Here is a 72,089-nt window from a genome sequence, read left to right as displayed (position 1 = left end):
ATACCGATTACTCATTATTTGTCGTTTCGGGTAATCAACTTCTTACTTCAATTATTACACTTGTCTCGTGCTCCTAGCATGCACACAATGTTTACCTATGGTTCTTACTTTTGTAAACTAGACAAATTGAACACATTTCCAATCATTCTCAATTTACAACTCCAAATCCTTTTTCATAAGTGTAAGAATATCAAATTCTTGCTACTTATAGAATATGCTAGATTCTAACATTCTATGCAACGATCCTTTCGTAATGTCACTGCACCAAAGTCACAAAGACTATTGCCAATGATATTACAAAGTCCTCTAACGGAGATTGTTACAAGACAATTCCTTAGATACGATTTCTCTAACTCAAAGTACATTCCTTTGAACATCCTTTTGCATAAAAGTTTCTAATCTAGTCATATGTTTTCAATATTCAATTCCCAATATGGACACGCTTCCATATGTTCCATATGACAACTTATTCTTAATAGAATCTTTTCTATTCATAATAATGTCGATATGGTCCATTCAATACCATGCTTCCAACTACTCACAAGCAACCAATACTCGTCGAACTTTGGATTGTCCTTTGATAGTTGTTTAATTATTTCAGTCAAAACCAATTCTAGTCCCTTTTCCCTCTAAATGCGCTAGACATTTGGAAAATTTTAGAATGGTCAAACATTAAATCATTTGCAATCGATCCTATACCCGAAGCGTATGGGATACGACACACAATGTTTTATTTGCTATGTTCTCAAAATTCAAATTGTGAAGAGGAATGTTGTAATCATAATCGAAATTTTAAGAACACACTATGTACCCTTGACTAAATCTATTAACATTTCTCAACCTAAGCCTTTAGATTTGAAATGAAGCATAATATTCTCTCCCTTAATTATAGCAAAACAACTTTACAACCCTTACGACTTTGCAAGGTATAACTCTTGTTTTCTATAATTAATATTGCCAACTTGCAATACTTTCCATAATAATCATACAATCATAACTTTTATGCTCCCACTATCATGATGATTACTATAAAACATAACACTTATGCTCCCACTAGCTTCGACATGTATTCAAAACCATCTTAACTTCCAGAAAAGCAATACTTATTGAATTTCTTAAGTTCATGTTTCTAATACAGAGTGCTTTGATAATCTTTTATCAATGCTTTTTGAACTTATACACCTTTGCCTTAGATAGTTCATATGTGTGTTTAAACGATTAAGACTAATTGCCAAACCTCACAATTCGAATCATGGAAAGGGATACCGTAACCGTAATCAAATTCGAGAATGCAATTTTATAATCACTATCTTCTTAAAATCTTTCTTAGTGAAAGCATTTCCTCACAATCATTTTCATGAAGGAGGAAATCTTATGACACTTAGATTTAAAGCCGTGTATTTGTTCCTATCCATGTGAATTTGTTAAAACCAAAGTTTACGACAAATTCAAACTCATATGGATCGAATTTTCTTATTCTTGATTTCTTGCCTTATGGTAGCACAGCTGCCCACCACGTCTTCCAAGTAGTTAAGCAGCTCACCTTTTCCTATCAATGTACCTTTCATTGATTAAGGCGCTTTGCCTTTTATGCATTCAAATGAGAACTCATAGGACTCACATGCATAATTAACTCAACTGGAATAGCACATAAACAAAATAATGTCAACACGATAGGTTGCAAACCTCAACTCGTGTGCTAGTGATGATCAATAAGGTTTATTTGATTTGTTCTTGAAACCTTTCAAGACCATTAAGAATCCCACTAACTTCTTGATATATAAGATTCTTTTGTCAATAACCATTTATTGACAAACAAATATTCAAGAGTTAGTGTAGCTTTTATCAAAACATTTCATAAATTGGTCCTAGTTGGTCTTTGTCTTATCCAAGACATCACAACTTTCCACATTTGATGAATGTTATAAACCTTTAATACTTTTCACTCATTGTCACAATCTTAACGAAGTATGATAGACTTCTTAATTTAACCATTTCTTCAATCCTTGATTCCTCTTCTTAAACATACAATTGTACTAAGACTCACTTAGAGGATCAATTGAGATATGGTTCTTAATCATTAAGACCTATCATAAAGCATAAAAGCTACTCTCCCTTCTTCTTAGAATGGAGAAACTTTTATCTTTTTGCCTACTTGATTCTTCTTATTCGTTCTACTATTGATCTAAACCCTTTAATCAATTTAGAATTACACTTAATCTTGTAAGTATAATCATATTTACTAAACCTTTAGTAAATCAAGACGAATATCTTTGTTACTCTTAAGGTGAACTTGATCAACACTCAACTTTGTGTACTCGATCTCCTAGTCCTTCACTTGACACTTTGTCAACGAATTAGTCTAATTTCCAAATATGAAATTTCTCATTCATCATGCAACCAAGTTGCGTGATTCCAAATTTCTGTCCAATTGAAACTTTGGGCGATGAGAAACTCTCCCTATTCGGTAAATTCTTGACATTTCCATAAATAACATAACTAAGAATCATATCCATTCGTTGTAGAAATATGCTAACATCAATTTTCATAACGATTTCATTGCAAGGAAGTAAACAAATAAATAAATAAGTCAAACAAAAATTTATTTTATTTATAAAAGCAGCGGAAAACATTTGTCCTTACAATGCAAAATCCATTGAAAACTATGTATTTTAAAAAGAAAATTTCTAACAACTCTATCATAACTATCTAAGCTCAAAATCCAATCTTCAAGTCCATGAGATCGAGATCCATCTCTTGTGATTAGATTCATCCTGCTTTCTTATGAAGCTTCCTTTCCTTTCACCGATCCTGCAAAAAACACTCAAATGCAATCTTATCACGTCATGTATTAAGAATCAATGAATAGGAACTTAATGGAGTTAGATAGTGGATTCTTACCTAAAGTAGAGCCATACGTTCTGACTCTCCCATCTCTTAGATCTCTTAGGTAATTAGGGAAACTTCGTCTCCAATGCCCCTTCTCTTGGCAATAAAAGCAAATTGACTCTTTTGGAACAACACATGGAACTACTTCAGACATCGCCTTTCTCTTATGATCAACCTTTTCAATCATTGCATGTCTTTCATTGCCATTGTCTATATCCATAGAGGCAGATTCACCAATCAACTTTGCTTTTCTATTGCGCCAAACCATTGCTGATTCAGCAGCAATAAGCATGTAGGTGAGATCTATAAGGGTCTTGTCGTGGTTCATCATATAGTACTCTCTTACGAACTCACTATATGAGTTGGGAAGTGACTGAAGAACCCAATCAACAACCATTTCCTCACCGACAACGGATCCCATCATTCTTGACTAATCAATGTGTAACTTCATCCCTAGGACGTGTGCACACACCGACTTTCCTTCTTTATGTTTACTTGCCAAAAGGGCTTGAGTGATATTGAACCTTTCCATTTTACAATCTTGTGGGTTAGGGAGAATAATTGGAGGAGGAGGAGGAAGTGAAGTATGATTTCTTGTTCCTCGATCAAATCGTGGAATAACATCTTCATGTGGAATGCTTGTTCCACGGGATTCGGGAAGACCATAGTTGTCGAACTTTGACATCTACAAAACGGGAGAAAACGAATTCAAGTTAGTTGATTGATTGAGTCCTTGGTAAATCACCCAAATGAAATTCCAAGGCTAGGACCCAACACAATATGCTACAACTTAGAAAAGGGATGCCGTAATCTAGTTGCAGAATATTTGAAGGTAAGTGAATGACAATTCACTAATTTCCACCATGAAAAACGAAAAATAAATTTAAGTTTTAAATCTATGAAAACTCTTAGATGCTTTGAGATTCATTTGAACATTTCAATGGCATGTTTAAATCTTGATATGCCCCTCTTGTTTGTGACTGGGATGCCGAGGATCACAAAGCAGATGTGAATAACCATGCAAACTACATGGTGCCGTCACATGTTACAGTCACCTATTCGATGTGCCGGTAAACCACACACGCTCCACCGAACTATGACAAACATTGAGTCACCATTTGCTACCTTCGCTTAGAACCATTTAGTGTGCCTGCAAACCACACATGCTCCACTAACGTCTTCGCAAGGGCACAAAGTGTAATTTCATGGAATTGCATCAATTCACTTTTGCCTAAGTAACTAAGATTGGGAATTTTGAAAAACATTTAGTTACTTTTTTATTTCATTATACTTATAATGGAAGGTTTCGTCCTATCCTACCCGTTCGGCTAACGACCCTCCACTAGTCAAGAGTGCGGTGGGTAAGAGTGGATACCCATTCAATCGCCATTTTATAGGCAATTTCCTTAAACACCCCTTATAGACCAGCTTCGTGAATGAGGCCTACTAACGGTAAGACTGACTTTTAGTTATACATATATATAATGTTATACTTTTAATGTTATATATAGTATAGGGTGTATTTTATAACCTTTAAAATACTATGTGGTTAACTTTAACAATTACACTTTTAATTCATTTAATTGGTTAACCTAAACTTTTATGGATTTATTACTCTTTTAATTATACTCCTTAATTAATTAATAAAACCATAAGGGAGTGAATTGAACTTTTCAAAACATTACTAGGGTTTTAGAATTTAACATTTCTAATTAACTTTTAATCAACTTTTAAATTCCAAAACTTGAGGGCAAGTTTTGAAACCTTTTTCAAAACATTAGGGTTTCAACTATTTAAATTTCAAAACTACAAAACTATTGGGTTCAAATTTAAACTATAAAACCTAAAGGGCAAAATATGAAACTTTTCATAACAACAAGGATCAAATAAAAAATAATCTAAACTAACATTTAATTACATAATTATCCATATTTGATTTGTTTAATGATTTCTTGCAAAACAATTTATCAATTTACTCAAAATAATTAATCAATTATCTTATAAGGAAACAATTATCTTATTAATTGATAAATATCTTCAATTAGATCAAAAATATAGTCAAATATATCATATAATCGGATTAATATTGATCTAACATGATAAGGTAACTATCCCAATGCAAAAACAGCAAGAAATCCCAAGATAAGCTCTATCTGACGAGTTGACTCGTCGACTCAAGCCTGGACTCGTCGAGTCACCTTGGACTCGGCGATTTCAGCTATGGACTCGGCGAGTCCAGCCTCCAGAAACCCAAAAAACGAATTTTTCAGATATGCAATGCATCAATACAATTTAAACCAAACCAGGCTCTGATACCACTGATGGGTTTTGGTCATAAGACATCCTATGTGCTCATACAAACCCTAATGCGTGGATCTAGGTTTCTCTATTGTATATGCTTTGAATCCAAGACTATAAACCCTAATACTAACATATGGAAATCGATATTAACATATAATTAATTTTAAGATGTTACCTTGATTGTTATGTAGCAATAACAATCCCAATTCCACCTTGAATTGACTTTGGTATGCTTAGAGTCACAAGTGTCACTCCTCTAATGGCTTACAAACACCAAGAGCAAATGGAGAAGATATAAAGAGAGAGGAGAGGTATAAGAATTCGTCTCTAGGACCTCTTGGGAAGGCTTAGACGAATTCATGAGCCTTGGGGTCTTTATATAGGTGTAGAGATAAGGTTTCAGTCATTATCCTTATCTAGTTGCTTATCCACCAAGCAACCCATAAGATAATCCTTGAATCCTTATCATAGTCGAATTCTAAGGCCTTATCACCTTAAATTCATCCAACCTATTAATAAGATAATCCTTACCTTATTTTGTAACTATCACATAATTACAATTCAGTCCCTCTAGTTTAATTAATTACATTTGATCACAAAATTAATTCTTAACTAATTATTGACCAATATTCAATAAACAAATATGATTTCTCCTTTAATATATTATTCTTATAACATATTAATAAATCATATTATCCTCTCTGTCTATATATTTCTCCAATCAAGTTGCTTTGGTGAAGGCAACCCAAAAGGACCATGCACCATTGGGTCAAGTATATACCAAAATAGTTATGGACATAGACACTAATCCAACATTTGCATGATAATAACTTCATAAGATAGTTAAAACAACAGTATGAAAAGTATAGCAAAAGATCGATGTTTCACACGATTTTAGTCGTGTGTTTACTTGTATTCCCCCCCCCCCTTAAAAGTGTTTAAAAAGCATTTACAAAGCATTTAAAGTGTCGTTGTATGGGTATGAACTCACTTGATAGATTGAAGAAAGGGAGACGAAAACCGAGCAGAACTTCTACTTGAGAAAGCGGATTTTCTCGGGATTCTCGGGAATCTCAGGAGTGTGAAACTTCCTTCGGAGCTTGAGTATGGGAACCTGGGCTTCGGGATGGTTCTGAGGGTTGAAACGCAGAGCTTCGGCGCGAGAAAGGAAGGAACTTAGCAAAAATGGCTGGCACCCTCGCATCCCTTTTATAGGGGTTGAAAGCCTCGCGTATGCGGGGCGTATTAGCGAGGGTACGCTGGGCGTACGCAACGTCATGGCTTACCGCATCCTCGGACGAAGCATCGAAGCGACGTGGACAATCCGGAGCCTAGCATCCAAGTACGCTGGGCGTACGAGGGTACGTTGGGCGTAACCCGGATTGGTCCGATGACTCCTCCTTCGGATAATACCGGATTTTTAATTTAATTTATATTTTTATTATTTAGCAAACTTCGAAAATTCATATCTTCGTCATACGAACTCCGTTTTCGACGTTCTTTATATCCACGCGAAGGTGATACTACGATCTACAACTTTCGTTTAGACTCCGTCGGCAAATTTTGAATTTATTTTTAATATTATATTTTTAATACGTCGGGACAGGAAAAGTCCGTTAAAGTTCCATAACTCCTTCATCCGACATTCGTTTCAGTCAGACTTTTTACCGTTGCGCTTCTATTGTTGAGACCTTCGATTCTCATTTATTTTGCGTTGGCTAAAAGTCTCTCGATTTCTATTTCGAGTTTTTAGCCGTCTACTGTTATATTCGTAACTTAGAAAAATCATAACTTCCTCATACGAAGTCAGGTTTGGACGTTCTTTTTATGTATGTTCACGATTTAATGATATCTACGACTTTCATTTAGATACTTAAGGCTAAAAAGTATTGTATTGGAACTTCGCATTTTTCGTTTAGTCGGTGTTGTCAGTTTTGTCGAAAATTTTAGAATGGTCATAACTTCTTCGTTATAACTCGGATTTTTGTGTTCTTTATATGTATGAAAACCTTGTTACGATATCTACCACTTAGTATACTTAATTACGGTTTTATAAAAGTTTAAATTTTGACCTAAATTTTGCTATTGTTACATTATCCCCCAGTTAGAGAGAATTTCGTCCCGAAATTCGCATTTTGACTGGGACTCCAATTCTTGCGGGCAGGCGTCAGTGCTTCTGGTCCATTTGTTCCTCTTGTTCCTTTATGAATCTAGATCCTAATGTGCGTGTTTCAGCGGACCTTCATTACTCCGCCTATCACTTAGACCGATCGGGATCGTGTGGTTTTGGGTTTATTTACTTATGTTCTTCTAAGTGTTAGCATATTCACTCGATGCATTAGGGCAGCTACGTTTTCAAGTTCATGGTTGAATTCACTCCTAGTTTCTGAGCTTGGATTTGACTTGTTGTATGCGTGGTATTTCTAAATGATCTGTTGGGGGATACTACGGGAAGGTTGTAAAGATTCCTCACATGAGTACTTCGGGGTTTTGAAACTAGAAACCAATTGGGGTTTGTGTCGGGTTTGTCGTTATAAATTGATCGAGTTTCGTTAGTCGATGGTTAAAGTGAAAGGGTCTTTTATAACACATGGAACTGGTATGGGTAGGGCCACACCAATCCACGTCGAATGCCGATGTCGGTACTTCTCATTGTAAGAAGTTTATTAGTGGGATAGTGCATTCTACGTATGTGTTTTCGGTGCTTTTTAGTCTATCTCTATTATTACTACTATGAAAGTTTTGTTTAATGATTGGGGTGTTTGTTCGACTAGATTTTTAAACTTGTGACTCACGGAACTCCTCTGCGTCCCTACTATCAAACGGAATGGATGTAAATAAGTTATCAAGGAGAAATGTACCCAAAATAACCATGGGGTCTGCAATAGCCTCCTGTTGGACCATTGCGAATACTCGGCCTCCTCCACCAGCATTCATGATGTTTGACTCCAGGCAGTCCCTTCGGAAGTGTCCCGTTACTCCGCATTCATAACAAGCACAGTCTACTCCTACATTTGTGGCTGGAGCTGTGGGTTGGGCTAGTTCTCTGCAGTAGCGGACGGTGTGTCCCTTTCTATTGCACCTAACGCAATGCATTTCACGGCAGGGTCCGTGATGATGAAAGTTGCATCGGTTGCACTTAGGCTGGTTGTCGTTGTACGACCTTTTGGGTGTAGGGGTATGGTTTGTTGATTGCTTTTTGGCGTTTCTTTGAGTTGATTTGCCTCCCCTCTCGCTCCAGGGTTTTCGTTTCATGTTCTTGTGTTCGCACCTTGCGGTATTCTTATAGGTAGCTACAGGTAGGTGGCTTCGGTTGTTTCTTTGATTAGGATTTTTAATATCGTTTCCTTCCCTGCTTGAGTTGACAGAGTTATTGTATGCTATAATGGCTGCCACTGTGGCTATAACTGTAGCTTGCAAAGTGGCGGTGTCCAATCGTAGGAATGGGGTTGCGTTGGTAAGTTGATTATTTCCGGCCCTTGCTGCGCCGCTAAAGTTTGCTTGAGACAGTGCAGCTGTTACTGCCGCAGTGATAGCAGATTGCACTATGTTGGGGTCATATTGGGGAGGTGGTGGTGGGGTTGCGTTTCTACGTGCTGATCTACGAGGAGGCATTGTTCTGGTAACGAAATAACAAGAAAAACTATAAGTTTTAATGATTCGAAAGTCGCGCATTAGTGATTTGTTATATCAGAAGTTTGGTTTACCCTTGAATAGGGTTTTGAGTTCGACTCATAAGGAGAGTAGATAAACTCATGAATTGGAGGGGTATGCAAAGGGTTTTATAAAGGAAATACATCATATATATTATAAAACATGGTGCGTTACATTTTGTAGTTAGGAAATTTTGACCTATCTAAAGGTCTCCGATTACAAGGTTAAGAAAAGTAAGGACTTTATCCGAGGTCTTATGCTATGACAAAATTTTGGAAGTCAGACAGGTATTATTTGTTATGCGAGCTGGCTACATGGGCCTTAGATTCTACCAACTGACGCTCCATCTCGAGCATACGTAGTTCATGTCTTGCCTGGCGTGCCCGAAGTTCTATCACTTCGGTTTGAGTTGTCGTTAGCTCTCTCTGCAATGCTTCATTTCGATTTACGATTCTCCCGTGAGCTAATCCTAACTGTCGGATGCGAACTGTGTTGACTCCAGTGTTCGCATCATTCACCTCAGTTCGATGGATGGTCGTCCGTCCTTTTTCACCATTGCGAGAAATCCGACGAACCAATATAGGAAGGGCTCAGTCTGCTGAGCCTCCATCGCTTAGATTGTAGAAGCTTCGGTCTCCGTTGAATGGAAGGGGTTGATCCTGTTCGCGGCTCCACCTAATCAGGTTAGTTGCCCAAAGGGGCGTCGAGCCATGAAATTCCGGTCGAGGATTAGGATTTTGAATTGGAGCCGTTAAGGGTAGGTTATTGTCCTCGGGATCTGAGTCTGATTCTTCTTGCATTCCTTCTTCAGGATCATTCTCTATCCTTTCTCCATTACCTTGGTTGGGGTAGTAGGGGTCACCGGGGTGATGGAATCCAGCCATTGAGTCTACACGAGAATAGGGTTAAGAATTGACTATAAGCTAAAGCACATGGAATTTACCCTTAAGTTTAATGGCTGTAGGTACTCGAATACTCCCTTAGTATTCTTTAACGATATGCTTTTGGTAAGTTTTAAATTTGTTGTCCATTGCAGACACTCCTTGGCATACGTTAGTCGGCTCTCAGACAAATATAGTTGATCAGGCTATATTCTTCCCAGTTCCGATTACATGTCCCAAGGCATACCTGCACTGCAAAACTTATTTATAATACTTCTATATTGTTTTAATTATGATACTGACCCTGTTATTAATATGAAATGCATGCATGCCTACTTTACAAAAACTAAATAAATTTAATTTTAACAGTATGACTCTTACTCAGAGTGTTTTTGCCCAGTTGTGTTTATAGTTGTATACCAAAAATGGTTTTTATATACTTAATTCACTATAAACAATGTTCTGATACCAATCTGTCACACCCCCAAACCAGAACGGCGGAAACGTTCGGGGGCGGAGGACGTCATACTCAGTATCATAACAGTTCATAGAAAGGAAAGTACACACCACCATATATATTAAGGTTTCCAAAATGTTTACATAATTGTATTCGTTACATGTTCAAAAGATAAATACATAAACATCTTTCAAAAGAAGTAATTAACGTCAGCACGTTAATCCTCAAAAGTTGATTTCCAAACCTGCTTAGCGGTTCCCTGAGAATACAAGTTATTTCAAAGAAAAAGGGTCAACAATTAAGTTGGTGAGTTCATAAGTAGTGTTTTGAGAAAATGTACGCCATTCGAAAGTTCGTGTATGTTTTCCAGAAAACGCGGTATTTTCAAATGAAAAGAGTTATGATTCGTTGTGTTGAAAATGAATCTATTAGATCCAGAAAATCCCATATTTTCCCTAATAGTTGAGATATGATTTGTTGTGTTATCCAAGAAAAACCCTTATTTTCTTATAAAAGTATGAAATGCATATGAATGTTCGTGTTATAAGTTGTAAATAATTGCACCAGGAAAATCCCTTATTTTCCTATTAGTTGTTTGTTTTAGATGCAGGAAAAACCCTTATTTTCCTAACATAACTGGCAGTCTCTAAGACCGAAAATCGCAAGCAACCGACGTGCTTAAAAGGTGTGGCATAGTTTTATATAATAAAGCTATACGATGATCGCACTTGTTAGATGAAGAATAGTTTTAATAGCTACTCGTTCATAAAATCATAATACCATAATAATTGTATATCCGGTGAGTTTTATAACCATACTAAACATAATATGCCTGTAGCGACGTTCTTCAAGCGTCGTAGCGTTATGAAAAACTGTCACCCCAAAGGACGGACTGTAGCTAACAGTCAGGGCGCGGGATCATGACTTCCCGTATAGATCTATACACATTTGACACGTTCTCCGAACAGGAGACTCTGGTTATAGACAGGACTTGTAGCGATACCTTTTAGCAAAAGGTAGTATTTGAAGATGTACACGTCTCACGGATTCTCAACTAAGTCTGTATTAAAGTAATAGTTTTGTATGCTAAATTTATCCTTTTTCACAATGTTTGACAAAGCATAAATCATAAGTTCTTTGAATGTATAAAACGGTTTAACAACGATGGTTACCCTTTATATGATGTATTTGTATGTAAGCGTATAAATATAACATATTTCTATTTATAAAACATATTGTACCCCAAGAGGGTAAAGTTGTTTTGTGAGGTGTTTTGCATGATAATAACTTCATAAGATAGTTAAAACAACAGTATGAAAAGTATAGCAAAAGATCGATGTTTCACACGATTTTAGTCGTGTGTTTACTTGTATTCCCCCCCCCCCCTTAAAAGTGTTTAAAAAGCATTTACAAAGCATTTAAAGTGTCGTTGTAGGGGTATGAACTCACTTGATACATTGAAGAAAGCGAGACGAAAACCGAGCAGAACTTCTACTCGAGAAAGCCGATTTTCTCGGGATTCTCGGGAATCTCGGGAGTGTGAAACTTCCTTCGGGGCTTGAGTATGGGAACCGGGGCTTCAGGATGGTTTCGAGGGTTGAAATGCAGAGCTTCGGCGCAAGAAAGGAAGGAAATTAGCAAAAATGGCTGGCACCCTCGCATCCCTTTTATAGGGGTTGAAAGCCTCACGTACGCGGGGCGTACTAGCGAGGGTACGCTGGGCGTACGCAACGTCATGGCTTACTGCATCCTCGAACGAAGAATCGAAGCGACGTGGACAATACGGAGCCTAGCATCCGAGTACGCTGGGCGTAACCCGGATTGGTCCGATGACTCCTCCTTCGGATAATACCGGATTTTTAATTTAATTTATATTTTTATTATTTAGCAAACTTCGAAAATTCATATCTTCATCATATGAACTCTGTTTTCGACGTTCTTTATATCCACGCGAAGGTGAGACTACGATCTACAACTTTCGTTTAGACTCCGTCGGCAAATTTTGACTTTATTTTTAATATTATATTTTTAATAATTCGGGACAGGAAAAGTCCGTTTAAGTTCCATAACTCCTTCATCCAATGTCCGTTTCAGTCAGACTTTTTACCATTGCGCTTCTATTGTTGAGACCTTCGATTCTCATTTATTTTGCGTCGGCTAAAAGTCTCTCGATCTCTATTTCGAGTTTTTAGCCATCTACTGTTATATTCGTAACTTAGAAAAATCATAACTTCCTCATACGAAGTCAGATTTGGACGTTCTTTTTATGTATGTTCACGGTTTAATGATATCTAAGACTTTCATTTAGATACTTAAGGCTAAAAAGTATTGTATTGGAACTTCGCGTTTTTCGTTTAATCGGTGTTGCCGGTTTTGTCGGAAATTTTAGAATGGTCATAACTTCTTCGTTATAACTCGGATTTTTGTGTTCTTTATATGTATGAAAACCTTGTTACGATATCTACCACTTAGTATATTTAATTACGGTTTTATAAAAGTTTAAATTTTGACCTGAATTTTGCTATTGTTACAGATGTAAACGTAAAGAAGGATCAGTTATTCGACTATCTTTTCAATCTTAATTATATACGACTCGTATACACGAGATTATGATCATTGAACCATGTATGAATTCTAATATGAACTTCAGGACGGAGACTGCCCAAGACTACGAGTGATCGCATCGTTATGCGGACAAACTTAGAACCTAGTAAGACTCTTGTAAACAGATCTCCCTAAAGTCTAAACACCTACTGAAATACAAGAACAGTCCGGACAATTTAGCGAGCTGCACAGAAATAGAATTGGAAGACTTGGCTTCTCACCCTGGAGAGCTCCGGTCTTATTCTTCCAGAGTTCGACGGATTGCATCGTATGTACCTTAGATATCGAGGACTCCGTCAAGATTTTCCATTCGAAATCGTTGTCTCTGCCTCGCATAGATGAATTGGTTGAACAAACGCAAGGAAAGAATTACTTTCAGAAATGGACCTGAGATCCGAATATCACCAGTTTGAGTGTTAGGGAAGGATGTCCGGAAGACTACCTTCCGAACTCGATGTGGGCACTTCAAGTCTGAAGCGATACCCCTCAGATAGGACCAATACGCATGTAGCATTCATGAGTTTAATGAATAGGGTCCATCTTTCTTACTTGGATCAGTTTGTCATTCTCGATGTAACGACTTACCTATCTACCTTCGTAGCAAGAAGGAACCCGCGGAAACATTACCCTCGTAGAAACTTTTTGCAATGTTCTCTGAACGTGAGTTTTGGATTTGAAGAGTCAAATTCCGAAGGCACACTATTAATGATGTGGAAATCCTTGAGTACCCTTTCAATTTGTCAAAACCGTTGAGAATTTGTTGACCCCTGAGACGCCGACAGAAATTCGCCAAATTCTAGGTCTTGCAGACCTACCATCGTAGCCCATTCAGAACTCCTTGCGAATTACAGAAACCCTTACGACTTTGACCCATCAGAGGGTGGCCTTTGACTTAGAAGTTAAGCAAAAAAAAAGAAACCTTAGAAATTCCAAGTGAGAGACCAAATTCTTTAGGGAAACTCACTCTGGGAATGGCTTAATACACTTCGCTTCGCGTGGAAAGCTAAATCCAAGATAGTCGGGAGCTCTGAGATTCTTACCAGAATCGGTGATGTATCTCACATACTAGACCTACTCCGCGAGTGTAGTAACGTATATTTTACCCTTCGCGTCTCGATCTTGAAACTGTACCTTTCCGTCAGGACTTTCGTAATCCCACTCAACGAGATCGAGATTAACGAGATACTCGACTTCGTGAAAGAACCATAGTGACCCTCGACCGAGAGTTCAAGCGGACGAAGCAACACCGCCGTCCGTTAGTGAAGGTTCATTGGGATACCAACTGAGGACCCGAATTCACTTAGGAGCGTGAGAAGCAATCGATTAGGAAGTTCCCACCTCATGACTCGATTATTCATACCTACTTCCTTACCTAAATTCAAATTTCGGGACGAAATTCCCTTTAACAGGGGGATGATGTGACAACCCGAAAATTCCATTCTATTTAACATATCAAGTCAATAGAAGTTAGAACAGTTGCAGCAAATTTCCAGACTTTTAATATAAGTTTGAGTATTTCAGGTTTACACTCAAAGAGACATCAGGAGAGAGGATGCACTAGGGTTATGTGCAACTCTGTTATTTCAAAACTCTATGATATTAGAATTCATTTCTTGAATAAAATATTTTCGGCCAAAAATCCCAAGAGTATATATAGGATTCTGAGCCATATTTATTCATTAGTTACATTTCCAACTAGATAAAAGCCAAATTCTCTCTCACGGATCTTCGGGCTTTCATCCCAAATCGTGATTACCTCTCTCTAGTTGTATTATATGGCTTATTATGTGCTTATTAACCTAGAATTCATAGCAAAACAACAAAATTTAAGAGTTTACCTCCCAAGAATATCTTGGAATGTAAACCCTTTTCTAAGGGACAAATGAGTGCCTAGTCCTTTCCTCTTGATATGAAACTAGCTTAGACTCGTATCTTATTCTATATACGACTAGAAAACACCCAAAAACACCAAGAGTAAGGTGTTCACGGCCCAAGAAGTTCTTGGACCGTGAACTACAAACTCAAGGGCCAAAAGGTGCCTTAATTACTCCTAAAGCCTTGGACAATAGCCTTGATTTACTCTTGATTAATTTAGGGACTTTAAATCATCAAAAACCCATCCCAAAGAGAGATTATGGCCGTAATCTCTAATGGTTTTGGTCCTTGGGCCGTGAACATCAAAGAAGGGTACCAAAGTGTGCCTAAGGCCTTCATTAGCCTTAGATAATTGTCTAAAAAACTATCCTAGTTGAGCATGGGACTTGAAGACATAAAAATACCCTTTCCATATGGTTTTACGGCAGTAAACCCAAAAGGAAATGGCCTTGGGGCCGTAAAATGCTCAAACGAGTGTATTTAAGCCCTAAACCCTTCCGAGGATTAATCCACCAAGTAGGAATGCTTCTAGGGATCATTTAGAACTTCAAAACACCAAATGACATAAAGCTTAGGAGCTTACGTCCATAAACTCAAGGGTTTACGACCGTAAACTCTTTGTGTGAGGATTCTTGGAGAGTAAACTCATGTATGGGGTCCTTTGGAACCCAAAACTCACTAGCCGGGTCCTACAACAACTTAGATGCAATCCTTAGGGCTAATAACACTTATTATAAGTGTTTAACATGTTCTAGGAGGTCTAAAAATTTTCAATTAGTAGTTTAAAGCTAATTGGGTACACATATGTGTGATTGTATGTTAACTAGGATCATAGCGTGTGTACAAGACTTCACTTGACACCTAGCAATCCTACACCTTCAGTACATTTGTACCACTCACTACAGGTGAGTTCATACCCCTTAATCAATGTTTTAAATGTTTTATGGGGGGGATACAAGTAGAATCATGCTAGTTATTATATCAATCACATGTGATTAATAAGTAGAATCATGCTAGTTATTATGTCAATCACATGTGATTAATAAACAACATTCAAATGATTTACTACTCATTAGTCGTTTTACCAAACGGATTTCTTCAAATGATTTTCATGAATGTTTTATATGTTTAAAACTCCTTATTAAGCTGTTCATTATACACTGTATGTTTCATTTCAAACTCATTTACAATTGTGCTTCGAAGAGATGTTTCATTATACTTAAATTGTTTTATCAAAACATGCTTTCAACTCGTGTTATAGATCGACATCAAGTCGATCTTTTCTTAGATAATAAGTATGTTCAAAGGTTTTACAAAACTTATTTTATGCTTTTATATTATCAATTGCATGTCTATGTATGTATAGTTATATAAGAAATGTTTAAAAGGCTTAGGAAGGCCTGCCCGCCTATTTCCTTTTCGCACTTGAGATGTGGTCTGGTGGGACATCGGGTATTCGTCCAAAGGTCGTTTAAATATTAGTTATATATCATGTGTACATATATAGTCATAAAGGTTCATCCAATTCATTCAATACCCTTGGTTAGCAAGGGTATACTCCCATGTTCATACGTACCAGTTACCTTACTAGTAAGCTACCATATGGGTAGTTTAGGAAAATACTAGAACTATTACTAAAACGCGATATCATACAATGAGTCAGTTCATTCATGAGTCAATACATGCTAGATAGAGAGAGAACACACATTACAGCTAGCACACGTAGGACACACAATACATACTATAACGAGAATCAATACTATTATGAGAATCAATACTATTATGAGAATCAATACTATAACGAGAATCAATACTGTTATGAGAAATCAATACTATTATGAGAATCAATACTTACTATTTCGAGATACACTGAGAACATACATTAAATTACAAAGAATATTATAATTGCAAGCCACTACTTCGGAACATAGCATCACTACCGTGTCTCGTTTCGTATGCCAGAGTCTCCTGGAGGGAGAGCGTGAAGTGTGTATAGATCTATACTGGACTGACTGTCCTACACCTTGCTGCTAGCTACAGTAGGATCTGCAGATCTACAGGTGACATTATTCATTCTTTATCGACGTCTTCTTACGTCGTGTATTTACTAGTCAATCAAGTATGGGTACGAGCTCCGCATAATTTTACCTTAATTAACAATTGAGTTAAGGTAGTTAGTACAACAATAGTTTCTATATTACAAACACTACAGTACTACATTATTTTCCTAATACATTCACATTGTGACATGTCCACATAAAAGGATAATACTTAGGTAGTTAGTACGGTCGTAGTTATTTGATACTACACCATAGTACTATTTCATTTTCCCATTACATTCACTTCGTGAACATTCACACGATGCACGGTAATGTAGAAGCTATATTTTTGTTAATGATAGTCGGATTTGGGAAAATGCACACTCTTACAAGAGACACACACCCAGATAATAGATGCCTTGGTAGAAAGATACTTTAGTAGGAAACATATGCTTTTCTAGGATATTCAAAACATTTTCATACTTACTTTTCATATACATACAAATACTTACAGTTCGTATACATACAAATACTTACATTACATATGCGTACAAATACTTACATACAAATTAAGACACTAAAATACTTATGATCTCACCAGCTTTAAAGATGATACTCTCTTTCAAAATAACTTGTATCCTCAGGTCAACAGTAGACAGGTACCGATGCAAGGTTTAGAGAAGATGGAGCTCGTTCAAGACTCATCATTCATTTTGATTTATACTTTAGTGTTTATCATAATTTGACAGTACACACTTGTATTAAAATTATATTATTAATGTAATGGATGATGTTGTTGCTTGTTTCCTACTTTTCATTGTTGTGATATTGTACATGACGTCCTTCGCCCCAGAACGTTTCCGCCGTTCATGGTTTTAGGGTGTGACACACGGCAGCCGTGACAGCCGTCATGGCGCAACTCAATGTTAACAACACCAACAGAGATGGAAACGGTACCGACAATACAAATTGTTGTAACAATCGGGAGCACCGACGGGTGTCTGCCCATGAAGGCGCCTCAGGTCACAAACCTACGAACAAGAAGCGAAATTTTTGGAACAAAAAGGAACACAACCAATCTCAAGGACTCGCTAAAATACAAAAACCCATGGCCACCCCTGCCGCTACAATAACAGTCACGACACACGCCTCGGCACTAGCCACAAGGTCTGTCATCCAAGCACCGGCCAGACCATATAAGGGATCACTCCCAGGGTCTAACCAGTGTGGCTACCATCACACAGGAGCTTGCTGGATTTTACACTGTAACAACTGCAACAGGAAAGGACATACCATCCGTTCCTGCAGGACCCCGACTCAGCACATCTCTTCCACCACCAATACCAATGTAAGTCTAGTGTGCTTCCTATGTGGCGAAACAGGACACTTCAAGAGAGAATGTCCAACTGAGAAGAATGACGGGGGAGCAGGAGGAGTGTGATGAACAAACTAGCAGAAGCAACAAGGGAACCCTATTAGGACTAGTGTAATGTTCCCAACGACAAAACGTTTAAGTACCATATGTTTGTAATGAATTTAGTATGCTTTCTAAAATTCCTTCCTTCAAAAAGTAGTTAAAATACTCTCTCGTTTAAATCAAATCAAAGACACTCATATATGACCTTAAAATCATTACCTGTAAGCTGTAATGACATTGTACCTACATCGGGGTTAATTATAATCAAAATACTAAAGACTTAAAGCAAATAATTCCATCCCGACTCCTGTTCCATGCCTAGTAGTAGGATTAGGGTGGAGCCACCCACTTGACGATTTCACCAATATCAATTTACATGCGACGTACATATACCGCTCGACCATAGAGTGACCTGTCAGGGATCGTGATGTCAAGTATCGTTGCTAGCTATCAAAACACACTCACTACTAGTGCTAGACACTATGGTATTAATCATCTGCAGTAATAATAACGTCAAAATAAACGAAACACACTGAAAAGAAACACGAGATACTCTATCACCCTAATGAACACTTCGTACGAATATAGATTAACACATGTTCTACCTAAAAAGATACTATTGTCATCATTCGATCTCAATTGGTATAGTCCTCACCTTCCCGATTAAACGGCTATGAAAGGACCCTTCACCTAACCCACCGAATATCGAAACCTTCGTCTCCCATGAACACATCCAGCACGGACCCTACCAATACTCATATTTGCATCTACTTCGTTGTTTCTTTTTGAAAAACTCATCCAGTTCCACGTCAATGGTATCTAAAACAAACATTAATCGAAATATTTTAAGGGAAACAACTTAGATTACAAGATAATGGAGTAGAACGTGGAGTTGTTTTGATTTTCATACCGATTGTTTCTTCTTATTTAGGATTTGCGAGAAAGTGTTTTTACGGAGGGGATTTTACATAGTAGTGACAGAGAGGGTTGTTGGAGGGTAATAAAGACGACTCGGCTTGAATAACTGGGTAACTAAAGGTTTACCGGATGATAGGGCTAAACCGAATATAATAGCCGGTAACTTGTCTTTTTACGTTAAAGAAATTTAATTTAGGAGTGGATTAAAAACTGGGGTATAGGGTTAAACTGAATATAATAGCCCAAAACTTGTCTTTTTTCGTTAATAAAATTTAATTTAAGAGTAGATTAAAAACTGGGTAAAACATTGGGATTTTTTTTCCACAGATCTCACTATAGTAAAATGTGGGGTAATTTAAAGCGTAATAAATATAAATATAAATATATTATTTTTATTTGATCTATAGTGTTATTTTAATTTTAATACAAATATGCATGTTAGGACGTATGCATGTTTACTGTTGTAAAAATCATTAAAAAAACTTAATAAGTTGTTTTTGGTGTACAATTTAAAATCAATTAGTTTTGTCTAACATGGTTATATAGTTACGGAAAATACTATATTAAAATATATTTCGAAGAATACTATATTACGTTTGTTTACATTAAAAAATAGAATATATATATAAAATAATATCTCTCTCTCTCTCTCTCTCTCTCTCTCTATATATATATATATATATATATATATATATATATATATATATATATATATATATATATGAAAAAGTAAAAGAAAAGATAATAGAAAAAGAAAAGGTAAAATAAAATTTGCTTTTTATAATATATAGCTGTTATGTCAAATTGGGTTTTAACTAACGATGATTTCGACTTTTAAAAGTAGTGGTTTTGACCTATAAATCGGGTGTCAATAGCAACACCCCAATGACGCTCCTTCCTTATTCTTGTTTCCTCATCGAGTCATCAGTGATGCCTTTTCAATATATGATTCTCAAGCAGCTTCATTACTATTTATGATTCTCAAGCACCGTCATTGTTATGTGAATGAATTGTTAAATTTTGATCGATTAGACCTATTGAATGTATGACGCTGCAGACCATATGAAGTTTCAATTTCCTATGGCTTACGCAAACACTGTTCTTTCAGGGGCAAACCTTGAGTATGGAGATCAAATGACTGCATCCGCACGTAAATGGCTCACCGACTACTTAATCAATGCTCATCTTGAACCTAATGTGCTCTACATTCAAATCAGTGATCTAGATCTTGACCACAAATGTTGGGATTGACCTGAGAATATATGACTGAAAAAAGACTCGTGATACAAATAAAAGTATCTTCCCCGAGATCAGAAGTTGTAGTTGAAATTGTTGTAGCAATGGCAGCTGCTTCACTAGTGTTTAAGTCTAGTAACTCTGTTTACTCAAGAGCGCTTCTTAAATATGCTAACTAAAGAGTTGTTTACATTTGTGGATCAACATATAGGTCTTTATGGTATGACCCTTTACCTCAGGAAAATTAAAGAACCCAAAGAAAGAAATGTGGAAGATTGCAGTCCATAACCCTGTACGATGTCCAACCTTATGAAATACAACACACACCAAACACACATATGACAATTCAAAACTAAGCTTTCCCCACTAGTCCCACGAGGAAGCATGAATAAGGAAGGAGCGTTGTTGTTTGGGAATCATAAATAACAATGTAGTTGTCATATGTGTGTTTAGTGTGTGTTGTATTTCATAGAGTTGGCAAGTTTCCTCTATCCCATATTGGTGGGGGAAGATATAACAACAAAATATTCTAGCATTTTGTAGATATGGAAGCAGAATATTCTACCATTTCGTAGATATGGCAACATAATATTTTAGAAGAGTTAGAAAATGGCTAGCTTGGAGAGTAAGTTGTAGCCCTAGGGTTTTTAGGGTCCAACCCATGTGGGAACTCTTTCTCCCTTCTAGCGTTTCGTTGTTGTAGAAGTGTTTAATCGAGTATGAAAATCAATTCAGAGTAATCAAAGTATTGTGAACACAAGGAGTAAATAATTATGTTTAGCTCATATTACTTCCAAGAACACGAGTACAAAACTAGACAGTAGAAGTGGGAAAATTCTCTATCTAACTCTATGTTCAGCTCCTATTTATAGGAGGCTGGAAGTACAAAAAATACTAAGGACTAGACATTTCACTTCGTACAAACAATGCCTTATTAAATACATAAAAGAACATACGAAACTAACTAATACACAGACTTCGACATTTTACAACAAATTCGACTCTACAATCTCCCCCTTTGTAAACATGTCGAACTTCTCAATTCGTGAGAATCTGTGCAGCAAAGTGCATCATCCTTTGTATCTCCATGTACCAAGACAAACTCTTCCTTAGCTTAGTTTTATCACCTTCATTATCTTCGTGCAATTATTCATACGAACAATAAAATTCATATATTGTGAAGTTGTGTATCTTTCTATCTCAGAAGCTTGGAATAAGAACCTCTTTGCTTTCCCCTTCTTATCTTTTCCTGAAAATACGAGACCCAATGGCTTTAAAAAAATCTCACCATCCAAATACTTCTTTAGCTCATCTTGAGTCTTCGTTGCTTCCATTGCTACTTTCACTTCTCTTCCCATTGCTGATGCTAATTCCACATCAGTCAATGCTAGACAATCATAGTAGTTGTCTATGAAGATTTTAATATGTGCTAGACCAAGCCTGAATACATCTTTCTCAGTCCCTTGAAGTTGTGAAGCTTCCATGTCTTTCAAAATTAATGCAACTTGAATCAGGTCATTCAAGTTCATTAGAGGAAAATCAGCAACCGAGAAGTCACAAACTTGATTTTTCGCCCTTACAACATGATACCGAAAATTCTGTATCATATTCTCAAACATTATATCTTTCGTTATACTGACAACCTTCTTAAGCTTCACAAGAGACCAAATTTCTTCTGGTTCTTTTCCAAAGACAGCATGAAACCTAAGTTTCATATGAATAAAATCATCCTCATTGTCAAACTTCTCTACAATCTTGTACTGAGCCATGATGAACATGATTTCGTTCACAGGAAAGTCAAGTTGACTCATATCAGTGTTAGAGATAGAGTAGCTTTTCTTAGGTTTTTTCTCAAATACATACATATGATTGAATGAAACTCTGGCTTCAATGTTCTCATAACTATACAAATTCTTCGGATCTCCCTTATCCATACCAGGTGGATCACTTTCACGAAGTCTCATTATGCTTTGAATTTGCCTATGTTTTTCCATTTCTGCCTCAATTTCAGCTTTCTTCTCTTCTTTTGTTTTCTCATTAGCAACCCCTTTTCCTTTTCCTTTGTCTGCTTCAGATGGCTTTGAACTCGAACTACCTGCTTCAGTATTCGATCCAATAACTATACCCTTCTGAATTGGTATTGTAGTAACTTTAATTGGTTGAGTTGGACCAATTTTCAAAACAATAGGAGTTGGAATCTATGTAGAGATCACTTTTCCCACAACCTTAATTTTCCCATCCCCTTCCTTATTTGCATTCGAACCTTTTACTAACCCAACTTTCTCCTTATCTCCCCCTTGCACCCCTATGACAACAGCCGGGGCATCAGCTGGTAACAGATTAGCAAATTTTGTGATTGGAGCAACAACCTTTTGTATTGCTTGATCTAGAACATGTAACTTCTGAGTTAAAAACTCAGAAGTTAAAAAGGAATGTTGAGTAGGCTTCGACACAACTTCTTTAAGTTCGCCAATTAACACCTTTAGTTGGTCGAACTGAGCTTTATCTTCGTTTGCTTTAGCTTCAATGGAAGGGACTGTGGACTGAAATGTTTGAATAAAATTTGTGACTGCTCTGACTATGATATCAACCTTCTATAGAACTGATGAGTAATTTGTACTCAAGTCACTCAGCTCCTTCGAAACATCAACTTTTAATTCTTCAAGATTTTTGTTCACATCTTCATGAACCTTCTTGACATCTTGAACAAATAGAACATGGCGTTCTTTTGTTAAGTGTCGAAGTTCCTTCACTTCGGCATTAAATGAATCTCCTTGAGCTTTGACCTGTAGCTCATTATTCTTGTCAACCACATCCAATTGCTTCTGCAACCTGAGCTCAACAGCCTTCAGCATTAAATCTACTTCAATTCCAGAAACAAAATTCTTTGCTCCAGAATCGGCTTGAGATTGCAAAATAGAACTAAGTTTTCGATTGAGAATCATAAATTGCTTTCCGGACATTAAAATATGGTCCAAAATATCCTCCTCCTCTGAATCAAAATCTAAGTCCTCAAACGTTCCTCCGAAACCTCCTCCATCTTTTTCATCATCGAAATTGGTTTTTGGTGGATCGGTGGATTATGATTGGGAAAGAGTAATGATCGGTTGTAGTAACACTTGATCAAAAGTAGGTAAAGTAGTGGAAGTTGAAATATGTTGAAGAAAAGTTGGAGGTGAAATAAAAGTAGATGAAACAGGTTCGATAGAAATTGGAATACCTTCATAAACAGGCTTCGTTGGATCAACACTCAAATTGACTTCAACACCCATATCAGATACATTTGTACGGAAGTTAGAAATTGGAACCTCCTCAATAACGGATTTGGTTACAACAATTTCGAGTGGAATGGTGGTTATTGGTATGATTGTTGTGGTTGGTGGAACTGATGAAGTTACAAGTGGTGTGGATACTTTTGGAGAATTTTATCCCAAAGGAGTTTCAGGAACAATGTCACTATCTGATGACTCTTCGCGAACCACCAACTTTCGCTTCTTTCTTTTCTCAGTGATGTGCTTCGCCATATCCTCGTATCTTCGTTTTTTGAGGAAGGTGAGACTGGTGCTGGAATCTCAAGAACTATAACACCTTTTCGACTTATCTGTGCTTTACGAATAGTCGGTGAAACATCATCTGACGAAGTTCGAGGCTTTTGAGATAACTTCGTTAATATTTTGAGTACACCAGATTTTGAAGGGACCAACTCCTTCGATGATTCAGCTACCTTCTCCTTAGGCTTCTTAACTTTCTTTGTAGCCTTCTCTTGATCACCATCAGTATTCTTAGGAGACTTCGACTTAGCTTGTTTCTTAGGACTTTCTTGAATAACATCATCAACAATATCCTTTTTCGAATTCTTAACTTTATTAGAAGACCCTTCTTCACTTATTTTCAGTAAAAACCCTAGTTTTGACTGAAGGGTTAATACGTTTCAAATATTTCACCAACACTGAGTTCGTTGGATCAATCTTCTTGAGCATTCCATCAGTAATTCGAGCAACATTAGGAAATACTTCTGAATCATCTTCAACAGACTTCGGAAAGTGATACTTCATGAGCTCTGCCTTAGCTTCATTAGCAGGGACTGGAATTCCTTCTTTCTCATACACCGACTGAAGAACCAAACTCCAATATCTAGCACATGAAATTCCTTTTACAACATTCGTATTTTCAAGACTCTTGATGAACTCCTTCTAGACTTGAGTCGCATAATCCACATTCAAATCATAGTAAATGCCTGCAACCATGGCATAAACTTCCAGTCTTCCCTTATCCAACCTAACACTTCGACCAGTCAAGCAGTGAAGATAGATTCCAAATAAAAAATTCCAGATACATGGAAGACCTGATTTCTTGAAATCACTGATCTTGATAAGTGGTGGCTGATGGCCCATCTCGTTGAACATGTAGATGATCTGTTCAGTCGAGACTTTGTAGAATGGACCAGAATTAGGAATTTTTAGAATTTGAGTGAACATCTTCTTTGTGAGACAAATTCTTTTTTTCATTCACAAGGTTGAATGTAATCACATCCATCGCCTTGTTGTAGGTATCAGTCGAACCAACCATTGATAGCCAAAACATTGGAACTTCAAAAGAGTTGAACATTGCAGTAGCAAGACCTGAATGTTGAAGAGCAACAATCAGCATCTAGAGTTCTTCTGGATACAGCATCACATCACCTTCAACCTGATAGTTTGTACTTTGAATCTTCCTAATTTGTTGCGATGCAACTTCGTCAGTGGTGGTGTTTTGAGTAGCAGCCATTGATGAATGCTTGAAAGAAATTTTGAAGATTGAAAAATTAGGGCTTTTTGTTCGTCTGAGAGTGTTGATCGCATAATGAACAAATGAAAAAGAGTTTCCTTCTATATGAATCTTTAAATAAAACTCAAACATTTTCATTAAAGAGTAGGCCACATCTTTCCTTGAAACTCACACCAGTAGCCGTTTAACTCTTGGAACTCGCACCACGTAGCAAACGGTTACTTTAAACTGTTCGTGAGTACTTTTTGGATAAGATCAAAAACCTTCGGCATGGAGGTTAGGCTCTTTTGTTATGGGGATTTCAAACAAAGTCATATGCCAGACTTGCGAAATCTTCAGCCTGAGTTGGTAGTACTCAGAACCTCAAGGATTTTGTGAGTGTAGTGTATCAACGAAATAAGATAAGAAGGTTAACGAAAATTTGGGATATGTGATGTCGAATAATAAAATGTCGACATAAAGGTAGTTAAACCCCAGGAAAAGGTATCTTCGTTAATTATCAAGAGAGATAATCAACAGTTTGTGTGGTTTCCCGTGAATTACAATCGAATACTTTTAAAGAAATATCAAATGGCTTCTTTTATATGGCATCGTGGGTGGCTTAAAAATTTCGTTACATATCATCCTAAACATAAGGTGAGTAATTGTAACAGAAATTACTCATTTGACCAGTGTAGTCAGTGACAAGTATGCTTTGGAAAACTTTGATTGTGACAAGGATAAGAATTGATACTCACACGGAAATCATATTTAGAAAAAAAATATATAATTGGATCCTGTTGGGAAACAAATGTCATAGGCTTCAAACATTTGATCAAGACCACTCATAATGAAAGAATATGATTTGGAGTATCGAAAATTTGGTATTGAAACAAATGTTTCATGAAAATCTAGAACAAAGTTCCCCGTCAATTCCTTGAAAATTTAGAAAATTGGGTTTCACTTTCATCACGGCCTCATGAATCAAGATCATAAACACAGAGTTTTGATATGTCTAAGTCATGATTGGTTTATCAATGACCTCTTGGACATATGTCATTGTGTGTGAAATGTGTTAGAAGTTTGAGATGAAAAATGTTGTTTAACGAATTCAATTGTACCTCTGTTATGATCGGACCAAACAAAACCTCTTAACTCATTTGAGAAGACTAAGGTAGCTCAGTAGACTAATATGAATACAAGCCTGATTGGGAAGAAATGTTCGTAATGCAAAATTTCATTAAGGCTTTCGAAATCACACATTGAGTCAATGGAGGCTTGGGTCGACATGCTGCAACATGCTTTTAGGGTCATTCTAACTAGTACAAAGTTTCGAAATTATACCTTACCCTAGAAATGTAAGCATGACCCTTGTGAAACGTTTTTGAAATCTGCACTAAGAAAGAAAAGACAAAGTACAAAATAACAAAAATCTTTTTGGATTTTATATTTTTGAATAGAAGAAAAATATTTTTGTGATTTTGATTTATTCGAAAAGAAAAACAAACAAAAAAAAATATTTTTGGTGTTTTGATTTTTAGAAAAAGAATACAACTAAACGAAAATATTTTTGAATTTTTCAAAAATTTTCAAAAATGAAAAACTAACGAAAATTTTCTTTTCCAGTTGTCGAAAATGAAGAGTATCGAAGCGCTGAACATGAACAATAATCTCTGAATGGTTAATACTGTCAGCCTCTGAATGAATCATTCTTGCCTCTGAATCGACACGTTCTCTTATCACCTCTTTGTCATTCTTTTGAAATTAGTCCTGGAACCGAGCTTGATTCAATCATTCCCAACCCTACCAAAATTCTAACAAATTGTTTTTCATCTAGTGGTTTTGTAAAAATATCAACAAGCTGATCAGTTGTTTTTATAAAATGAACTTCGATATTTCCATATTCCACATGATCCTTAATAAAATGATAATGAAGTGTCGCACCCCAAAATCGAGAACGGCGGAAACGTTCTGGGGCGGAGGACGTCATGTAAAGTATCACAACATAGTATAATAGTAAACAAGTAAATAACATCATCCATTGCATTAAATATATAATTTTAATACAAGTGTGTTCTGTACAGTATTAGACACCAAAAATATGAATCAAAATAAAGATGAGTCTTGAATGCACTCCATCTTCTCAAAAGCTGGCATCGATACCTGTCTACTGATAACCTGAGAATACAAGTTATTTTGATAATCAAGTTAGGTTAAACCCATAGGATGCTCCATAACTTATATAGTGGGCCAAAGCTCCATGGATAATCAAGTTGGGTTAAACCCATAGGATGCTCCATGGATGCTCCAAGGAGGTTACATAACCCATGGGTCATGGAAATGAAAGGTCATGACAATTAGGGTTTACATGGTGTAACCCTAATTGTAACACACTATATAAGCATCATATTATTCACCAAAATCGGCCACTAGTGTGTGAAAAAGAAGGGCTAGCCGATTTCATGAAGTGTGGATTTCTCTCAAGTCATTCCATGTGTATTTGGTGTTGTGTAAACCATTTGATGTGTCACACTTGAGGCACTAGGCACTCAAGCTTCATGAAGACATTCTACATCAAAGAGGTATGTATTCTATCTTGTTATATTCATTGTTTTATATGCTAGATTAGGATAATACCTTGGATGTTCATATTTGTATGTATAATAGAGAAAACATAGATCCAAGGTATTTAGGGTTGCATGTACACTTAGAAGTGTTAGAATGCTCAAAACCCAACAGTTTGGATGAACCGATTGTATAGGATGATAGGTATCCAGTGAAGGCTTGAACACACATGTGGATCCTATTTAACATATAATGATACATATATGAATATAATTAGTGTTTAGAGCAACTAATTATTGAATTGGGACCACCTTAGGACTAGTAAACACTTATATTGAAGTGTTACAACCATATATGATTGTATGAAGGGGTATATGGCTTTACAAACAAGTGTATGGTCAAAATACACACCATATGTGTGTGTGCGGCCAAGTGTGCGACCGTACATGGTGTGTGCGGTTGGGTGTGCGGCCATACATGGTGTGTGCGGCCGTATACCTAGTGTTCTTAGTGTTCTTGGTGTTCTTGGTGTTCTTGGTGTTCTTGATGTTCTTGGTGCAATATGTTACCTTCTATGAAGATCTTCAAGGAGATTTGGATGATACTTGAGAGGATTTTCGGGTTCTAGACTTGAAGAAGTGAAAGAAATGTTGAAAAACGACTAAGTGCTCAATATATAGGTGGAGTGTGCAGTTGGGATGGGTGTGTGGCCGCACACTCTTGTGTGCCGCACACACCTTGTGTTGGTGTGATTGGCTCAAATGCAAGGCGATATACCCACAATACTTATCCTACGACTCCTACCCTGCATATACTAGGCTTAATACACTCTATTAGACTCCAAATAGTGCTTGAAAAATAACAAAAATGAGTTTAACTTTGATAAGAAATGAAGAATGTAAGCTAGAAATTTTTGGGTTGTCACATGAAGTGCAATATGTTTTGTTTTCGAATGTTGTACTGGATTATGACAAATGCGTATAGCACTTTGTGAATCACAATAGAATGGAGTCTTTTTCATGTTGATTGCATAGTCACGCAATTGGCTTTGGATCCATATGATTTGCAAAGTGCAAGCGGCAACTGCAACATACTTAGCTTCAACAGTTGAAATTGCAACACAAGTCTGCTTTTTCGATTGCTAACTTACAAGTTTCTCATCCAACAATTGACATCCTCCACTCGTAATTTTTCTATCAAGAGTACATCCTCCCAGATCCGCATCTGAAAATGATTGAATGAAAAATCCTGATTTCGAAGGATACCTCAATCCTAACGAAATTGTTCCCATGAGATAACGAAAAATATATTTCACCGTAGTTAAGTGTGGTTCTCTTGGATTTGCTTGATACCTAGCACAATTACATACAGAAAATATAATATCAAGTCTACTTGCAGTAAGATAAAGTAATGAACCTATCATGCTCCTGTATAAAGTAAGATCAACAACAGGTGTGTCTAACGAAGGTGTTAGCCTTGTTCCAATTGCCATTGGAACTCTTAACTTCGTGTTATTCGTCATTCCAAATTTTTCAATCAAATTCTTCGTATACTTTTTCTTGATTGATGAAAATTTCTTCTCTGCTTTGATGAATATTTAGGCCCAAAAAGTTATTTATTTTGCCCATCATACTCATTTCAAATTGGCTTTTCATCAAATTTTCGAACTCTCTAGACAAAGCAGGGTCAGCAGAGCGAAAAATAATATCGTCGACATAAATTTGAACAAAGCATTAGACGATTCCCAACTTTCTTTCGAAATAAAGTGGGGTCAACTTACCCTTGTTTAAACTTCGACTATTTTAAGAAATTGGTAAGAGTTGCATACCAGGCTCTTGGTGTTTGTTTTAACCCATATACAACTTTATCTAAAATATATATGTGATCAGGATATTTTTCATCTACGAAACCTAGAGGTTGTTCAACATGAACTGTTTCTTCAAGTTCACCGTTGAGAAATGCACATTTTACATCCATTTGAAACACATCGAAATCCTTGTGAGCTGCATATGCTAAAAATATTTGAACAACCTCGAGTCTTGCGACAGGGGCAAAGGTTTCTTCGTATCGATACCTTCTTGTTGTGAATATCCTTTAACAACTAATCGTGCTTTATATCGAATATATTTCCATCTTTGTAAGTTTTATTTTTGAAAATCCATTTTAAACCAACAATTGAAACATCATCAGGTTTAGGAATTAGTCTCCAAACCTTGTTTTGTTCAAATTCAACAAGTTCAGATTGCATTGCCACAACCCAATCTGAGTGTTCCATTGCAACCTTAACTGTTTTTGGCACTAATTTCGAAATGAAAACATTAAACATGCAAAACTCTTGATGAGCATTAAGTACCTCATTCTTTGTACGAATCTGATCTCTTGTCAACACTCTATCTTTGAGGATTTCTAGTGATCTATGCTTTCGGATGATCTCTTGTCCATTTTTCCATCGGAGGATATGCTGGATCAAAATCCAATGGTGCATCTTCGTACATTTCTTCATTTTTGGTTCATGCAATAGAAATATTATCATTAAGTTCATGAAATTCATCATTTTGATCAAGATTTATTATTTCGGTATCATTATGCTCCCCCTTAACATAATTATCATTCTGATGCTCCCCGTCGAAACTATCATTCATATTGATCGTCTCCCCCTCGAAAGGATGCTCCCCCTCAGCAGTTGAAGGTATATTCAAGTGCTCCCCGTCCACTTGTGCATCTAGTGTAGTTTCACCATTAGCATTTGAATCTGATGTGATTCGAATCATCAGTATGTTTCGAAGATTCAGAAATTTGATTATCAACAACATTTAATTCAGCATCAGCAGCCCTGTTTGGAACACCAAATATTAAATCATAATCAAAATCAGATGAATTATAACTTTCAGACTCATCATTTAATTCATTAAGAATTAGTTCCTGTTTGAAATGTTTTTCAACTTATTTCACATAGTAATCATCAAATGTGAGATTAAATGTCTCTTCAACTTTTCGTGTTCGTTTTTTTAAGACTCTGTATGCAACCGAGTTAGTTAAATATCCCAAAAATATTCCTTCATCAGCCTTAGCTTGAAATTTCGAAAGATTATCTTTGAGATTCATGATAAAAACACCTGCAGCCAAAAACATGAAAGACTTTGACATTTGGTTTTCGGTTATTTATGATTTCATACGGAGTAATATTGCAAAGTCGATGAATAAAAGATCTATTCTTAGTAAAACATGCAGTTGAAACTGCTTCTGCCCATAGATATTGAGGAAGATTCGCATATGTCAACATTGTTCTTGCTGCTTCGCAAAGAGACATATTCCTCCTTTCAACCACACCATTTTGTTGTGGTGTATATGGAGAAGAGAAATTATGCAAATTTCTTTTTCTGCTAAGAACGAATCGCGAACATTGTTTTTAAACTCGAAACCATTGTCACTTTTGATTTTTCGAACTTTCTTCTTTAGGCTTGTCTCAATTTTCTTGATAAATTCGATCATTGTTTGAGCGGCTTCATATTTTAACATGAGAAAATACACCTAAGTGAATCATGAAAAATCATCAACAATAACCAAAAGGTACCGTTTCTTGTCGAGTGTTCGACAGTTGATGGTCCACAAAGATCGATATGAAGAAGTTCCAACGGTTCAACAATTTCGAATCTATGACAATTGGATGCCCTTTGCGATGCTGTTTTCCTTGTTCGCATGCTACACATAGAGTATCATTGTCAAACTTTAATACAAGTAAACCTCTAACAAGATCCTCTACACCCAATTTATTTAAATTTTGAAAGTTCAAATGAGATAATCGTCGATTCCATAACCAACAGACATCAATTGGAGCTTTCGAAAGTAGACAGACTAAGGGTTTCCCAACAATGGGCTTGATGTCGAGGGTAAACACATCGCCATATCTTTTTGATTTCAACAAAACTTCGTTTGTTTCAACTTTGGAAATGATGCTTCCTTATTCATTAAACACAACTTGATTACCATTTCCCACAACAAGTTGTGAAACACTTATCAAATTATGTTGAAGACCTTTGACATAAGCAACACGATTAACAGTAAACTTTCCATTCGTTACTTTCCCGTATCCTTTTAATTGACACTTGTGATTGTTCCCAGATTTCACAACACTAGCATTGTCCAAACTTCTAAAATCTCACAAATTCTCCATTCTTCCAGTCATGTGACATGAGCAACCACTATCAATGTACCATTTCTCATCATATTGCTCGTCACACAATACCTGCAATCATTAAAAGAATTTAGGTACCCAAGGCTGTTTGGGTCCTTGGTTATTAGCTTGAAAAAGTGAATGGAATTTAGAACCTAAAGCCTAATTTTGAACTTTGCTTTTGAAAGTATCAATTATGTTAACATCATTAGTTAAAGATATCGAAACATAATTTTTCGACAGTTTTGGATTTTCACTGATTTTCTTCTCATGCTTCTCAGTGTGCTTGACGTTTCAGATTGGTTGCCACTTTTGAACTGGAGTATTTGATTCTTTTGAAGATGAACTTCCAGATAAAGTATCATTCAAATACTGTTCATAGGCACTCTTGATTTGATGTTGAGAAAACTTTCCCGATTGATATTTTTTTCCTTTTTCTTCAAGCCAATGATTGATTGTTTCCACCTCAGATGAACCTTTTGTGTATGAAACTTTAGTAGCTTTGTGTTTTGATGGATTCGGAAAATTTGGTTGTTGTGGAGTAAACTTCGCAAATGATTTGAATTTATCATTCACAAATGTTTGATTGTCTCCAAACTTTCGAACATTTTCCATTTTTCGAACATTTTCAAATTTTCGAACATTCTCAAATTTTCTAACATTGTCAAAATTTCGAACATTCTCAAAATGTCGATTTGTTCTATTTGAAGAAAATTTGTTTTGTACATTTGATGGCTTTGGAAAAGATGAATTTGAAATTGAAAACTTTTGTTGGCTTTTTGAATGAAAAATCTTTTGTTGAACATTTGTGTGAAAAGTCTTTGAAGATGTTGATTTTGAAAATTTCGTTGAATAATTTTTAGAATTAGACGAAATTGGTTGAGCGAGATTTTCTTTTTTATCTGACTGATTTGAAAATTTTGTTTGTTTTGATTTAGACAACCCATTTTCAAACATTTTCTTAATTGGTATTTTTGAATGCTTTTCATTTGACACTACTTGCCAAAAAAATTTCTTTCGTGCCTGTCTTTTCGAAATTCATTTTTCATTTGAAAATTTTTCAACAAGATCCTTAAATTCTTGTGAATTGAGTTTCACGTTATCATTTGTTTCATTAGAATCTTGTTTCAAAATCTCTTTTGTATTTTCTTGTTTTACAACCCATTTTCTTTGTGGTTTATGTCTTTGAAAAACATATGAATTCTTTTTTAGATTATTTTCGACAATGCTTTGGTTTGAAATGAATCCTTCGTATTTTTTTTCTTGTTATCTTCTTCAACCATTTTTTTGAACTCTGGTTTGATGTTTTCGATATTCCCAGCAGTGACAAACACTTGATTTGGGAATACAATATCATCTGTGCACTTAAAATTTAGATACACAACGGTATTCATTTCTAAATAATGAGCACCTTTTTCATATAACAATTTGTCGAAATTTTCATTGTGTCCAAACACTTGATCAACAACAACTCGTGGAATGGATGATTCATTCGAAACATTTTTTTTTCTGTCTCTAAATTGTTCAAAACTTCTTCTTCATCCTCATCATCACTACTATCCGTTTGATTGTCTCTTACATCCACATGGTCAAAGTTATAAACTTTCGAAGTAGAGGGTCTATCAGTGTTATCCTCAACCATCGAATCATCACAAATTTCTTTACCTTTTGACTTATATGTGACATTTATGACAGATAACTGAGAACAATCGACACTTTCCTCCTCATCAATTTCACTGATTTCGCTAAAACTATCAAAATTATCTTCGATATCAGCAAAATTAGATTGAGAGTCAAGTTTCGAATTCTCTGTTCTTTTCAAAATTTTGATTTGTTCGCTTTTAGTCAAAGTATCATTCAGTATTTCTACCAGTTCATCAGTATTCAAATATTCGTCTATTTTAATAACTCCATAAGCAAATCTATCATCAGACACTTTGTCAAAATCTGCTATGGTTTGCTCACAATCATAGGATAAAATATCAACCTTCTCTCTTTCAAAAACAAGAAAAGGTAATAATTTCCTATGTTGATCTTTACTAATATCAGATGAATGATGCAATGAAGTCAATTTAGCATAGAGTCTTTTAGCCGAATTACAATATATATTTCTTTGTGCAAGTAACGTTCGTACATCTTTTGCTAAATTTTCCCTATCATGGTTCACATTATTCAATTGCAATTCTAGATACTCAACCCTGCTACGTTTCGAATCTAGTAACTTTTGAGTCTCTAGCAGTTGAGTATATAGTTTCTTGGCTTCATTACTAGTAGACACAACAATAATATCAAAGTAAGCAACAGTATCATCAAAGGCAATTATCTCAGAATCATAAACTTGTAAAGGAATGTTAAAATATTGAAGTATAGAACGTACCGTCGTTGTTATCGGTGATTTGTCTCCTGATTGTTATGAAACAACGACCAGTCACCACTTCGTTCCCATTCTCTTCAAATTGTGCAAACATGACACCATGCGTCGGATTACGCATCTCTTCATCATCAGATCCAGAAGACCAGATCTAATATGTGCCATCTTCCTCACCTTCACCTCTAGCAACCAATGACATGCCTTTCGCTTTTTCACGAACTTCCTCTAATTTCTCCACATAGTATGCTTCGTCCTTAACCTTATTCTTCCTATGTTCCTTCTTACGAAGCATGAAATCGTTCGCCAAGTGATTTGCTCCATTGCAGTAATGACAATCTATGTCTGAATCCCCCTTGAGATTTATTCTCAGTCTTTGACTCATTTGTCTTCACGTCACTCTTCTCAAATTTCTTCTTCTCCTCACCCACAGACTTGTTAACGAAACTTCCTTTCACCTTACCCTGCTTCACTTTGTAATTGAAAGGTTTCTTGAAAAACTTTTTAACTCGATTTTTCAAGTAAAAAGCAATCGCTTCATCATCAGAATTCATAATAAAACCTTCTTCATCAGAATCATCTTTCTCAACTGCCTCTTTCTCAGACACTTTCGAAACAAGAGCTAAAGGACCTCCCAAGCCAAGTTTCGACTCTTCAGCCATCTCATTTACTTCACTTTCGTGAGTTTTCAACTGATTATACAAATCATTCAGAGATGAAGTATCAAAACTTTGTTGATTCTTCACCATCATGCTAACACTTCTCCATTCCTTACGAAGTCCCATCACAAAATTAAGATTGAACTCCATTGATGACCTTGTGATTCCATAACGATTACATCTATAGATCAGTTCATTAAGATGACTTTATGCGAAGCTTCAAATCTTCAAGTTGTGGATGTTGGATGTAACAACTTAACGGGAGCTATACCTCCTTGTTTAGGAGAGTTGAATGCCATGTTTAATAGTAGTTGGGTACATTCGCCTCTTTGGCAATACGGTTATAATGAGAATGTGATTGAGGTCATAAAAGGTGTTGAACTTGAATATGGTATAATTCTTGATATACTTTTCAACATAGACCTTTCAAGCAATAAACTTGTTGGAGAAATACTAGTCGAGCTAACTGCACTTTCGATGTTGGTGGGTCTTAATCTGTCTAATAATCATCTCAGTGGGGGTATTCCCGACAACATTAGAAACATGACGAAGTTAGAATTTATCGATTTCTCAAAAAATAAATTAACGGGGATGATCCCTTCAAACATGGTAGATTTGACATTTTTGATCCATTTGAATCTGTCACATAACAACTTGTTGGGACGAATTCCAACATGCCATTAGTTATAGACCCTTATTGATGATCCATCAATATATGATGGGAACAAAGATCTGTGTGGACCTCCATTGCCAAACAATTGCTCAAATCATCAAGACCCAACAACAACGCCCAACAAAAAATACAAAGCAGATGACGAGCCTATCAAGATATGGCTGTTTTATTTGGACATAATGGGTGGTTTTGCAACATGGTTTTGGGTTGTTATAGGAGTTTTGTTATTCAAGAAATATTGGAGACAAAAACTTTTCATGTTTGCTGAGGAAACTGTAGACAAGATATATGTTGCAGTCATGGTAAGAGTTGCCAAGATGAAGAGACAAAGAGAAGACGCATAGATCCTCAAGAATGCAAGTAATTTTCAAATATATATCATCAAGGGTTTACTATTTGGATTTTAGATTTTTATAAGATTTGTGATATAGATGGATGGTAGTAAAAGGTGTTAATTTTGAAATGTTTGTTTGATTCGGTATTCATACAAGATGAAGTTGTTAGATTGGATTAGGGTTAGATCTTCGTTTGATGGTTTGGTTCTGCATCTTTATATGTTTCTGTTGTCTTGTTTCTCCGATTTTCTAATATGGTAATATGCCTTTATTACTTGTTTTGTATATATATTTTGATGTAATTCTTTGATTAATATATAAGATATCATAGGGAATTCATATGTAATTCTTGATGTTTAACATCATTATCATTATCTTGGTTTCCGCATTGGGTGTATGATCCTTTACAGTGTATCGATGCAGATTTAAGCTGTGACCATAGTTTCTTTTATGTGTTTTCATCAGTAATTAATAAAGATTTTACCGTTATTGTATTTGTATTCAACTTAATATTAACAATGGATATTTATAGCTCTAATACAAGAAGCATCAACTTCAACTTCAATTTGAGTGATATTATAGGATCAAACACATGTATCTACCTAGCTTGAGTATGAATTCTTATTTTATTTTTTCCATGTGTATGATGATCCTATCCATACCATTTCAAGATTTCAAGTAATACATTACTTACTAGATACAACTTTCATCTTTCTTTCATTCTTGCATCATCATATGTTATTTCAAGTTCACTTTAATACCAATACACTTATAGTTATGTTTACTTTACATATATAAGGAAATTAGTGTCCTACTTTCCAATATGAAATTAACCAACATTTTTAACCTGTCAAATATCTTTGTTTACATGCAAATTTTATTTTATTTATTTATTTATTTTGAACATTTAACACTTTAACAAATGATTCTCAAATTATTTACATGTCCATTTTCCTTGACCTTTACCCAAATAAGATACGAGATCCATTTATGGACCAATTTTTCCTTAATTTGCAATTAACCTTCCATAAATAATATTTCACCCGTTCAAGCTATATCTACATTTCACACATTATTATTTTTATGATCATATATTCTTCTATTTCACACATAATTACACAAGGAAAAAAAAATACATTTATATCATCCTTTCCAACATATGAGCATTAATTTTAGATCATGTCATTGTTGGACTTGACCTCAAACATGAATATTGAACTTGAAAAATCCTATAATTTCCCAACCACAATTTCCTGATTCTTTGTTGTTTATATATCGATTAAAAGACATACACAAGAGAAGGGTGTGTTTGTGTGATCGCCTACCGATTGGTACCCCTTAACTAGTAACAAAGAAAAAATGATTTTCTTTTCATTTTTCTTCCCTTACTATCATGTAATAAATATATCATTCTCACGACAACTTTTATTTCGGATCCCAACCACCTCGGCCTTCTTTTTATGATATAATTTATAGGACTTTTACACCCAAATAACTTTTAGTTTTAAGTTATTATGAATCTGCAAATTTAATGTAATGATTACAAATATATCAAAATATTTATAAAGACATCATAATTTTTCTTATCATAGTAACCTAACGTCACTTCTTGTTCCTTTAAGCATTTTAACAAAATTTCCCCCAAATTTGCAGTCCTCTAAAAACTATCGTCACCGGGAAGTGGATGAGAACGGGGAAAAGGCGAAGCCTACACTGCCGATTCATATGGCGTTCACTTGGTATGTTTTCCGATTTTCTTTTTTTATTTGACCTAATTCTCTATATTTTATGAACTTTGCTGGATTTGTTTTTTAAGAAAATTCAGCACAAAAATTGGGATCCGTAAGATAAAAAAGATAGTAATTTAGGGCTATTGAAAACGATGCATATATGTTTTTATGTGTAATATAATCCAATTGCATTGATGTGTACCGGGAAAATGATCCATCTACGCTTTTATGATTCTGTCTGACCTAATTGTCGCACAAATTGGGACCTGTAACACAGAGAAGGTAATGATGCATATAAGCAGATGGTGATAGCCTCTGTTTTGCAAGACACTTGCAGCTCCTAATGGTAGATATAATGTTAAACACGTAATCTGTAATTACCTGTTTAAGGGAGGAAATGCTTCAAACTCAATTAAACCTCTGCTTCTCAGTAGACCCTTTGGTAGTGGTTGTGTTGTTTTATTGTATCAACTAATCACCTATAGACTATAGTCCTATGTTGACCTGTGCTCATGAAAAGCCTCTGTGCTCTCTTGCGTTTGTTTTCGTATTGCTGCTATATTTGGAACTGGTTTTTCTTTATATGCTATGAAAGCAGTTCCTACAAATGAATTGTTATTTATTTATGTGTGCATAGTTTTACTAGGCCACATATTATATATGCATAATGTATGTGTGTAATTGCTCCCAATATTATTAGATTAGGTTTTGTATTGATATCTACTGGTACATGATACCATAATTATTGTACGTCAATAGATTTTTTTATTTTATTTTATTTTTTAATTCGCATTAGTAAATAAACCTTTTTCAGTAGTCATTGCATGTTGTGAAAGTTTGCATATGTGTAAGTGTAAGATCATTAAGTACCTGATATACTTTCTAGCGTCCCTAAACTTGTGATTCCTGTGAACTTCCACAGTGATGGTTTATGTGCATTTCTTTTTTCGTTTCTATTTTTAGCATGTTTATGAAAGTTGAGATTATATATCTGATAGAGTGAACTTGGTATTCTATAATATAAGGAAAGAGGTTTTGATTTTCATCAGGAATGGATGATACTGTTGTTCTTTGTCTATAACAGAGGGGAAAATGGTGTGAGGCTGGATCCTTCAATCTTTTGCAATGGTGGGGGAGGTGGTTTCAAGGGCAGCATCTGGTGTTTGGTGAAGTATCATTATAGACATTAATAATTTACTCAATTTAATAATAACATAATAATAAAAAATGAATTAAAAAATTATAGAAAAATATCATTAAGCGCAAGATAGTCATATTAAGTTTGTTGGGTACCAAACCCGAAACAAAACCAAACCATAGGGACTGTCCGAATTTTAAAAAAATGTTAAAGGACAATACACGCTAATTACCTGAAATCACATAATGGTTTCTTGTATTTACTCAAAAACTATTAATATATAATTTCTTTAATGTTTAAATGTAGTTATATTAAAGATATTTTAGGTTAAAATATGATAGTAATTTATTTTAGATTAAAAAGATACATATAATAATATTAAAGAGGAATACATTTGATATGGAGAAGTTGCATGGAAAATTCTGCTTGCTTAGTGCATCAATCATGTCCTTTTTTTTTTTTTGTCTATGGGTGTGATTAGTGGGTTTGCTTTGTTGACTTCAAGGTCTTTGTGTGGAAGACTTCTTTTTGCCAAATGCATTTACGTGTGCCATGGGCCATTGACTATTCCTCAATAGTGTTCGGGAAAATGACTTATCAAAGTAATTAACTTTTCGTTATGTTTACATCTGGGTAACTATCTTTTTTTTGTACACATCTAGGTAACAAACTTGTTGGAAGTGTTCACATATGACCATTATGACCTGCTATAGCAGGTTAAATCCTAGATGTGAACACTTTCAACAAGTTCGTTACCTAGATGTGTACAAAAAAAATTAGTTACCAAAATATGAACAAAAAAAAAGTAAGAGTAAATTACATGAATGGTCCCTATGGTTTGGGGGAATTTGTGTTTTTGGTTCCTAACTTATTTTTTAACTTGGATGGACCATAATGTTTATTTTTGTTGCACGTTTGGTCCCTGTCTTACCTAACTTATTTTTTTAACTCGTAGGGTCTATTAATTTTTTTAAATATATAAAGAATAAATACATAAATAAGAAAATTAATTAAAAAAATTAATTAATAAGGGCATAATAGTCTTTTTAGGTAAGACAGAGACCAAACATATAACAAAAATGAACAATATGGATCATCCGAGTTAAAAAATAAATTAATTAAAAAATAAACAGTAGAGATCATCCGAGAAGATACAGATATGTGAGGTCTATTATTTTTTTAAAAAATGTAAAAAATAATACATAAATAAGAAAACTAATTAAAAAATAAATTAATAAGGACACAATAGTCTTTTTAGGTAAGATAGGGACCAAACGCGCAATAAAAATAAATAGTAGGACCATCCAAGTTACAAAAATAAGTTAGGGACCAAAAACACAAATTCCTCCAAACCACAGGGACCATTCGTGTAATTTACTCTTACTTTTCGTTTTGTTCATATTTGGGTAACTATTTTTTTTACACATCTAGGTAACGAACTTGTCAAAAGTGTTCACATCTAGGATGTAACCTGCTACAGCAGGTCATAATGGTCATATGTGAACACTTCCAATAAGTTTGTTACCTAAATGTATACAAAAAAAAAGATAGTTACCCAGATGTGAACATACCAAAAAGTTAATTACCTTGATAAGTCATTTTCCCATAGTGTTCCAATTCACTAACACCTATTTGTTAAAAGCCAAAAACAGTTCTTAAAATATTGGTATCAAATTTAAAAGAAAAAACTAGGGTAAATTATATAAATGGTCTCTATGGTTTAAGATTTAATATTATTATTTCTTAATTTGTACCATCCATATGGTATTGTTTTGTTATGATTTTTATCCTTAACAAACCTAAAAAGACATTTTTTCCCTTACTAGGGGGGTGTTTGGCTTAGCTTTTCACAGCAAAAAATCCTTTTTTGTAAAAGAAAAAAAACAAAAAGATGTTTGGCAAGCTAGTAACTTTTGGAGTTTTAATACAAGGAAAATCAACTTTTTAGAAAAGTCAGGATTTCCTGACTTTTTGTAACTTTTTGAAAAAGAACTTTTGAGCTTTTAAAAGCTAAGCCAAACACACCCTAGATTTTTTATATTTTTAATTATTTTTTATACTTTACTTTTTATTATTATTAAAACATTGGGTCCCATAAATTCCCAAACCCCCACCCCACCCCACCCCGTTCTCATCGACATCTCTTTATATATCTATTTATATTATTATGAAAATATGTATTTTTTGTAACGACCGAAAAATCCAACCAATTTAAATTTTTCAAAAACAACCCATTTCAGTAAATGTTATCACAAAAAGGTTTTCAATACATTAATTATCAGAGTATTCCCAGAACCATATAAAAAGGTAAACACGAGGAGCGGTACGATCACGCCTTCGCCTTGCCACGGTCTCCTGAAGAACCTAAAAACATAAAACCACAACTGTAAGCCCGAAAGCTTAGTGAGATATCCCCAAAATACCAACCACATATACCATACACGCATAACATGCCATAACATATCCGATCACAGAACAGCCATGCACTACGGGTCTACTGTGTGACTGGTCCGCCCGCACCGGGCCTACAGTCCACCTGGTCCACCCTCTAAGTCTAGCCACATATCTCGAGTCTGCAGTGTGATTGGTCCGCCCTCACCGGACCTTCAATCTACCTGGCCCACTCTCTGAGTCTACAGTATGACTGGTCCGCCCGCACCGGGCCTTCAGTCTGTCTGGTCCACTCTCCGAGCCTTCGGCACGTCTGGTCCGCCCTTTCGGGCCTACAGCCTATCCGGTCCGCTCGCTGGGCCTTCGGGACAACCGGTCCGCCCTGGGTATCTTGGCCTACAACACACAGCAGGACCCGCCTCAACCTAACCCCAGTCCAATAACCATGTGCACATAAACATACATGCATATAACAGATAACAATCAACAAACTGATCAAGCATATCACATAACATATCAACCCCTCTAACCAGGAATACCGACCTAACCGGTCACTAGCATAGCACCTCCCTATAGAACATGATACCGACCTCACCCAGGTCTCTAACACATACCATCCTAACTACCAGGATGCAAACATAACAATATTAGCATAACAACAAATACCCGGATCTCAATCCGATAAAAGGGCCGGCCTTGGTGCCGTAGACCCTGTCGATATAGTGAGGATAACTCACCTCGAAACTGCCGACTGAACAGGTAACCCAAGCTGCTCCGATCACTGATACGATTTCCACCACTGAACAATCACCAATGCACTGAACTCAAACAATAAACAACAATTACCACAATGCCCTGGAACCACTGGTCAACCCTTGGTCAAGGACAAGGTCAAAGTCAACTCCTGACTGACCCTACTCGCCGAGTCAACCCGATGACTCGCCGAGTCCCCATACACAGAACTTCCCTCAACCCGCGACCTAACTCGCCGAGTCACCCCGAGACTCGTCGAGTCCAACAACTCTGAGTCCACTCGCACACAACTCACCGAGTCATCCCTTGACTCATCGATTCTCGACTCGATCAACAATTATTGGGACTCTTCGACAAGACTCGCCGAGTCCATGAACAGACTCGCCGGGTCTAAGGCTATCTTCAACCTACTCGCCGAGTTGTTCATACGACTCGCCGAGTTCTAGGCCATCTTCATCCAACTCGCCGAGTTGTTCTTCCAACTCGTCGAGTTCCAGCTCATCTTCAAGCAACTCATCGAGTCTACCCATGTGACTCGCCGAGTGCCATCGGTCTGAATCCATACAGAAGCACTCCAGGCCATGCAATTGATCCAAAACATAGATCTAACCTCCAACAACCCATCCATCACGTAAAGTGGCAAACTTTACGTGAATCCAAAGAGATTTAGGCCTTAAACACCTTAGGGCTAGAGTTTGGGGCATGATAGCTTCACTACACACTCAATCACAGGGACTTTAATGCTCTCTGATCCCTCTCCATTCTAGATCTGAGGTAGCAACTTCAGATCTATCCTCTAGACTCCCATACATCCAAAGACAAACTCCTCACAAACCCCAAAATGACGAATCCATATGAACAACAGCTCAAGAACAGGATTTTTACCTTAAAAGGACGTCCCAACTGCAATGGAACTCGAACCCCAACAAAGCCCCTTGCTCCAAGCTTCTTCTCCTTCAAGATCTCTTCAACAACCACCTCTCCAAGCTCCAATTCACTCTATAAGGGGGTTTCTCCACGAAGTTAGGGTTTCTGGGACTCAAGGGGGTGATAAGGAGGTTGGAAGGGAACCATGATGTTCCTTAAATAAGGCTCAACTCCCGGATTTAGGGCTTTCTCCTTACAGCGCCTACTCGCCGAGTCCAACTTATTGACTCGCCGAGTCGGCTACTTAACACGCGACCAAGTCGCGACTCTACTCGCCGAGTCCAACCATGGACTCGCCGAGTTGCTCTTTCCCAGTTTACTCTTTTAGCCCTTCAACTCCACTCTTGACATTTCGGGATGTTACATTTTTATTATTAATATAAAAAATACCAAATTTTCAATTAAATGGGTTGAAATTATCATGTCTAATAAAATGGTAATGCATTTGAGAAAATACATCTTTTTATAAAAAATAATATAATATCTTTAATTTCGAGTTACATAATGTATCTTTTAATTAAGCTTTGCACAATAACCTTGTCAAGTCAAATAATAACGAAAAACTTATTTTTTTAAGTCAGTTATGTAAAATGATTGAACATCAAAATCAAGTTTATAATTTATAACTACTATTTACAAAATATTATAAATTATCCTATACTTCTTGAAAATCTAAATGCTTGTTTGTCATTTATTTTACACTTTTTAAAAGAATTGTTTCCGTATACAATTGTTTGTTTGTCATTTATTTTACACTTTTTAAAAGAATTGTTTCCGTATACAATTGTGTCTAGCCGTCTACCATGGGGACCACAAAAATTCAACCTGTGCATGCAAATGTCCATTGACTTCAAGTCTTCCATGGCATGGAAATTAGTTGTTCTTCATTTATGGTGATGTGTGTAAAACCAATTAGTTTTAATCCTACTTTTAATTATAAAATAAACACACAAATGCAGTGGATTTATCAATTGTGGTAAAGCTAAATAAGTAGGATATCGAACACAGAGAACGGGAAATTAAAACTAAAAACTAATTTTATCTAAAATTTAGTTCAACTCAATTGATCCTATGGTTAATATTATGGTAATAGTGTAATTAATTAATTCTTCTATTGGCTACCGATTCAAGTGATTAGATTCACATTCGCTGTACTAATCCTTAGAGAACAAACTAACTCAAACAGTTGACAATTGTCTAATTTAATTCAATTCACTAGGTTATTTATTCGGGTTAATTTAGACTTGTAATGGTTAACTAATTTGGTCCTTTAGTTAACCTCTTGTTGATGGTCATCACACAAGCTCACACATTAATTTATCTATTTTTCTTATTAATTCTAGTTTCACTGTCGCTAATCCTAGTCATATAATAAAGTATTCACATAAATCATATGAGGTAAACAATTAAGAGATGTTCATGCAGCTTAATTATCTTCCTATTAACAGAAAAATAGTTATTATTCACACATAAGGTTCTTTAACAATCTAGAATCAACAAAATCACCAATATTAAATCAATCCTACCATAAATCAAACCATAGTATCAATATTGTCTCCCCAAACAGAAGTTTTAAGGTTTTAGCTCATGATTGAGGTAATTAACCGCACAAAAACAAAATCTAAAAGTCTTAACATGATGAAAAACAATAAATTAAAGTAAAATGATGTAAATTTGCCTCAAATCTCATGCGGGATTGGGTTTAGGGTTGTATTTTCGTTCTATAGATCTCTTCTGACTTTAATTCGCAGCTTGGTTCTCCCCAAAGGGTTCCAGAATTCTTTGTGTTGATTTGAAAAGTTGTTTTTATAGATTCAACCCGACTCGCCGAGTCCATGACCGTCTTGTCGAGTCCATCCCTTAATTCCCGTACACGGTAAGTCAAGGAGTCTTCTCGAATCTTCGATGCGACTCGCCGAGTAGTCGACCCTACTCGCTGAGTACCTTGTGTTTTTGGTATTTTTCTTCTTTGTTCAACTCCCGAGCTCCCAACCGCTTCACCTGCTTCCTTTTACTTCCGAGCTTCACTTTTGGACTGAAAACACAGTTCAAACACTTTTAAGTATCTTTTATCCATGATATGCAATAAATTAGCTAAAAAAATGATAAAAATATATACTTAGTTTAAGACTAAATATGCAAATATCAAAATACCCCACACTTGACTTTTGCTTGCCCCCAAGCAAAACTAAATTTTAGCACATTAGAATCACATAGGACAACTCCAATCTAACCCAACCATTATGTCAGAACCGCAACGCGTGCATTTATGTCTAAAATTTTCCTAAAACCCCCAATACTCCAAATACTTACAATCCTCATAAACATTCACCCACTTATCCCGAACAATGCTCATTTTATGCATCCCTCCCAATCCATCCGCAGAAAACCTCTTATCCTCAAGGTATTTTTGGTTGAGCAACCCAAGCATACATAATCTAGAAATTACAATTTATGATACCACTATGGAGATTTTTTTCATCTTCACTTCTTTGACAGTTTGATCTTTGATTTTTGGGTATCTTCAACTTTTGAACTTTTCAGAATTTTGATATTTATACTTTAACTTTGATGCTCCAAAAATTCTTCAAACTTTTTCTTGTAATTTCCTCTTTTTTTTTTCACATGTAACTCACCTTTTTTTTTTACTCAAAACCCTACATGCTTATGCAGGGACGCTCAACTTCAACCTTTATTGGCTAAAGATAATAATTTTCCTAGATACATTTTTGGTACACGATGCTAAACATATTGCATCCTTCGGGATAAGCAAGGTCGTGTTTTTGTCCCATGATTTTACTGGAATAAGGAAGCCACAATGCACTAGAACGTATATAGGCTCAACTAAATATTTGGGTCTTCATGTAATCATCAACATAATTCTAACATGGAATCCTAATTACCTTTACCAAAATTTTCTAAATTAAGTCCTAAGCAACATTTATGGTATGCAATTTTTTTTTTTAAAGTTGGCCTAAATTAGGATATTAGGATTCTAAATTGACTAAGATGAAATCAACCCCCTACCCCACACTTAATTCATGCAATGTCCTCATTGCATATTATGCATGAAAAATAAAAATATCAAATGTAGAGAGAATTGGAACAAACTCCTTTGGAATAGCAGTCACTAGGCTGATCATCTTCAATTAAGCTCCTACTTCAATCGACTTTAGACATGGGAACAACTCATCCTTGTCTTGGGCATCAAATCGCATGTGGGTAGCTCCAAATGTGTAGGAAAAATACTATAAAATCTTCAGGAATTGATTGCAAAGATTAAGTGGTCAAGTGGTGTAGATAACAACATCAAATCAGCAGCCCTTGTGGTAGAAAAATGAATGACTCGTCGAGTTATATAAACGACTTGTCGAGTAATAGCGCGATAATGTTGAAGTCGTGAAAATATACTGCGACTCGTCGAGTCGCACAAGTGCACTCGGCGAGTCATTGCTGGGTGAAAAATAAATAGATTCTATCTTGAATCCAGCTTGTAGTGGACTTCAAAAACTTCCCATTGCTTCAGTAACTATTCACTCATAAACCCTTTCTTGACTCGAGCTGGATTCGACACCTAGACTCAATACGTCGACCTTTCTTGACTCGTTTCCATGTTTTTCTCACATTCTCAAGACTCCTTATGCAAGCATTTCCTAACCCAAATTCTAAAAGGAACCAAGTCAAATCAAACATCAAGCACATCAGTTTAAGTCCTAATTAAGAATTCAAAACACACCAAACAAAATAAAAACAAAAACAAATTGTTCAACAAAACATAAATAAAAAGAAACTAATCATCACCCTCTTCCTCATCATCGCCATGCACAGCTCCGCTCCCACCAGCTCCACTCCGCCTTTCGTTAATGACCTCGTCCCAAGATGGAATGTAGGGGAAGTTACCCCCATCAATGTGTGGAATATGAAAATGATCAAAAAGCCGAACGTGGGATTCGTTGCTAAAATTTATACCCCTCGGTCCTCGCCATTTGTTCTTGTAGCCGCCTCATCTCAACATTGTACCAATCCATTGGTACTTCGTCATTTTCCATGGGAATCACCGACGGTTCCTCTTCCACTTCCCGCTCACGTCTTGATCGAACCCTCCGTCCCGGTGCCTCGGGCCCGATCACCAGATCGTCATTGGGAATAGCATAATGTCCCCCGCCATAATCCTCAATAATTCTCGCCCTACGAAAAAGAATAGGATTAAAAGGAGGGGTCGGAGTCATCGTCATGAAATTCCAAGCACCATGAGTCATTAACCCATAAGAGTGGGCTAAACGTGTCACGAACATACCCCCGTTAATTTTTGAAGTTTTGCAGTCCTTGACCGCTCCCTCCGCCAAATACGAAGCTATGCACCATGGAATGTTGCAAAAGGTGTTGGGTGTAATGATGCTCCAAAGATAAAAGACATCAATGTTAGAAACCTTGTCATCATCCTTTTGTTGATTTATAGTGTTGGAAATAAGGCGGTGAGTGGGTGATCGTATGCTTCCCTCTTGAGCGGATTTGAGAATGTAAAGTTTGTTGGCAATGGTGTTCCACCAATTTGTGCTCGTGACACCATCCGGGAATACCTTACGGCAATGCTCCAAAAAAATACCAAATGCAGTTGTGTGAGTCAAGTTTTGGTCATAAATTCCCAACCTCCAAGCTAATTCAACCATAGAACATTTGCGAACCTCACCCCCAAGACAAAAAGTGATGTTCTCGGGGCTATAATAATCATCCCCACCCCGGAAATTTATTGTGGAGAAAAATTCCAAGCACAATTCTCGATAGACTGGCTCCCGGATACGAAACAAACTACTCTAACCATCGCACGTGATTGACACCCCATTATGAGTAAATTCCTTAACAAGGTATGGTGCCAACTCTTCTTCGTATCGGACATTCTGTAGCCATCCCAAGTCAATCACATTGGGTACACAAATCTCCTTTTTCCGGATATCTGCAAGTTTCTTCTTCCACCTAGTCATTGTGGATTGGGACTCGATTCGTGGAAAGTTCAACCAAGGGAAATCTTCTTGCCTTCCTTATGAGCTCTGACCCCGTGAAAACATGTTTCTGCAAAACAAATAACAAACAATCTAGAAAACACAGAAACACTTTAAAACAGAATCTATCTTAGTTCCCGACTGGACTCGTCGAGTCTATGACAGACTCGGCGAGTCTGATGAACTGCGCGAGTCAGTCGACGGGTCAGTGAAAATGCACCCATAAAAACTCAAAATTTGTCCAAGGGTTTGTCCAAGAATGTGTATAAGGTATATTAGTGCAAGAATATCCATCCAAAACACCATAATTAAACCAAAATCAAAACCCTAAAAATTCTAGAATTTCAAAAATGGGTGTTCAATCAAATTGACTCTTCTAAACATCTAAAAATCATGACTTTAACAGTAATATAGAAGAAATTAAGTACCTTGCTTGATGAAATTTGTGAAATTTGAAAAAATTTTGGAAGAACTTGATGAGGGGTTGAGAGAGAACAAGAAGAGGTGCACGGCGAGTATCGATGAGATATGTTCAAATTAGGGTAAAAACCCTAGTTTTACCAGATGTAAAAATATAATTATTATTATTTTTCAGTAAATAAAATCGACTCGTCGAGTCAGGGTCAGACTCGACGAGTCTCGTCGCGAAATGTAACTTATCTGGATTCTGAATAGACTCGTCGAGTCGAGGTACCCACTCGCCGAGTCACTTGCAAACATTTCAAAAATTAAATCATTTTGTCATTTATTTATAAAAAATGTTCAATCCACCCCACACTCAGGCCATGCGTACTCTCAAGCAATCATGTTTGATGATTTAGAAGATGAAGACAGAAAATCCTAAAAACGAAAAACTAAAACTAAATAAAAGGTAAAAGAAATCAAACTCTAATGACGGGTTGCCTCCCGCTAAGCGCTTCTTTTTAAGGAGTCGTTAGCTAGACTCCTTCCCGCTCTACGTTTCTTCGCTTTCCTGCATCGGGAATGCACACTTAATCTTTTGCGGTTTATACTTTGTTTTATAGGCGTGTATCTTCCTCTTATATGCCCGTCTCAATTCTTCTCTCTTTTTCCTTGTGGCATCTTCTTCAATTGCATGCGTGTTCCGTTTCCCAACCTTCTTTTTCTTCACCCCATTCTCTTGAATCCTCTTTTGTACTTCTTTTTCTTTGAACGTAATTACTTCATAATTAGTAAAAACTCGGGCTCGAGGTTTGGTTATACGTGACTCAATGAATGGGTTATCAGCATCATCTTTCCGAGCCTTTGCATTCTCCTCTTCTCCAAAGCTTGCCTCCTCGTCAAGTCGAATGTCTTCATCTTTTTGCATCATTGTATCGAGGTAAGCTACTTGAACGTTTTGGAAGTTACAATACACTTTAACAATTTCGCCTTCCGCCGCTTCATCTTCTAAATAATCAGAAAAAATCTTCATATCAAAATCAGGCAAGGAACTGGTAACAAGCAGGTCAAGGTAATCCAAATTGCTGAATTCTTCAACTGGACTTGTCGAGTCTGTCGAATTGACTCGGTGAGTCGGTGCGACTTCCTCACATTCCATTGATTCTTCTGAATCAGTTCCTTTCAACAACTTCTCTATCTCCTCTAAGTCTTTTTCAACATCAAAATTTTCTCCAGAAGGTAGTAGAAATTTACTTGGATCTTCTTCTTGTAAGAGTGCAAGTTCTTTTTTGTAATAATTCATCATCCAAGTCAATAGAGGAAACTTCTTCTTTTCTTGGTTCTTCTTGCTTAATCTCTTATATAGCCTTGAACACTATCGACTCATCTCCTACTCGTAGTGTTAGTGTGGACTCGCACATATCTACTAATGCACATGCGGTGTTCAAAAATGGTCTTCTCAAAATAATTGGAACTTTGGGGTCTTCTTCCATGTCAAGCACTACAAAGTCCACCGAAAATACAAATTTGTCCACCTTTATGAGAAGATCTTCACAAACACCTTTTGGACGAATGATTGTCTTATCTGCTAAATGGATCTTCATATTGATAGGCTTTGGCTCCAGCAAATTCAACTTCTTGAAGAAAGAAAAAGGCATTAGGTTAATACTTGCACCCGAATCGGTCAATGCGTGAGTAGCAAGTATATTTCCAAATTGGCAAGGAATTGAGATGCTTCCCGGATCGCCCTTCTTTTATGGTAGTTCATTTAATATTAATTCTGCGACTTCAACCATATCTTTTCTAGCAGTAAAGGGACTCTTAAGCAATTTTAAATATTTAGGTGTTTGAAGCATCGTTTCAGCAAATGGGATGTTGACTTGAAGGGCTTTTACATGTTCCATGAAAGTTCTGTACGCTTTAACCTTTTCATCAGGTATGGCTCGAATTGGAAATGGCAATGGTGGCCTGTAAGGCTTTAAGGAAACAACAGTTTTGTCATCAGACCATGGACTCATCGAGTCCATTAGAGGGACTCGGCGAGTCGTGTCGGGTTTAGCTGAACTCGGCTCTTCTGTCTTTTCTGCATGCACCTTAGTTGAGACCTTTTGTGCAGGGGTCAGAGGAGTGAAAATCTCCCCAAAACTAGATGTTATAGCATTCACATTCTCCATTCTCGTATTATTCTCGGTTTTACTTGGAAGTTCACCCGGTCTTCTCTTGTTCACTTGATGTGCAAGTTGCCCTAGCTGTTTTTCAATGTTGAGAATATATGCTTGCTAATTCCTAAGTATTGTTCTAGTCTCTTGTATTGCAACATCATGATCATTGTGTCTCTTCTCGGACGCGGCTATAAATCTTGTGAACATCTCTTCTAAATCGGCTCTTTTTTCCACAACCGGTTCTTCCTTTTGATAGAAACCCCTCTCTTTTTGCTTGTATTTCTCTTCCTTTGCCTTTTTGTATTCTTCGTACGGGAGCCATTCCTTCTTGGGTTTCCGCCAATTCTCATCGTACCTGTCACCACTTGAATAGAACACTTGCGCCTTCTTGTTTCCATTCCCATCCAAGTCACAATCTTTAGTTAGGTGAGGTCCCCTACAATTCTCACATCCTACTCGGATAACATGGATTGTTTGATCCATCTTCGTCATTCTCCTATCTAAACTGTCTAGTTTAGCCATCATTCTCGCCATGCCATCATTAACCGTGTTCACTACCCCTTACTTACTGCATTACGTGGGTTGTGGTATTTTCTAGAATGTTTAGAGAACTCTTCAATTAATTCTTTGATCACCAGGGGTGCTTTCTTTGTGAGCTGGCCTTGCGAGTCAAGTAATTGCCTTGTCGTGACATTGACTCCGTCATAGAAGATGGAGACTTCTTGTTGGCTATTAAGGTCATGGTGTGGGCAATTTCTTAGTAGACTTTTGTACCTCTCCCACGCCTCATAAAGGGACTCTCCGGGTTGTTGTTCAAAGTTAGCAATAGCCTTCTTCAACTTGGCTATTTTAGAAGGTGGGAAAAAATGGTCAATAAATTCTTCTTTCACTTTAGCCCATGTGGTGATGGATCCGGGAGGGAGTGACTTGAGCCAATCTTTTGCATCACCCTTAAATGTGACTGGAAGCATACGAAGTAGTTGGGTCTCGCGAGGCACATTTGAAACATTGAAGTAATCAGCTACATCATTGACTTCATCCAAGTGCTTATAGGTGTCTTCGTATCTTTTCCGTAGAAGGGGATCTCCTTTAGTTGAGCGAGTATGTGGCCCTTTAATTCGAAAGTAGCAGTAGCGGGAATTGCGGGTTGCATAAGTCCCGGGCCGGTGTCATCACACATCTTCTTCTTCCGTTCCCCCATGGGGACTTCATCGATGTTCTCCATGGGAATAGCTAACTCGTCGTCAAAGTCGAATTCGTGCCCAAATGTGGGGTCTTCTTCTCCTTCGGTTTCGTACTCGGTGTCCTCTTTGATCGGGTCGTCGATTGATAAAGAGGCACTGGATGCTCTTAATTTGCTGCCCTTTTTCTTGCTGAAAATGGATTTTAGATTCTTCAACGGCTAGCTCTTCGAAGAAGCAGATTCTCCAACGGATTTTCTTTTGTTCTTCTTTAGGGCGGACTCCGGGTCTTCGAGTGGAGGGACCAAAGGCGTATCAGATCCTCGGGTCATGAAAAAACTTCAAACAAAAGAAGAAAAAACGCGTAAAAAGAACAAAAATAAAATAAAAACTAAAACTGCAAACAGCGATGGACTCGCCGAGTTGACTCGAGTGCACTCGGCGAGTTCAAGGCAAAAACAGAAAAATTACTAATTAACTTTTTAAACCAGAAATTTATCAAAACCTATACTAATTACTAAATTACCTAAGAATTAACTTTGTGTGAGATATATCCCACACAAAGGATCGATAAAACTAGAAATTAGTGCTAATTTAGAACCGTTCCCCGACAATGGCGCCAAAAACTAGATGTGTGTAAAACCAACTAGTTTTAATCCAACTTTTAATTATAAAATAAACACACAAAGGCAGTGGACCTATCAATTGTGGTAAAGTTAAATAAGTAGGGTATCGAACACAGGGAATGGAGAATTAAAACTAAAAACTAATTTTATCTAAAATTTAGTAATAAAAAGGGGTTTTCTCTAGTTTTACAAGACTAGAAACTTACTAACTATTACTTAGACTAATTAACTAAAAACTAGATAAACAAATATTCAACTAAATTCAATAACGAAGGGAACTTCTGTTTAGTTCAACTCAATTGATCCTATGGTTGATATTATGGTAATAGTGTAATGGATTAATTCTTCTATTGGCTACCGATTCAAGTGATTAGATTCACGTTCGCTGCACTAATACTTAGAGAACAAACTAACTCAAACAATGGCCAATTGTCTAATTTAATTCAATTCACTAGGTTATTTATTCGGGTTAATTTAGACTTGTAATGGTTAACTAATTTGGTCCTTTAGTTAACCTCTTGTTGATGGTCATCACACAAGCTCACACATGAATTTACCTATTTTTCTTATTAATTCTAGTTTCACAGTCGCTAATCCTAGTCATATAATAAAGTGTTCACATAAATCATATGAGGTAAACAATTAAGAGATGTTCATGCAGCTTAATTATCTTCCTATTAACAGAAAATAGTTATTATTCACACATAAGGTTCTTTAACAAGCTAGAATCAACAAAATCACCAATATTAAATCAATCCTACTATAAATCAAACCATAGTATCAATATTGTCTCCCCAAACAGAAGTTTTAAGGTTTTAGCTCATGATTGAGGTAATTAACCGCATAAAAACGAAATCTAAAAGTCTTAACATGATGAAAAACAATAGATTAAAGTAAGAATGATGTAAATTTGCCACAAATCTCCTTCTTCGTTCTCCAAATCTCTTCTTACTTTAATTCGCAGCTTGCTTCTCCCCAAAGGGTTCCAGAATTCCTTGTGTCGATCTGAAAAGTTGTTTTTATAGATTCAACCCGACTCGCCGAGTCCATCCCTTAATTCCCAAACACGGTAAGTCAAGGAGTCTTTATCTTCTTGAATCTTCGATGCGACTCGCCGAGTAGTCGACCCTACTCGCCGAGTACCTTGTGTTTTTGGTATTTTTCTTCTTTGTTCAACTCCCGAGCTCCCAACCACTTCACCTGCTTCCTTTTACTTCCGAGCTTCGCTTTTGGACTGAAAACACAATTCAAACACTTTTAAGTATCATTTTTCCATGATATTCAATAAATTAGCTAAAAAATGATAAAAATCTATACTTAATTTAAGACTAAATATGCAAATATCATATGGCATTATAAATGAAGTGGTTTCTTCAATATAACAACCTATATTTCCACTTCAACCTTATTCTAAATTAAAAAGGAGGGTTAATAATGGGGACTCCGAGGGGTTTAGGGATCTATCTCATTTTCGTATGTGTTATTTTGGTTGCAACCAAATATACTTGTTTGGGTGTTGAAAATGTGATTGTGGCTTGCTCTCAGAAAGAGCGAATTGCTCTTCTCAGGTTCAAACACAAACACAGTGCTGTAGATGACTCTAAAATATTGTCATCATGGGTGGGGAAGGATTGTTGCCTGTGGGAAAGAATCCACTGTGACAGTCTCACTGGAACCATTGACAGCCTCAATCTCAGAGGAGATTACTATGATGGTGGAGACAGCTGCTTAGTTGGAAATGAGGTGAACTCTTCATTGGTTGAGTTGAGGCATCTCAAGTACCTGGACTTGAGTGGGAATCATTTTCTAGGAATTCGGATCCTTGAGTTCATTGGGTCCTTCAACCAGCTGAGATATCTCAATCTCTCTGGTTTTCAAGGTATTATTCATCCTCACATTGGAAATCTTTCTAATTTAAAGGTTTTGGATCTCAGTTCAAACTTCAATCTGGTGTCAAATGATATGTCATGGACTTTTGGCCTTCCATCACTCGAGCATCTCGACTTGAGTTGGGTGGATCTTGGCGGAGCAAAGAACATGGACATGGTGCTTCACTATCTTCCTTTATTAAAAGAGTTAAGTTTGTATAAGTGTGGACTTTCCAATGTTGATCTTGGTTCTTCTCTTAATTCAAGTAGAATACTTGCCAACATGAAACACCTTGATCTTGGTTTCAATTCTTTCAAAAATCCACTCCCTCGATTTTTCAAAAACATGACATCCCTTGAATTTCTGGATCTTTCAAAATTTAATCTTAGTTTGTCATGGAACTTTGCAAGCTTGATAAACATGATCCCTTCCTCTTTATCAGAGCTGCATTTGTCACGTTGTGGCCTCCATAACACACATCTATCTTCCACTCATTTTATTATCAGTACGCTTTCTAACATCCAATACCTGGATCTTAGCCAAAATTCAATTGAAGAAATATTTCCATCTGTTTTCAGTAACACGAGTTCCCTAAAAGTTCTTTACCTTTAGGAAAACAAGTTGAATTCATTGGTTCCTAGTATGCCTAACCTTCTAGAGCTTGATCTTTCTTCTAACCAGTTTAAGAATATTGAGGATGTTGGAATATGGAAACAGTGTCACCTGAAAACATTGGCTGAATATGATATGTCATGCCTAACCCGCAGACGGATGGTCAGAGTGAGCAGACCATCCAGACTCTGGAGGATATGTTGCAGGCATGCGTGCTAGATTTCGGTGGTAGCTGAGATACCTATCTTCCATTGGCTGAGTTCTCGTACAACAACAACTATCACGCGAGTATTGACCGTCCTCCATTTGAGATGTTGTACGGACGGAGGTGCAGGACCCCGATATGTTGGGGTGAAGTTGGCCAGAGGGTCATGGGGAGCACCGAAGTGGTGCTCAAGACTACCGAGAGGATTCAGCAGGTTCAGAGCAGGCTTCAGTCTGCGTAGAGTCGCCAGAAAAGCTACGCCGACAAGCGCCGATCAGACCTGGAGTTCCAGGTCGGGGATATGGTTCTCCTGAAAGTGTCGCCTTGGAAGGGCGTCATTCGATTCAGGAAGCGGGGCAAGTTGGGCCCGAGATACATTGGACCGTTCAGGGTTATAGCCCGGGTGGGCAAGGTGGCATATAGGCTGGATTTGCCAGCCGAACTCAGTCAGATCCACAACACCTTCCATGTCTCCCAGTTTAGGAAGTGCCTAGTGGATGACTCAGCAGTGGTGCCGTTGGAGGATATTCAGGTGGATGACAGCCTGAATTACATTGAGCGCCCTGTCACAATCCTCGACCGGAAGTCGAAGGATCTGAGGAACAAGATGGTGGAATTAGTGAAGGTGCAATGGCAGCACCGGAAGGGTTCGAAGTGGACTTGGGAGCCGGTGGAAGAGATGATGGAGCATTACCCGGAGATGTTTCAGGATCGAGCAGCAGACTTCGAGGACGAAGTCTAAAATAAGTGTGGGAGATTTGTAGCACCTGGTTCCTGGTACGTATAATCTATCTAAGTGAATTACATATTTAGCCTTGGACTCGGCGAGTTGCAGGCCCGACTCGCTGAGTAGAGTCGGGGCATTGAGCACGTTTAAGTTGGTGACTTGACGAGTCCACATTCTGGACTCGGCGAGTCCCTGCTGTCTGAATGAAACCCTAATTTCAAGGGTTTGCACCCTATTTAAACCACCATATGCGCCCCCAAGGTCGCCCCCTTCACTCTCAGAGGAACCTTAACCTTTCCTTTTGTGATTTGAGTGTTTGTGTGTGTTTCTTTGAAGCTTTGAAGAAGAGAAGGAAGAAAGATCAAGGAGAAGGAGGAGAACAGAAGTTGTGAACCCATTTCAGAGATTAGTAAGGTAAAAACTCGACCCCCCTTCTTCTGTTTCTATGGTTGAACCTTCATTAGAGCATCTTTAATACTTTTTGGAGTCATTTATTGGCTTGGTTGTGGTCTAGAGGACTCCTTGATTCGTTTAGCCTTCAGATCTGACCACATCTGAGCTCAAGAAGCTCAAATTTATAACCTTTATGGGCCATTTTCATGATCAAGCCTAGATGTATACTTCTAACCCCATAAAAATCCTTAAATCCCTTGAATGAGCATGCATGCACGTAAAGTTGGAAACTTTACGTGCAAAACCAACCTTAAGAACCTAGATCTATGTATGGCATGAGCTGGATTCAAGCAAAATCGAGTATATAGTAATTGCATGTGAATGACTCGGCGAGTCGTTCATCGGACTCGGCGAGTCGAGTCGCGAGTCCCTGAGTTTTCCCCCTTTTCGTGTTTGATGAGTGGAGTTGTGAGTCATGGGTGGACTCAGTGAATCGGAAGCCAGATTCAGTGATGGAGGGACTCGACGAGTCAATGCCCTGACTCGACGAGTCCTAGGCAATCTTCTTGCCTCAAGAACAGACTCGACGAGTTGTTCATACAACTCGGTGAGTCGCATCATAGACTGTTCTTCGGATGAAGATGAACTCGACGAGTTGTTCATACAACTCGGCGAGTAGGATGAAGGACTATTGGACGTCAGTTTGGAAGGAGAACTCGTCGAGTCTATACCTAACTCGACGAGTAGAGACGGGTTTAAGGACAATCGAATGGATAGGGACTCGACGAGTTGGTGAGCCAACTCGGCGAGTCGGGTCAACTGGAAGTTGACTTTGACCTGGTCAAGGGTAAAATGGTCATTTTACCCTAAGTACAGCTAGCAGTGTTTGACTGAACGTTTTGTGGGAATTATATCCGGAGGACTTCCGGAGCAGCAGCAGCAGCAGTAGACAGTCAGTTCCCGCTCAGATCAGCAGCTACTTTGAGGTGAGTTTCCTTTCAAGTAGCAATGGGTCTACGGCCACAATGCCGGCCCACCAGTAGAAGTTGGGTGTTAGATGATTGTCTGTGTGATATTCATCTAGGTTTGTTGCTACCTGATATGTTATATGCTAGCATGATATGTTATATGTGATAGTAGTAGAGTTCGGTTGTTAGGACCGAAGGGTAGTTAGACACCCCAGATATGTTTGATAGTGTATGATGTTATGTTTATATGCTAGTATGATCTGTTATATGAGCCAGAGGTAGCAGGAGGTAGAGTTCGGTTGTTAGGACCGAAGGGTAGTTCATACACCCCAGATATGTCTGATAATATGTTAAGTTATGATATATGTGATAGTAGCAGTAGGGGGTGAAATAGTCCCTGGGGATCGGTTGTTAGGACCGATGGGTAGTCAACACCCCAGAATAGCTTGACATAGGTAGTCAGCACCCCAGAATGGCTTGACACGGGTAGGACGACACCCCAGAATGGCCGCATGGGTCGGTCGGCACCCCAGAATGGCCGTACCGGGTAGTCAGGCACCCCATAATAGCCTGACAGTATGTATGTTATGTGATTGTATGGTATGTGGTACGATGGGGGAACTCACTAAGCTTCATGCTTACACTTTACAATTTTGGTTTCAGGTACCTCTTCGTCGAAGGGGAAGGAGCTGGCGCAGTAGCGGCACATCATACACACATATTGTTTTCCGCATTTATGGGATTGTTCTGGGATTTATACTCTGACATCTTGATTGATTACATGTTTTGGTTTTCAGACATAGTATATGTTTATGAAATGGTTTGATCGGACAATGTTTATTTACAAATGATTTTATTAAGTATTGTTTGAAAAATGAAATTTTTGGACGTGAAAAATAGGTCGTTACAAGTTGGTATCATAGCCTTGGTTTGAGGGATTCGGACACACCTTCAGGGGTGTCTGAACTCAAATCGAGGGATTAAAGGATTTTGAAAAAGAAAATGTTTTCTCAAAGTTAAGAAAAGTGTTTTGAGAAAGAAAGAAGGGTGTGATGTGCGCGACCGGCCGAGCTCAAGTAGGTATTCCCCAAAGTACCCATACAAGTTTATGTTATGTTGATCAGTTTCAGTAGAACAACATGCTAGAATAGGACTAAGGATCTAAGAGTGATGCCTTATGTGCCTGCTTTATGTGCTTCAGTGTATGAGAATTGCATGCTAGAATTGAGTAGACAACAGTAGGATAGCCTATTTAGGTTATGCCTGATAGTACGAGTTTAGCATGGTATGCTAGTGCAGTTTCTCTCTATGAGAACGGATTTGCTTGAGATTGTTCCCTTTTTTGTCTGAACGCTGCTTGCTTTGTGCTTTGTGGGACTCTGAAGAATGGGAGTTAGCCATTAGGTGAATACGTCACGTCACATGTGATCAAGGTTGAATAATCTTAGAGTGTTGGGTTTGACCCTATTGCGCAGCTCTTGTTTGAGTCTAACCGTTGTAGGGACGAGTCTGTTACTCGAAGGATTATCTGAGCCTCATCACATGTGATGATATTCAGGTAATGACTAATTGGCATTACGAGGAGGCCTTCAGCAGCTGAGGACCGGTTTGGGTGGAGTCGGAGGATTTCCTGGGGTAAGCCTAGGATGAGTATAGCAGTGATCAACAGTAGTGTAAGGGATCTGGTGGAGTCAAGGCAGTCCTTGAAGAAGGTACGGATAGATATGGAAGGTAGTATGGGCCCGTACTACTGAAAGTAAAGGATCCGTACCTGAACTAAGGAAGGCTGAGACAAGACCAGGGAACTTGTTGTGGGTGTGATCCCTCAGGAGGTATTAGTATCACTAATGATTGTCGTTATGTATTGCAGAATGGTGGTACTACGACCGAGGCCGACAGTTGACGGTTCAGGAGAGGGATCGGGTTCGGGACCAGGTTCCGAGCTAGTGGACGAGAGGCTACGCGAGTTCATCGCGTCAGAGATTACTAGAGGCATCCTTGAGTCGACCCCCATCATCTTCGGGTCGATCAAGGAAGGGATAGTTGAGTTGACGGAGGACTGCCTCAGGGCGTTCAGGAGCGACATGGCATCTGGACAGTCGGGATCTCGCACACTGTCCTTTAAGGACTTCAGGGGCAGTGGTGCATCGGATTTTCATGGGGAGAAGGACCCCATAGCTGCCAGGCGATGGATTGCAGACATTGAGTCTGCACAATTGACTAGCTTCTACCCTGAGGGGTCGAAGGTGAGGTTTGCAGCAGGGTGTTTACGAGATCGAGCTAGGGATTGGTGGGAGTCCGTTGGTGACTCGTTGGGAGCCTTGGCTGTCGAGGCTATGACCTGGTCGGACTTCGTGACCAGGTTCAGGGCAGAGTTTGCGCCGGCTGTCGAGCTTCAGCAGCTGGCCAGGGTGTTCTTAGATATGAGGTAGACGACGGAGACTGTGGCGGAGATCACCGCCAAGTATCGGGAGAGGGCATTGTTGGTGCCCCAGTACGCGGGTGATGAGGATATGAGGAGGACCCGCTACCATGACATGCTCCGAGTTGATATTCGGGAGCATGTTAGTTTTTCAGCTTGCCCTACCTTGGACTCTATGATTGCTAGGGCGGGGGAGAGGGAGATAGATCTCTCTCACAACAAACTCAGCGGACCATTGACAAACCTTCCAAAAATAGAAATAGGACAGACATTGATACTGGCAAATAACATTTTCAACGAGTCAATTCCAAAGTCCTTGTGCAGATGGACATATTTGGAATATCTTGACCTTTCCAGAATTAGGTTAACAGGGAAAATTCCCAAGTGTCTCCAGAATCTACAAGAGTTAGGTGTCATGATCTTTAGCTCAGATTTACTTTCAGGTGTCATTCCAAGCTATATAGCACTTAGTCATTCATCATTGCATTGGTTAAAACTGGATGACAACAACTTTACTGGTGAACTTCCTTGAGGATTGGGGAATTTACGAGATTTAAGAGTCCTAGATGTGGGTGATAATCAATTATTTGGAAAGATACCCCACTGGATTGGAGAAAACTTGACAAGTTTGATTGTTGTAAGATTACACAAGAATAACTTTAAGGGGGAAATTTCTGAATCTTTATGCAAAATGTCAAATCTTCAAATTTTGGATGTTGCAACAATCTAACCGGTATCATCCCTCATTGCCTAAGAGAGTTGAATGCAATGGTTATTGGTGCAGAAAAGTGGTATGATAGTTATGGCTGGGGTGATTCTAATGAGAACGTGATTCAGGTCATGAAAGGTGTTGATCTTGTATATACTAGAATTTTGGATATAGTTTATAACATGGACCTTTCAAGCAATAAACTTATAGGAGAAATACCTGTGGAACTAACTGCACTTTCTATGTTGGTGGGTCTCAATTTGTCTAATAATCATCTCAGTGGGAATATTCCAGACACCATTGGAAACTTGACGACATTATTTTCTCTTGATTTCTCAAACAATGAGTTGACCGGGATGATCCCTTCAAGCATGGCAGCTTTGATGTTTTTGAGCCATCTAAATCCGTCACACAACAACTTGTCGGGACGAATTCCAACAGGTCATCAGTTGCAGATCCTTATTGGTGATCCATCAATATATACTGGGAACAGAGATCTCTGTGGACCTCCATTGCCAAACAGTTTGCTCATATCATCAAGACCTAACAACATCAGCTCTCAAGAAGAAACTTAAAGCAGTTGGCGAGTCAATCAAGGTATGGTGGTTTTACCTGGACATCATGAGTGGATTTGCAACAGGTTTTTGGGGTGTAGTTGGAGTTCTGTTGTTCAAGAAGTAGTGGAGACGCAAGCTTTTCATGTTTTTTGAGAAAATCATGGACAAGATATATGTTGCAGTCATTGTACGAGTTGCCAAGATCAAGAGAAGAAGTGAAGATGTTTAGACGCTCTGGAACGCAAGTAATTCTAGGATATATGTTATCAATGAACTTTTTGTTTTAGTGCTACTATTTGGATCTATGCTTGTAATGTGGATGTTATTTGTGGATGCATTAACATAGACCCACTATCTGACACACACTTCTTCTCTCTAATTTTTTCTCTCTTCTCTTCTAGCCTCACACTCCTACATGCACTCCTCTATTTATATGAGACATAGGCCACCAGCAGCACAGCAGTGTACAGCTGCACATGCGTGTGCGGCCGTACATAGGGTGTGCGGCCGCACACACATGTGCAGCCATACATAGCCACAAAATTACATATTATATTATAGAAAAATATATTTTCCTAGAAAAGCAAAGTATAAACCATATTTTTGACCCAACAATCTCCCCCTTGGTTTATAGCTTTCTTTTCTAATTGACCCAACAAACTCCCCCTACAAAGTAGCTAGCTTTTCTTGTTAATCTTTGTTGGGAGCTTCGCTTCAGCATTAATCTTCAAATTTCTTCGCAGCATCAAGATGAACATACGAATCTTCAATAAATGACTTCATCTTGAGCAGTTGGTATTTCTGCAGAATTTGACATTGAACGTATGTTGGGTGAGGAGGCTTCTTGAAAAGATTCTTGAAAAAAAAAAGTACGTATCTGACACACAACCCACTATTTATACATACCACAAGCAGCACACGAGTGTGTAGCCACACACGCTATTCTAACATAACCAAACCATACACACTGTTACAAACTCCTAAATATACTGATGCCTAGCTCAAACCACAATTTATGTTCTAACAGTCTCCCCCTTGGTTTGAGACTAGCATGGTATTCTCTTCAATCTTTTGGCTTCTCAGGTGGCATTTCAAACAGTCGCAGATCAGATCTTCCCATTGAGCCTAACCACATTCTTTGATTTATGATAGTAGCAACATCGCAGTGTATTCTTTGGCCGTAGCTTCCATAACATCTTTCCTGCATATTATCTGGTGACGAGCCAGAGTTCTTATGTCCCTTTCTCGAAACCGAAGAAGGTCTTTTGCATTGATCAGCCTCAAGACATGTTCTCGATCTTTGATTTTTATAGCTGTAGTTGCAGTTTCATAATCGAATGCCCAAAATTCCATATTATCCAGTTATCCCTCATGGAAGTGCTGAGGGATAGGAATTTCCTTTTGATGCTTTGTAGCAGGCCATAAGAGAATCTTCATAGGTTCGCCTGTCTCTGGGTCGAGAACACCCTTGTCCTTTCGATAAAGGGCCCTGGCAGTCTTCATGCTTGGAAACTTTTCTTTAACCTGCCGATCAAGGAACCTCTTGAAGCTGGATGCAGTTGGATCTTCTGAGGGATTGAGGAATGGGACTCTAGATAGTTCTGCAAGATCAGTTTTGGTCCATGAATTGAAGTCATGGGTGCTTTTGTACCACTCAAAAAATCCCAAGTTCCGCTTCACCACCCATAGATTTGTTTCAGGATCAAATGCCCACATACGAATACCGGATCTGTCTCCGTACATGTCACCAAATTTTCGCTTCTTCAAGTTAGTTACAGTCAAGACAGGGTCCTTTGCTCTGCGATTCTCGTTGGAATTTTTCATAAATAAGAGACCCTCGCTTTGACCTTCAGAGATAATTCTTTTTCCCTGCTTAGCTGTAACTCTGGCTTGACTCCTTTCGGGTTCTTTTTCGAAACGGTTTATGACAGTAGATTTTCTGGGAGCAGGAGGATCGATAGGAAAGTCATCATTCTCATAATGTGATTGAGCAGTAGGAGGATCAACAATTCCGTGCGGCTGTTGAAAGAGAGCTTTGATTCTCTCACCAAAAGCATCGTACAAGACGTTCTTGAGAAAGAAGTAGTTTGTTGACATAGATTCCATATCTGATTCCAGTGCTTCGATTCGTTTTGACTTTTCTTTATCTTTCTCCCTGAGCTCAAAAATATATGTCGTAAGTTGATCCATCTGTATAGATTTCTCCAAAAGCTCTTGACGGAGAATCCCAACTTCTTCTCTAAGATCAGGTGAAGAGGGTTTATCATCACTTGATTTCCCCTCTCTAAAAGATATTCCCTTTCCGCATGAGGGGACTGTATCTGATTGTGCCAAGTGTTTTGCCAACCTTATCGAAGCTTCATCAAGAGATGGTCGTGTAGGAGAGTATTCTGGTATTGATGAAGATCCACCAGTCTCAAAAATTGTACTTGGGCCTTCTTGAGAAAGTTGAGGAGCAGACTGAACAGTGGTGGTAATGGTTGATAGAACTTGTGGTGCATTTCTTGTCACATGAACCTCCAGACTCGCAAGAGATTGACTTGATTTTGTCAAAGTCTGGGAGGATTGGGATTGTGTTGAATCAGGGAATAATGGAGCAGTTGTTAAGATTGATGACCCAGAGGGAGGAATCTCTGAAGTCACATCTGCTTGACTTGAAGTAACCTCCAGGGGCTTTGAACAGGAAAGTAGAATCTTGAGACTGTTTCCTTCTTCTCTAGCCTTGGCTGTTGAAGAAGCAGCTTCATTGAATTTATTTGCACGGTTGCTGAGGGTCTCGGGAAAAGTGCCAAAGTCTTCATTGCTCAGATCAAACTCTATATTGGTGGGAATATTATCACTAATTCCTGTAAAATCAATCGCTTTCAAGAAGTCTACATCATCATAGAGACTCTCATCATCCTCTTCTTGGGTAGATTTTGATCCACTAGCCTTTTGAATATCATGTTCCTCAGCTACGAAAGCTGTGGGTGAATCAAAGATTTCTTCAATTTCTGGCTCAGATCCAGAATGACAAATGTCTTCGGACTCCACTGGAACAGAATGTTCTTCGGATTCTTCTTTATCGCTTTCTTCAAAAATACCGAATTTAATCAAAGGGAATTTTCCTTCGAACACAAATTTTCCTGCTCTCTTTTGCTTCATTAGTCCAAAAGCATTTGGACCAATGGATTTTAAATCCAACACTTCATTTCCTCTCTGCAACTCGGGATGAGTCACGTTGAGGATGATTTGCACAAACCTTGGGTACATCATAAATTTATCTCTCTTGTTCCCTTCCAAGTTAAGAATCATTTCATTCATAATGAAATTCGAGAAGTTAAATTCATATCCTGCAGCCAAAGCAGTGATTGCACCGGTATTGACCATGGAAATCTCATTTGCCCCGGATCTCCGGCCAGAGATGCAGCTCACAAAGATATGAGCTAGATACTTCCAGCACGGAGGAAGCAGCTTCTTGATGGTAGGAGGAAAGGACCCTTCATATCCCATGTGATCTAAAACTTTCCGAATCTGATGAATATTGACTTCTATGGGGTACTCAGGTCTATCATCAATTTGAAGAGATTCCCTGATAATGTTTTCGGTTACATGAATCTGCTTGTTTTCCATTGTAGCTTCAACGAATTTTTCTCCTTTATTATTCTTCTTCACAACAGCATGTTGCCAGAAATCTCTAATCAGATTTTGGTAAATAGCGGAACTTATGGTCAGAGCATGAACCAAACATGATTTTTTCATACCATCCACAATGAATTTCATGTCGATATGCGCTGCACGAGGGTCTTCTAGAAAAATTGAGGAGTTGTGCACTTTGGCGAAATCCGAGTCTCCCATTTTAATTCTGAAAAATAAGTACACAAAAAATTATTGGGACAAAAGTATTTAGAGCATAACTGTCTGCACATGAAATTGGGCTCAACCGCACACGAGCATGTGTACAGCAGCAACCGCACTCAACATGGGTAACACACGCGTATGCCAGCCGCACACGGTCAACCGCACACGCACCGTGTGCAACCGCACACACCGTATGCGGTCACATTCAAACAAAAACATTTTTATATGAAGATTCAACAGCAAACCATGAATTATTTTCGAAGAAAAATTAAAATAGTGAACCGCATTCAACACAAATTACCGTGTGCTGGACTGTGATCTTCATGAAATTATGGAATAGTTGAGAGAAAAAGAAAGAGTGTGCGGTTGAGGTTATGAGAAGTGAATAGAGAACCTCCACCGCACACGGTATATATACAAGAAAATTTTCACTTTTCCCCCCTCATCTTTCTAATTTCTAACAGCAAACCCTTGCCATTCAAACTTTTTCAACCGCACACCCCTTATCATTTCAAATAAACAACCGCAAACCCATTTTCATTTCAAAATATTAACAGCAAACCCATTTTCATTTCAAAATATTAACAGCAAACCCAATTAATTCTAAAAAAAATAAAAGGTTTTGAGGATAAAATATTTATATTATCTAAAAGCAAAGCAAAATAAAATAAAATAAAATAAAATAAAATAAAATAAAAATAAAATCAAATCAAATAAAATCAAATAAAAGATAACTATATAAAAATAAAACAAAATGAAAATTTAATGTGCTATAAAATAATAAAGTTTTAAGAATGATTAGGGATCAAAGTTTTTGGACGACCTTTATCTGCTTGTCGATACCTTCTATCTTCATGTATTTGTCTGGTTGATCGTTGGTATTGTTGTCCACTTAAACACGAAAAATTATGACAAGATTAGGACATACTATAAATGACACGACAGTGCGATCCTGAGTTCCTATATATTATATCTGAAGGACCATTTAGCTGACGACGACCAGGGATATTGTTGTCCACCTAAATTGAGCAGCGAGATCTATAGATAATCTTGAGTGTTCAATTTTAATTGTACTGGAATATGTTTCCCATTTCCAGATATGCCCCAGTAATCAAGGACTTCCAGAGTACTCCTTACATCGGATGAGTAGACCATCGTTAAGAGAGAAGATAGATTTAGAGTTTTGTTATTTAGAGGGTTAGAGCAGAAGAAGAATGCATATGCTGTGTACCAGGTCGGATTGTTAGTCACACAGAGGAGACAGCATATGGCTAACAGATAAGAGAAATTTTATAGAATATATATAATATGCAGAGAAATAGAGTTGCATATGTTACAGTCCAGGTCGGATCTCTTCCAATCACTCAGAGGAGGTAACATATGATTGACAGAAAGAAAGAAAGAAGATGATTTTCTACAGACCTAATTTATCGGAATTTACCAGTTGCCCCATCAAGACAAGAATTAAGGACAGAATCCGCACATGGAGGAAAAGTTAAACCACGATTCCAGATACAGGTTCATTAATGTGACGAGTAGATTCCCGTATATATCTCCCTGCTCAACCTATCCAAGCGTCGTATTGTCAGGCTAAACGGATCTAACTAGGTCAAGATTTGTCAAGTCATTTGATTCCTTAAGTTCAATTCTGCCTAGTCATGTCCATTTAAAATTTTTGTGCCTACCGACGCATCAAACCAGAGCATAGACCCTTCAACTTTGGGTACGTTACGCAGACTCAGGTTGCCTGTTATCACATTATCATATCACTTCCCTGCTCATATCATAAAACACAGATGTATATATATTTTTATGTTTTTGAGTTTTCTAATTTTTTATGTTTTTGGATTTTCTAATTTTTTATGTTTTTGGATTTTCTAATTTTTATGTTTTTGAATTTTCTAATTTTTTATATTTTTGGATTTTCTAATTTTTTATGTTTTTGGATTTTCTAATTTTTCTCCCCCTAAATTTGTGCATAAAAGGAAAAGAAAAAAAAATGCGCAAATTTATCCTAATCTAATCTAAGCATAGAAAATTTTAATCCTCAAAACGAATCATTTTAAGAAAATTAACCAGCACATCGAATCGAGCTTTGTTAAACGGCTTGGTGAACAAGTCTGCTACATTATTATCAGAGCGGACCTGTTCAAGCTTAATGAGCGAACACTCATAACATTGTCGGATAAAATGAATTTTTATGTCGATGTGCTTGGTTTTTGAGTGCTGGACAGGGTTTTTGGCAATTTGAATTGCAGCCTCATTGTCACAAAAAAGAGGGGTTTCTTGAAAGTTCAAACCGTAATCCAACAGCTGATGTTGGATCCAAATGACTTGAGAACAACAAGCAGATGCAGCAACGTATTCCGCTTCTGCTGTTGAGGTTGAGACCATATGCTGCTTCTTGCACTGCCATGACACCAATCTATCTCCTAGAAATTGGCATCCTCCTGAAGCCGATTTTCTGTCAAGCTCACACCCGCCGTAATTGCTGTCTACAAAAGCATAGAGATCGTGTCACACCCCAAAACCACGAACGGCGGAAACGTTCAGGGGTGGAGGACGTCATGTACAGTATCACAACAGTGTAATATAATAAACAAGCAACAACATCATCCATTGCATTATAAGTAAAGTTTTAACACATGTGTGTTCTTTCATTGTAGTGAGACACCAAAAATATACAATCAAAATAAAAGACGAGACTTGTCTGCTCCGTCTTCTCAAAACCTGGCCTCCGTACCTGTCTACTGATGACCTGAGAATACAAGTTATTTTGAAAGCGAGTATCAACTTTAAAGCTGGTGAATTCATAAGTATATAAGTGTCATTGCCTTGTTTGTGAAAATCTATTATGAAGGCCATGTAAATCGTTAAATAAAAATGTTAATGTAAGTATGAAAACCCTAGAAAATCCCTTATGTTCTATCAGTTTGAGATGTAGTCTTCTACCAAGACCCGAATGTTTTGTTTGTAAAATGATAGTTTTTCCTTTGTATTGACTAGTACTAAAAGTGCTTAGTCGAACTCATCGTTCATGTCAATGTATCACAAAATAATGTAAACAGGAAAAATGTACTACTGTAAGTGTTGTCACTGGGTACTAGGACTAACACAACATCGCATTAAGCGAAATATGTAAACTAATGAACATCCGAAGATTGTCCAGAAGTATTAATGTAAGTGTCATCGTTGGGTACTAGGAGTAACACATCATCGCAATAAGCGAAAGGTATAACCTAATGAACATCCGAAGATTGTCCAATTGTCCTCTGTAGCAGCAGCAGGTGGGTGGAAGGGTTAGTCCCAATCGATCTACCTAATATAAGTAGTAACCTTAGACCTCCGTAGATGGTCATCGACCACTGGTGCTAATCAGTGGGGTTCGGAATGGTAAGTCCCGCTTAGAACCGGGATAGGAAAGATAATTTACACAGAAGGTACTAATAAATTATCCTCGTAGTTCTAAGTACAAGTATCCAGGTAAGTGAATACAAGATAATGCACATATGTAACAGTGTTCCTGTATGATATTCATGTAAGTGTGTTCATGTAACAGGTAAGTATATGTATATGTACTCATGTATCAGGTAATGTACTAGTATAGACTCATGAATGAACTGACTCTTGTGTGATTCCTTGTAATAGAAGTAATGTTTGATATCTTCAAATTATCCCTATGATAATTTACTGTAATATAACTGGTTGATCATGTAGGTTTATACACTCTTACTACTTAAGGGCGTGGGAAACTAAATGAAAGATGTAAACTATAACATCAATACATATATAAGAATATAAGTGTATATGCATAGTTTAGTTCAAGAATGTAAAATGCTTTTGTAAAACATCTTATGGGTTTTGAACAATAATTAACAATGACTTGATGTAATTTTAATAAACATTTCAAAGGTAAAACATTTGGTAACAATGTGTTTTTAAGATGTAAAACCATTTCATGCATCACATTTTGTAGCATGTGAAATCTGTTAAATGACAAACACAGTTATAAAATACATATCAATGATTCAATAACATGCTTGTTTCTACTTGTATTCCCCCCCCCATTAAAGCATTTAAAATCATTTAAAATATTGATTAGGGGTATGAACTCACCTGTAGTTGGTGATTGGGATGAACTGGACGGTATAGGATTGCTAGGTGTCAAGCGAGGACTTGTACACACACTACGATCCTAATGAACATATAATCACACATATATGCATTCAATTAGTCTTAAATCACTAATTGATAATGTTAAGACATCCTAGACACAAATATACACTTTATATAAGTGTTATAGGCCCTAAGGATTGCATCTAAGCTAATGTGGGACAAGGCACTTGTGTTTAGGGTTCCAAAGGACCCTATATGTGAGTTTACTCCCCATATACCATCACACATGGAGTTTACGGTTGTAAACTCTTGAGTTTACGGCCGTAAACTCCCAACCATGGGTGTTTTGTGTGTTTTGAAGTCCCAAATGATTCCTAGAATTATTCCAACTTGGTGGTTAAGTCCTTGGAAGGGTTTAAGGTCTAGAAATACTCCAATTAGGAGTTTACGGGCCTAAGGCCATTCCCCTTAGAGTTTACGGCCGTCAACTCTAAGTATGGTGTGTTTTTGTTGTTTTCAAGCCTCTTGCATTTGAAGGATAGGTTCTAGATAATTGTTTAAAGCAAATGAGGACCCTAGGCACACTTTGGTGCCATTCTTTCATGTTTACGGCCCAAGAGCAAAGCCTTGGCCATAAACTCACTTTGATAAGTGATTATGATGTGCTTTGGTCCTTCAATTAAGTGGAAACAATTCCTTGTAAAGGTCTAGGGCTTTAGGTGTCTTAAAAACACCCCTTTTGTCCATTTCTATGGAGTTTACGGCCTAAGCAACTCTTGGGCCGTGAACTCCCAAAATTGGGTGATTTATGGTTGTTTTCTTGTCCCTAACACACATACATATGAGTCTAAGGCAGTTGTATAACACAAGGGTCGGTTTTGGCTTTGTTTCAGGAGTTTACCGCCCAAGAACACCTTGGGGAGTAAACTCCTAGATCTAGTGATTTAGCTTTCTAAATCATGATATAAACACATATAAAGCTTTCTAACATTACTAGAAAGAGGTACTCACGATTTGGGATAAAAACCCGAAGATCCGTGAGAGAGAAAATGGCTTTTCTCTAGTTGGAAATGTGAATAATGAATGAATTTGGTTCAGAATTCTATTTATAGTCCTGAGATATTTTTGGCAGAAAATATTTTTATTCCTGAAATGATCTCTAATATAATAGAGTGTTGGAATAACAGTGTTGCACAAAACCCTAGTGCACCCACTCTCCTGATATTTCCTGAAGTGTAAACCCTGAATTACTCAAACTTACGCGAAAAGTCTGAAAATTAACTGTGACTGCTATAACTTCTATTGAAGTGATATGGTTTGTACAGAATGGAAATTTCGGGTTGTCACAGATCGAATTCAGGATTTTTCGGATACCAAAGACCCAATTTTGGGCACCCTTTGAGATACCGAAAAATCCTTTTAACAACAATTAAATGAGAGAGTTTAGGATTAGCCTGGTAGCGAGCACATTGACAGACCGCAAACATGAAGTCTGGGCAACTAGCAGTAAGATACATGAGTGATCCGATCATTGATCGATAATGAGTTTGATCTACGGATTCACCCTCAAGATCAGGAGTCAGAAGAGGTCGTTCCGCCATGGGTGTAAGAGCAGGTTTTGCATCTCGAAACCCGAACTTCTCTAGTACATCATCCACATATTTTGCTTGATGAATAAGGATTCCGGTTGAAGTTTGTTTGACCTGAAGCCCCAAAAACGTGGTCATTTCCCCAAGCGAACTCATCTCAAAGCGTTTCTTCATCACCGCTTCAAACTCCTTGCAAAGCTGTTGGCTTGTCGACCCAAATATGATGTCGTCCACATAAATTTGAACGAGAATTTGATCCGGACCGACATGCTTGAGAAATAAGGTTTGATCAATGGTGCCTCGGGAATAGCCGTGATTGAGCAAATGCTGAGTAAGAGTAGCATACCAAGCTCGAGGAGCTTGATGCAATCCATACAAAGCTTTGTCTAACTTGTAGACATGGTTTGGAAAGGATGAGTTAACAAAACCAGGAGGTTAATCAACGTAAATCTCCTCCTTGACCTTGCCGTACAAGAAAGCCGTCTTGACATCCATTTGGTATACAATAAAGTTCATGTAGGAAGCATAAGTAAGGAAGATGTGAATGGCTTCCAAGCGAGCAACCAGAGCATAAACTTCTGTATAATCAAGACCCTCAATTTGCCGAAACCCTCGAACCACCAATCTTGCCTTGTTGTGCACAATGACACCGGAATCGTCTTGTTTATTTCGAAATACCCAACGATTGTCAAGAGATTTCTTTCCTTTCGGCAGCTCCACCAATTTCCAAACTCCAAGTTTCTCAAATTGATTTAATTCATCATGCATGGCTTCAACACAACTGGGCTCATTCAGAGCCATTTCGACAGACTTGGGCTCTATTTGAGATATGAAGCAAGAATAGAGACATGTGTTAACATCTCCACTTTTGCTTCTCGTTTGAACCCCGTCGCCCAGCTGGCCAATGAAGTTCTCTATCGGATGATCGCGCTGAATGCGTGTAGGGATTTGAGAACAAATATCATTGACAGAGACAGGAAGATTGTGAATATTTACCATTCCATCATTTGCAGTATGACCCGTGGAAGATGAACCAGGTTCGTTTGAGGAATCTGCTACAAACTTCGTCAGCAATATTTTCTAGAAAGAGAAGTTCCATCCGATTAGAATTGACAGCGGAAGTCTCAGGGTTCATGAACTCTTTCTCCATCGGAGTTAAAGGAGTAGCAACAGCATCAGGAGAAACTTGTTGAGGAGACTCAGAAGATTCAGTGGAAGCAGAGGGTACCAATGGAGGATCAGAGGAAATCAACGGTGGGCGGTAGACAACTTTATCTTCTTCGTCTTCAATAAGAATCTTCGAATTTGAGGTAGATCCTTCTTGGTTATTTGAAGAAACATTGAATGATTTGAAAAGAGATGCGTAGTCAAATAGCCAATCAAGACCCACTCTTGCATATGTCTCATTTTCTTCGAGCCAGCGAACATCAAATAATTCCACAATTTGTTTAGTCTTTTTGTTGTAAACCCTGTACGCAGTTCGAGCAGCATATCCAACAAAGTAACAATCATCGGCTTTGGTATTGAATTTGAAATTTTAATCCAAGTGAAGAAGGGTGCAAGGGCAGCCAAATACGCGGAAAGGACTGACTGATGGCTTGCGTCCAAATAGAATTTCATATGGTGTCTTCATTCTGGCTTTGTTGATTAGCACACGATTTTGAACATAGCATGCGGTGTTAATCGCCTCTGCCCAGAAGAATACAGGAAGCTTGGAATCACAGAGCATCGTCCTTGCGGCATCTTTTAAAGTTTGATTCCGACGTTTGACAACCCCGTTTTGTTGAGGTGTTCGAACAAAACTGAACTGAAGCACAATCCCTTTCTCAGCGCAGAAGTGATCAAGAACAGCGTTCTTGAACTCTGTTCCATTATACGCAGCGCTTTCACTCGATTGTTAGTTTGATTTTCGATCATAACTATGAATCTTTTGATGAGGTCAGCAATTCCTGCTTTGTTAGATAGAAAGAAAACCCAAGTG

General features: G+C 37.5%; 2 long non-coding RNA genes and 1 other non-coding gene across 3 annotated transcripts; 2 read left to right on the top strand and 1 right to left on the bottom strand.

Moving 5' to 3' along the window:
* Positions 1 to 37,374: 37,374 nt before the first annotated feature.
* LOC145065699 (uncharacterized) lies at positions 37,375 to 57,735 on the top strand. The gene is made up of 3 exons (XR_013688513.1): positions 37,375 to 37,530; positions 38,606 to 41,045; positions 57,539 to 57,735. It is a non-coding gene; the product is annotated as an uncharacterized LOC145065699 (long non-coding RNA).
* LOC145065700 (uncharacterized) lies at positions 37,416 to 38,076 on the bottom strand. The gene is made up of 2 exons (XR_013688514.1): positions 37,903 to 38,076; positions 37,416 to 37,787 (listed from the first exon to the last, which is right to left on the bottom strand). It is a non-coding gene; the product is annotated as an uncharacterized LOC145065700 (long non-coding RNA).
* On the top strand, positions 51,030 to 51,136 carry LOC145071650 (small nucleolar RNA R71). Its single transcript, XR_013690657.1, has one exon. It is a non-coding gene; the product is annotated as a small nucleolar RNA R71 (small nucleolar RNA).
* Positions 57,736 to 72,089: the final 14,354 nt, after the last annotated feature.

Source organism: Lactuca serriola, chromosome 8 (assembly GCF_051521515.1).
Source record: "Lactuca serriola cultivar US96UC23 chromosome 8, Lser_US96UC23_V15, whole genome shotgun sequence".
NCBI lineage: Eukaryota > Viridiplantae > Streptophyta > Magnoliopsida > Asterales > Asteraceae > Lactuca > Lactuca serriola.
This window is presented reverse-complemented; position numbering and strand designations above follow the sequence as displayed.